General features: G+C 39.0%; 5 protein-coding genes across 6 annotated transcripts; 2 read left to right on the top strand and 3 right to left on the bottom strand.

Moving 5' to 3' along the window:
• Window positions 1-5,633: 5,633 nt before the first annotated feature.
• On the bottom strand, window positions 5,634-12,329 carry ywhag2 (3-monooxygenase/tryptophan 5-monooxygenase activation protein, gamma polypeptide 2). Its single transcript, XM_067507761.1, has 2 exons — window positions 12,077-12,329; window positions 5,634-8,870 (listed from the first exon to the last, which is right to left on the bottom strand). The coding sequence occupies exons 1-2, from the start codon at window positions 12,161-12,163 to the stop codon at window positions 8,214-8,216; spliced, it is 744 nt and encodes a 247-aa protein (XP_067363862.1). The 5' UTR covers window positions 12,164-12,329; the 3' UTR covers window positions 5,634-8,213.
• Window positions 12,330-18,018: 5,689 nt separating this feature from the next.
• On the top strand, window positions 18,019-21,412 carry si:ch211-105f12.2 (RIMS-binding protein 2-like). Its single transcript, XM_067507762.1, has 5 exons — window positions 18,019-18,432; window positions 18,790-18,946; window positions 20,291-20,412; window positions 20,507-20,578; window positions 20,661-21,412. The coding sequence occupies exons 1-5, from the start codon at window positions 18,211-18,213 to the stop codon at window positions 20,724-20,726; spliced, it is 639 nt and encodes a 212-aa protein (XP_067363863.1). The 5' UTR covers window positions 18,019-18,210; the 3' UTR covers window positions 20,727-21,412.
• A 3,494-nt stretch (window positions 21,413-24,906) lies between these two features.
• Window positions 24,907-34,709, bottom strand: ca4b (carbonic anhydrase IV b). Its single transcript, XM_067508751.1, has 8 exons — window positions 34,570-34,709; window positions 34,340-34,384; window positions 34,081-34,245; window positions 32,099-32,244; window positions 31,889-31,981; window positions 31,217-31,283; window positions 30,499-30,662; window positions 24,907-27,773 (listed from the first exon to the last, which is right to left on the bottom strand). The coding sequence occupies exons 1-8, from the start codon at window positions 34,628-34,630 to the stop codon at window positions 27,588-27,590; spliced, it is 927 nt and encodes a 308-aa protein (XP_067364852.1). The 5' UTR covers window positions 34,631-34,709; the 3' UTR covers window positions 24,907-27,587.
• Window positions 34,710-37,481: 2,772 nt separating this feature from the next.
• LOC137128953 (dehydrogenase/reductase SDR family member 11-like) lies at window positions 37,482-41,951 on the top strand. Of its 2 annotated transcripts, none has more exons than XM_067507676.1 (7): window positions 37,482-37,765; window positions 39,321-39,530; window positions 39,696-39,874; window positions 40,687-40,816; window positions 41,432-41,524; window positions 41,620-41,685; window positions 41,799-41,951. In XM_067507676.1, exons 1-7 carry the CDS (start codon window positions 37,634-37,636, stop codon window positions 41,853-41,855), a joined length of 867 nt encoding a protein of 288 aa, XP_067363777.1. In that variant the 5' UTR covers window positions 37,482-37,633; the 3' UTR covers window positions 41,856-41,951. The 2 variants fall into 2 exon arrangements, with proteins under 2 accessions (XP_067363777.1, XP_067363778.1); XM_067507677.1 differs by having other exon boundaries at window positions 37,486-37,765; window positions 39,780-39,874.
• Window positions 41,952-49,725: 7,774 nt separating this feature from the next.
• Window positions 49,726-54,524, bottom strand: proca1 (protein interacting with cyclin A1). Its single transcript, XM_067508693.1, has 4 exons — window positions 53,728-54,524; window positions 53,493-53,625; window positions 52,476-52,610; window positions 49,726-52,358 (listed from the first exon to the last, which is right to left on the bottom strand). The coding sequence occupies exons 1-4, from the start codon at window positions 54,254-54,256 to the stop codon at window positions 50,615-50,617; spliced, it is 2,541 nt and encodes an 846-aa protein (XP_067364794.1). The 5' UTR covers window positions 54,257-54,524; the 3' UTR covers window positions 49,726-50,614.
• Window positions 54,525-58,972: the final 4,448 nt, after the last annotated feature.

The following is a 58,972-nucleotide window of genomic DNA, read 5'->3' on the forward strand; positions in this document are numbered from 1 at the left end:
TGGGTGTCATTTGATTCTCATTTCAACACACAACCACTATAAAAGCATTCTATGGCAAACATGGCAAGAAAATCACTCTCTTACTCAGATGCAGCTAAACATAGCACACAATGTGTGACCTCATCATAGCAGACATCCCCCCTCTAGTCATTCTTCTGTCAGAGAAGGTCAAGGAGATACCTTCTGGGGTTCAGACGGTTTACGCTGGGCTCCAAAAAGTGACTTGGTGACTTTTGCCAGACTTAAAACAACACATATTATATTATAAATACGTTTGTTCATTTTGAACTTTCAATGGCTTCGGTGGTATTTGCTTTTACAGATAGTTAAGAAAGGGTCCAGACCTTGTGGTTGTAGAAGGGTCAAATTATTTTTCTGGCAGTTTCGTAAAAATAGTATGTTGCACTTTTAAATCACAACAAGTGCTATGCTCACTTTAATAGCTTAACATTTTTTTTTAAATATTTTCACAATCGACCTGCATGTGAGCTCAGTATATTACAGCTTAAATGCAGGCAAATGGACAAAACAGAAGCAAATTCAAAAAACAACTTTATCATTTCAATTATGCATGTGCAAAACAAAAAACTGAACAAAATCCAGAAATACTGCACCAAATTATACCACTACAACTTTACTGATCCATTTTGTTCCGCTTGGACAATGTGAGTTTCCCTGCTACTTTGAAAAAGCAGTTTGCCTGATCTCAGGAAAAGTTAGTGTAACAGTCAATAGTGTACTCAAGTCATATACTGTACAATTATTGAAGAAAGGTTTTTTTTGTGTGTTTTTTTTCAATATATTTTCTGAAATTAAAGGAAGCTGACAGCATGTTTTAGGCATTACATGTTTATTTACATACCTCATTAACATCATCACCTGTTCCAAACCCATAAAATGCAGTAGAAGCTTGAACAGGCACGTTTGAGCACATTTGTATTATTTTAGTGATCATGTTAATGTGTCAGGGGATGCGCTGTGGCTGTGATTCTCCTGAAATGGGAGGCTTTAAAAGAACATCCACGATGACGTAATTCAGAGGAAGGAAAGGAGGGGAAGAGGGGGGGACATAATTTTAGACTCACCTTCTGCAAATGTCTGTTCAGCACAGAAGCCTCTGTAGTGCTGAATAATCACATCCAGTATTATATGGAAGAGTTTGGTACAAAGCATGTAACCAACTCATGAGATTAAATGACAGCAGTGTGCACGTTGCGACCTGATGGAGAGAGTGTCTATCAGATGCAATGTATCCCGGAATGTTTTGCGACAACTCCTCCCTAAAATAGTCTCTTAAAACCTTGAGCTGAACATTGTAGCACTTTTGGATAAATAATAGAAAGTCTAAATGTTAGTCTGAATAATTCATTTTGCAGCAGACATGCGTAACAGCTGTCTTTGTGCCTGAAAGAGTCAGCAGCATTCTTTGTCCTATCATCACTGCTGCTTGAAGGAAAAATAACATGCCAAGATGAACTTTAAGACTTTAAGAATATCAGAGCCGACTATTTGTATCATCCATGTAAGTTCTTGTCATGTCACACATTTGCTCTGTTAACCAAAGACATGTACTCTCACTGTTCATACAGAGATAGTCTCTATAGTGGAGAGGCTGTCACATTGATGTCTCTGGTCTACTCACTGTCTACTCACAGGCTGCAGGGAGGCCTATTTATAGTTCTGTCTCTGTTCTCTGCTTCTACATTGGTCCCATTTTTCTCTTCATCTCTCTTTTTCCTCCCTCCATCTCTACCTCTAATGGGTTGATATTTCTAGAGCTGTGTGCAGCTATGATCTCCTTTGCATTTTGAGGTGCACATCGCATCCTAAATCCTAAACTTTTCAACATACAGTACAGTTGATGGTGAATGGTTCAACAATCAGCCCTGTAGTGCAGGCGAAATGCTGTATTCGGTGTGAAGTTAACAAAAGAAATCAAGAAGCAACAACAAAGGTCAAACTTTCCACATTTTGTCATGTTACAGTCACAAATGTATTTTATGGGGACTTTATGTGACAGACCAACACAAGTGGTACATAATTCTGAAGTGGAAGGAAAATATAAAAATGTTTTACAAATAATTATCTGGAAATTGTGGCGTGCATTTGTATTCAGCCCTCTTAGTCAATACTTTGTAGAACCACCTTTTGCTGCAATTACAGCTGCAAGTCTTTTGGGGTATGTCTCTACCCATTTTGCACATCTAGAGAGGGAAATATTTGCCCATTCTTCTTTGCAAAATAGCTCAAGATCAGTCAGATTGGATGGAAAATGTCCATAAACAGCCATTTTCAAGTCTTGCCAAAGATTCTCAATTGGATTTTGGGTCTGGACTTTGACTGGGCCATTCTAACTCATGAATATGCTTTGATCTAAACCGTTCCATTGTATCTCTGGCTGTATGTTTAGGTTTGTTGTCCTGCTGGAAGGTGAACCTCTGTCCTAGTCTTAAGTCTTTTGCAGACTAACAGGTTTTCTCCTAAGTTTGCCCTGTGTTTGCCTCCATTCATCTTCCCATCAACTCGGACCAGCTTCCCTGTCCCTGCTAAAGAAAATCATCCCGACAACATGATGCTGCCACCACCTTGTTTCACGGTGGGGACAGTGTGTTTAGGGTGAAGTGCATTGTTTCTGCTACACATAGCGTTTTGCAATTACACCGAAAAGCTCTATTTTGGTCTCATCTGACCAGAGCACCCTCTTCCACATGTTTGCTACGTTCCCCACATGGCTTGCGGGGACTTCTGATGGCTTTCTTCTTGCCACTCTTCCTTTAAGGCCAGATTTGTATAGTGCATGACTATCAGTGGTCATTAGTTACTATGCCATACCCCCACCAGAGTTACCATGCTTCTCTGATTAATGCTCTCCTTGCCTGGCCTGTCAGTTTAGGTGGATGGCCATGTCTTGGTAGGTTTTCAGTCATACCAAACTCTTTCCATTTTTTAAAGACGGATTGTACATTGCTCCATGGGATGTTCAAAGCTTGGTATATATTTTTATAACCAAACCCCGCTTTAAACTTCTCCACAACTTTATCCCTAACCTGTCTGGTGTGTTCCTTGGACTTCATGATGCTGTGAGATCACTAATGTTCTCTAATAAACCTCTGAGTGCTTTACAGATCAGCTGTATATATACTAAGATTAAATTACAGACAGGTGGACTAGTTAGGTGACTTGTGAAGCCAATTGGTTTCACTGGATTTTAGTTAGGGGTATCAGAGTAAAGGGGGCTGTAAACCATTTATCATTTTCCTTTTTGATCACAATTATGTGCCACTTTGTGTTGGTCTATCATATAAAATTCAAATAAGATACATATATGTTTGTGGCTGTAACATGACAAAACGTAAAAAAGTTCAAAGATTTTACTGTAAGTCACTGGCTTTGAATATGCAGAAGTGAATGACAGCAAAACAAGAACCATGTGATCTCATATTAACATAAAAATAACACGAAAAGAAAAATAACAGTCATGAGAGAAAGGGGTTGACGAGTTTTTTTACAAATGGTAATAAGAGATGTTTATGAGTTTCAAAGTGCTAAACCATGAACATGAAGTTTGCATTTCCAGATATCTGCTTCAAATACAACACAAGCGAACACACCACATTACAACAACGGCATCGTATCACACACTGTAACTTAACTAATTACAGGCTGTCTGCAAAAGTTTTTAAAGTTTTTAAAGTGTTTAAAGTGTTTACAGTGTTTAAAAAACACCAATAAAGTCTTAGGAGCTTAATGGAATGGTTCAACAATTTTTGGCAATGCTTTCTAACTGAGAATTAGATGAGAAGATTTATTTTATTATGAAAACTGAAGTGTTTGGCACCAAACAACAGAATAACTAGTAGACAGATGTTGTCTTGCAGATGTTGTACCAGGCCCAGCTAACTGTTTCCCTTGTCGACAGTCAATTTAGGTTTAGCTTCCTATTTACTGGAAAGACATAAAAGTGACATCAATTAACTTACATGAGTCTTAACAAGAGAGAAAATCAGCACATTATTCCAAACATCAAACAGCATTTTCCATTTTCCTTTTATTGCATCTGTTGTGTTTGTAGATTACCTGAAAAGATGAGGAGGTTTTTACACAGCTACTCTTCAATAAACTTTAAAGAACTGAGCAAAATTCAGACAGGACAAAAATAACTTCCATGGATTATCTTCAAGATAAACCTGGCTTACTAAGTTTCTTTTGATCTGTTTTGTTAAACATAGATTATTTTATATCATCAGAACCTTTTCCTGTAAAAAATCATAGCGAACACACTGACCCTAACAAGGAATTTGATTGATGTAATTGTGTCTCAACTGTGCCTCATCATCCTGGTCTCCTCTGCAGGAAATAATGCTTCATGTGATGAGAATGATCAGATCACACAGATCAGTTATTGTATAAGTAAATGGGAACTACTCTAGAACAATTGCTTGGATTGTATTCTATATATGTGACACCTAAATGTAACCTTCTCAATTATTAACAACAATTAGCTATTTAGTTTTACTGCGGACTGAGAGAATGTGACCTGAAAACTGCTAAATCTCATTTCTAGCTGCTGAAGATTCAATTACATGTCCATCAGTAGGCCCCAGTGTGAGTTGAGATGTGTAACGTCACCAACATTTACCAATAAAGATGACACCAATGTCCCTGAAAGTGTAGCGGTGCATTAAAACACAGACAGGAAGATAGGTCGGTGCTGAATCCTAATGCCTGCAGAGTGCTTTGAGCTCTCATTTTTTGAAGGATGCAATAGGTGTCTGAGCAGCGCAGGAAGGAGCCGAGCTAATAGTGGGATACTTATTATAGCCCTAGCAACAGCGCTGGGATTGGTGGCTGTGGAGAGTCAGCCTGTCAGCTATTGGCTGGCGAGGAGGACTGTTCAAAGCCCAGAATTTCATCTCATGAAAGGTTCAGTGCAGCAGGCTGCAGCAAGGAGATGCAGTGTGTAAAAAGTGTGGGCGATCCCACAGCTCGCCACTTTAGCGTGAGGTCTTGAAAAACACAGATATGCATAATTGGTCAGATAAACCCCACCTTTGGATGCAAAAATTCCGATTGCATTTCAATTAAAAAGTCTAAAGGAAGCTGAATCTCCATCTGCTGTTTGTCACGAGAGGCAGAATTTGATTTCACAGCCGTGGTCCACTGATCATAACAAATATTGTTTTCTGAAGCAATATCCTTTGCCCTGTGACCTAATTTAGTTACTGATTAGCAAAGTGGCCTCAAAGAGAGCCTCATTTATGACATACTATAGTTGTTACGCGAGTTGGCAGCGTCTCTGCACTGCAGCTAACACAGACTCCATCTCATACGTTCACCCACAGACACTCAAAACATGCAACAGTGCAGGCGTATACAGTGAACACACACCCTTCCAGATATGGATGCAAACACTCATGCACACCACACACCAGTTATGTGGCCCACAAAGGGTTACATAAGGTCATATAGACTTCCTGTATTAATGTGTAGGCTGGAAACGCAGTAGAAATGCTGTAGATCTGTTCAGTAATGAAGTGACAGAATGGAAAGGAATGAGCTTTAATGTTTTTGTTATGACTGGCAATGGCTCCATGGCTCTCCACAGAGAGAAATTAAAATATAAAATAATCGGCCACAGGTAAACAAATAACTTTAATGGGCAACAGATGGCAACAAAAAATTCAGCAGAGCATACAGTTTGTATCCCTTTTTTTTTTTATCCCTTGCTGATTTAAAGCAGGTCAGCTCTTGTTTAATCAAATTCTTGATTAAAGTCTCTTTTCTCCTCTGATCTTGTTCTCATGTCACAAAAAACAAGGGTCAACATACAAAATAATGACAAAATAAAAACAAAACCAGGAAAAAAACTAAATAAATCATTACAATGGAACACAATGCAATGTATGCTTGGCAATGAGTACACGATTTAAAAATAAATCCAAACACAAAAGTGAGAAACATAAATCCACTCATTTGAACACACCTAAGCTAAAAAATGTCAAAAATACTGGATTCATTTCAATATGTATCAGCTGTGTGAACAGTTGTAGAGATTAGGACTTCATGCACTTTCTCTGGGAACCCTCCAAAACCACCAACTTTACATTGCAAATAAACCAAAGCCTGTCTGCATTACAGCGTGTGCTAATGAAGCGAACTCATGATGGTGACATAATTGGCATACGAGTGAGACTGTGTGACTGACCTTAAGGCTTGTGGGTTTTTTTCTCTCAAGTCCCCCATAAACTGCCACCTATAAGGAAAATTAAACTGCCATCTGTACGATTATATTAATGTAATAGTCTATAGAAGTAGCAGCATTATGACAAATCCATTCAGCAGCTTTCTGTGCTTGCGAGCAGCTTCCTAGTGTCTCAAAAGTTTGTTCTGTAGACGTGAACTCTCACATTTCAGCAAATCCATAGCCAATTCTTCGGAATATGCTTTGATTGTTTTTGTGCATTAGTGTTGAATATTAACATCGATGTGCTGTACATAGGCGCAGATGTAAGTGTGAGGAACCATTGAAGGGAAAATATTACATCTTGCACACATGCTTTTTTTTCGGTAAAGGTTAACTTGCAAATGATGCATATCAAATAATGACACAGGCCCAATACTGTACTCAGGCCATCAAAGCAAAGCTTTAAAACAGTTTTCTGACCATGTAATGGTTTTTCCTTCAAAGCAATGGGTGACAATACAACAATACACTAGACCACCACAGAAATGGTGCATGTATAATTAAGTCATAGTCTTTTTTATTATCATAGCTATTATTTCGGTTCTTGTGCAACTGCTACATAATGACTCACATTCAAGATATTTTGTCACTCAGGAACAGCTAAAAGGTATAAAAACAATCAAACAAACAAAAAATGTATACTGTCAGAAATAAAAAAAATGGTCCATGTTTGTGAATTCATAACAGAAACACTGAGCCTGAAAACTTCACTATCATTAAAACTGGATAGCATGACAATAAAACGTACTTAAATACTGTTCAAAGAACAAAATATAGCATAATCATACTTCAATGTGACAAACACCAGCTGGTAAGATTAAGTGATCACTGGTGTGCTTTTGCCTTCCTTTTTTTCTTTTTTATTTTATTAACAAATTAAATACACATATTGCATGTCACTATAGCAACGCCCGGTACATGTCAATTTTTACGATCACCATTTTGGTATAGTAAATCATAACCATAACAAAAACAAAAATAAATTAAAAATCAACATCAGACAAAGCCTGTTTTTCTCAATCATATGAATACTTAACACCCACAGTATAAGTTAATAAAGTCAAGCTACTGTATATAAATACATCACCAGCATGCACAATATTGAATAATCGATATTATTGTTGTCATAATCTTACACTGAAGAAACAGTATAGTAGGCAAGTGCATTTAATAAAAACAAACACAGAAGTAAACCACAAACTCTGAAGCTGCTTTAATTTTTGTCTTTTTTTTCTTTTTTCTTTTGTTTTGTTTTATATCGTTTTAAGTCTCTGCCTTTAATAATCTTCACCTCCAAAAAAATCTATGGTTCCAGTGACAAAACAGATTAATCTGTGAAATACACTTTAGATAGAAGCAGATGACACAATTTGTTCAATCTATTTACTCCTGATTTGCACTTCTGTGTGAACGTTTTCCTTTTAAAAATTTTGAAGGGGACTAATTCCATTGGAAGTGTTCGGATTGCTAGTGTTAAAATGAGTTTAATAGCAAAATGCTTTCAGGGGCTCTTTCTCATGAATAAAATTCAACTGGAACCAATGCAAACTAGATTTGTGAGGCATTCCCATTCAAGCATTTTCTCTCTCTCAGGTGACTCAAATGCATCTCTATCACGCAAAAACCTAACAAAGCAGCTTATCTTGACAAGATCAGTTCCTATGCCAGTGTGAGGCTGCCATTTCAATCCAACAACAACCACTTCAGGCTGATTGACTGACATATCAGTGGTTTTGGCAAATGTCAAAGAGAAAATCAAGAAGACGGAGGCCCCTTTCAACTGTATATATATTTCTATATATATTTAAACTAAGAATTAACCTCCACTCTCACCTCTCTTTTGATTCTTTGATTCTTTTAACACATGGAAAAATAAAGAACTGCTGCTGCGGTAGTGTCATCGGCAAAAGCGGCTGCCAAAGTCCACCGGCCCTTCGTTATTTTTTTTTGTTTGAAGTGTGGTTTCTCTTTAATTGTTGCCGTCCCCTCCCTCGTCATCCTGCTGGTCACTTGTCCACAGTGTCAAGTTGTCTCGGAGCAGCTGCATGATGAGAGTGGAGTCTTTATAGGAGTCCTCATTGAGGGTGTCGAGCTCGGCGATAGCATCGTCGAAGGCGGTCTTGGCCAGGTGGCAGGCCTGCTCTGGGGCATTCTGGATCTCGTAGTAAAACACAGAGTAGTTGAGAGCTAAGCCCAGGCGGATGGGATGGGTGGGCTGCATGTGCTCCTTGCTGATCTCATGGGCCTCGTTGTAGGCCTTCTCTGATGACTCCACCACGGATGCCCTCTTCTCCCCCGTGGCCACCTCAGCCAAGTACCGGTAGTAGTCACCCTTCATCTTCAGGTAGAACACTTTGCTCTCGTGCTGCGTGTCACTGCAGTTCTTGATCAGGAAGTTATCAAGGAGGTTGAGAACGTCCTGGCACACGGCCTCCAGCTCCTTTTCAATCTTCTCCCGGTAGGCCCGCACCATCTCAATCTTTTTCTCATTGCCATCAGCAGAGGTCTTTTGTTCAATGCTGGAGATCACCCTCCAGGAGGAGCGACGTGCTCCGACCACGTTCTTGTAGGCTACGGACAAGAGGTTCCTCTCCTCGTTGGACAGGGCCTCATTCAATTCTGTTACCTGGAAGAAGCAAAAAAAGGGACTGTTTAGTTACCACTTAAGGCCTCCAGGCTTGATTACAGTACCAGACTGCATGTACGTAACATAACCGAGCATTATGAAAGGAGTTAATACAAGGGGTTGGCCGACAGAAAATATATCTGCAATGACTGTTTTATGGTTAAACCTTTTCAAAAGTAAGGAATTTCTGGTTTTTCATAAATTTATATCAATGTAATCTGAAATTTAATTTTTAGACACAGACATGATTTTTGAGATAGTGATTAATTTGGCAGCTACGAACTGCACCAGCCTGAGCCAGCAGGGACCTTTGTGGCAACTCTTTTCGTTTGGTGCCATTTCAATACTACGGTCTGTATAAAGGTGTACAAAAACACAGAAAATATACTAATAAAAAAAATTTAAATGATAAATCAAGTGATCAAAAAGTGAGTGATCGACAGATTCAACGATGAAGAAAAGCCACCATTATTTAGCATGAAAGAAACTGGCAGTACAGTCCACAGCACAGGGAGATGAGAAATATTTCACTTGTCATGTGCAATGCCCAGTTTCTATGGCAATTCATTCATTTAGTGGACCAGCAGCTCCAGCTGCCACGTGGACCCAGCTAATGCTAGTTAGTGAGAAATTAGATTCAAGATATTTGGCAGCAGTGGTTGGTTTGGGATGGGGGTGCAGGGGTGGGGGGGTGGGGGTGGATGAGAGCTTGAGATGGCTAAAATGTTACCACGAGCACTCGGGGGCAGGTGCCCTGTAAGTGAAAACCTCTCACGGCACAGGCAGTTCACATGTCCATGTGACCTTCTCTCTGGCTGAAGCTGACCTTTTTACCTGTCTGAAACGCTGTTACATCACTCTGTGATCTAAAATACACATATTAACATTAAACAATATATTTGTATGTAGCTTAGCGTTTACAAATCCTTTCACCCTGGGAGGAAACAGTGCTTTGCATCTTATGTGAAAACCTCCTTCTTGATTTGCGAACATTTCTCGTGAGCTGTTTTGACATTCTTGGATCAGGCAGGTGCACAAAGATGGTGCAGGACTGCTGACGTCTCACACACACACACACACACACACACACACACACACACGCTGAGTGGATAGAGAGGAGGGCTTGGCCTATAGAAATGGAAAGCCCTTCATACTGCCTGCCCAAAACTCTAACAGAATGAGACTATAAAGGAACAACACGTGACATTTGTAGTCAAACAAAGCAGATTTCTATAATTTAAGGACTCAAATTGTGTTTTTTTCAAAAAGAACCATATGGGATGTAACAGGGAACCTCACTGCTGTATCAATTAGAAAAAAATCTGTTCATATAGATGTACGAATAGTAAATGACATTAAACAAATTCCATGACAGTGTCCTCATTTAAAAGTAAAACCACTATACACATCTAAAGCTGCGACAAGCAGTCGAGTAGCTAAAAATGACCTGGACACTAATTGGACCAATGTGTTGTTTAAAACCTTTTTTTTGCCAAAAGTACCAAACACTTCCTGGTTTCATCTTTATAAATTTGAAGATTTTCAGTTTCCTTGTCATCGTTGATGATAGAAAACCACACTGATTCGGGTGTTGGATGACATTTTACGACTTCACTTACTCCAGCTCTGTATTATTTCCTCCTGCCATAGACCAAACGATTCAGTGCTTAAACTAAACTAACCTATTGTTGTTAGCTGGAGACTGATGATATCCATAAAAAGTGGAAGTCTGCATAAAGGCCTGTTAAAAATGACAATAAACCATAGTTTTCATGGTGACAGGTGGCGAGGGATTCCCTTCAATTACAGAGTGAGGGTACACACCCCCGCAAGAGGGTCTAGTTTGGACCGCACTGACATGGCTGATGGTTTAAAGGGAAAGGAATCCCTCCCTGCACACACATCACCATCCCACCTGCTGCAACCCGAAACCCTATAGGACTAACAAACCACAGGGGCCACCTCAGTCTCTCTTGAATCACGAGAGGGACAAGGTTCCTCGTTGAAAGCCTGTATGATGATCTTAAGCCTCGGGTAAGATGCCAATGATGCTGTTGGTTCCAGTTTGAGCTGGTGTGACACAGCAGTTTTTATTTTTGTTTGTTTTTGTGAAGCCGCCTTTAAATCCTGTTCGCTGCGTTTCTCAAAGGGAGATAGTGATGAAAAAAAAAGAAAAAAGAAATTTAGAAAGCGGTGAGATCTCTTTCCTCAACACTGGCCTGTAAGACCTGCCTGTGATGTCATAGGTGGGCTGCACATCTCCTCGAAATCAAACATTTCCCTCCTTGCTCAGACTCATTAACCCAACAGGACTTCAGCTCACTGCTGGATTTAAGGAGGAATCTGCCCTCACATAGAAACAGCGCAAGCACAGATCGACACATGAGCTTGTATGAGGAACCCCAGAGAGCAAGAGAGGAACAAACACAGCCTACAATCAAATCTGATCATGTTGACTTACTGCAATATGACAAAGAATATTCTAGAGAGAGTCTGCTGCCTCCTACCTTGGTTTAGAGGAAAGAACAGTTTGAAGCCTTGTGGGGCCATTTTTTTAACTCAGCAATCAGGCTCCAAGTTGCTATTAAATCTTGTTAAATAGATTGGAAAACAGGCAAATTTTGATATTGTATATTATTTTAATAGACATGACAAAGAGGGGAGGAAAGAGAAGGTGGGGGAAGAGGAGGAGGAGGAGGAAGGGCAGCAGCATTTGACAGACTTTTTCCCGAGCAACCAGCAACCTCACATGGCTCCCAGCAGCAGAAGCGCCTAAGAATTCGGTATAATGGAGGGAGAGGAGATGGATTCGTGAAAGGATGAACAAAAAGCAGACAAATGCAAAAGAGGTATTAAACGATAGGCGGCTGTTAGAAACCGATTACACGCAGGCCTGTATGTGGGTTCCATTGTAATAACCTTTGATTGAACGGCACGGCCGACAGAAAGGCACCGCCCAAGGAGCAGACGAGTTGGATCCGACTCAAAAGAAGAAAAAAAAACCCCACTGAACTATGGATGAATTAGTGACCAGACGACACACAAATTCACTCATATTTCACTGTCAAGACCGACTGTAATGCAGTAATATCAAAACCAGTGGAGGCACAGGTTTGCTTCCAACGAGCCTTTGCGCTAACGTTACGGTGATAAAACATAAGTCACACTTCCCAACTGTAATTATTGTCTATTTTTGAAGGACTTACCGATTTCATAGCAGCTGCCATGTCATCATATCTCTCAGCCTGTTCAGCCAGCCTGGCTTTCTGCACCAGCTGCTCGCGATCAACCATTTTTTAAACTGATATTTGGCCGCTTGCTCGAGCTGCTCTACGTGGGTTTTGGGGCTGAAATGACAGATATTTGAAATCGCAATGCAGTGAAATCCTACGCGAACCTAGTGCCGCAGCTGTTCCCTGCTGTCTGTCTGTGCTCCGCGCAGACGGGACACCCGCTCCTTCCCCCTCCCCGTCCCCCCCGTCCCTCGGCTGCGTCATCACACAGAAAGGTGGGTGTCTGTGCCAGTGATGTAACACTATCCACGGGAACCAGAGGGCCAGGCCTACAGCAATGGCTGCATGGGAGAGGCCCTGGGCTTAAGGCCTTGTGGGAAGCGGAGTCCGAAGCTGCTCTGGGTTCTAGTCTGAAACACTCGCTTCTGCCTGATCTGCAAACCCAAGGGTTCAAGGGGCCCTTTGGGGCCGGCGGGGCCTCTGAGTTAAGTGAGTGACTGAAAGGCACAAAAAAAAAAACCTCCTCATCTATTTTATGTTGGATTTGTCTGATTGTCAGTTTTGTATTTGTTTTGGTAATTTCCCCCCATTTTTGGAAATTGTTGTCTCTTTATGGTATTTTTGCACATCGTTTTGATCGTTTTTAGGCTAAACATTTCAGCTTTTTCAGCATATATGATAAGTAACTTCAGATGCTTTGGTCCATAGGCCAGTACTCCCTTACTATTATGTATTCATAGCTGTCTAATAATGTCAATAACAGTTCCAACACCTGTAAATTGATTTCTATCTTCTAGATGAGAAAATATATGAGAAATACTTTAAAGGGTTAACAAGTAATGTAATGTAACCTATAGTTATATAGCGCTTGGCAGCAATTGACCTAAGCACTTTACAAAAACATAAAACATTAAAATATTACAAATAGAACAATAAAATAGAACAATATAAATGACAACAAATGAGTCTTAAGTTTGCATTTAAAAGTATGGAGCTCAGATACAACATGAATTTCTGGAAGCAAAGAGTTCAACAGCTTAGGCTCAATAACACCAAAGGCCCTGTCACCCCAACTCTTTGACCTAGATTTGGGCACAGCTACAAAGTACGGATGGGTTGGTCTGAGATTGTGATTTCCACATGTATAGTAACTAGATCTGGTGCCAGACATTTAAGGGCTTTAAAAGTAATAATATCTTAAAATGGATCCAGAAGTGAATAGGAAGCTAATGAAGGGAACACACGGTTAGACACATTAGTAAATGGTCTGCACTTATATAGCGCTTTTCTACCTATTAGCACTCAAAGCGCTTTACACTGCTTCTTATTCACCCATTCACACTCACAATCACACACACACTCACACACTGATGGGGGAGCTGCTATGCTGCTGGCCAACACTTACCGGGAGCAACTAAGTTGGGGTCCAGTGTGTTGCTCAAGGACACTTTGACATGTGACTGGAGGAGGTGGGGATTCAACCAACAACTATGAGATTGGTGGACAAATGCTCTACCTTCCTGCACCACAGTCGCCACAGTAAGCAAGTATGCTACAGCATTCTACACCAACTGTTGCCACTGAAGAAATGACACCATCACCAAAATACAGCGCATTACAGAAGTCAAGGGAATAACAGCATGTACAGCAATAATAGCAATTTCCAAGTCCCTTTGTGACAGAAAAGGCTTGACTTTGGCGAGAGAGCACAGTTGGAAATACTGTTTTTAAACCCAGAGCTGATTCTTTTATAGAACCTCAGCTTACTGTCAAAAATAACACCTAAGTTTCTGACCACAGTGTTAACACTGGAAGATAGATTTTGAAGATCACTGTTACGGGGTTTCCATGGGTCATTTGATCCAACCAAAATGACTTCAGATTTGCCCTCATTCAAAAAAAAAAAACAACCACCTGGCCAGAGTTATTATTGGTAGATGTACTGTAACTGAACATCATCTGCCTAGCAATAAAAAGATTGTATTTCTTAATGATAGACCCCAATGGTAGCATATATAAAGAAAACAGGATAGGACCCAAAATGGAGCCTTGGGGGACACCACAAGACAAACTAGCAGTAGTAGAGAACGCCTTGCCCCATTTTATTAAAGAACTGATTAGAAAAGAAGATATTGAAGATGTATTGACAATGTAAGTAAATGTTGGCTGGAGCTGCCCAGTTATGATGGATTAATACTACCTGACTTTATACATAATATTTTCTATGTGCTATAATTATTTCACATCCTGAATAAAAATTAAAGCAAACGAATAAAAACAAATGATGATATTTAATGATGATATTTAATGATGATAAAAAAATAATAATTCTGAATATTATTAATATATTATATTGTTATTAATATATTATATTATTATTATTTCACATGAATCTACAGTGACTGTATTCACCAAATAAAAGTGGTGGAGTAAAAAGTGTTTGCTTCTAATGCTGAAATTGGAAAAGAGAAATAATAAAAATACTCAGGTAAAGTAACAACTACCTCAAGTACATAGGATTTAGTTTAAACAACAGCTTTTAGTAAAGTAAGTAAAGTCCACTTGTATCTTCCTATTTTTTTCTTCTTTTTGCAGAATAAATTCTTACAATGATAAAACTGCTAATTCCATAGACATAGAATGTACTTACAGTATCAAAAGTATGAGTACCCAATGCAGAAATTGACTTGTCTGAGTAGATGTATAAACATTTCACTTTCTTGATTGAGAATAGAGAAAAGCTCTCATCAAATTTGCTCATAGCCTTAAGAGCACTAATTTTGTCCAAATTACAAAATTAATTCAAACTGATTAAATTATTAGAAAGGAAAAAAAAAACATCACATTTGAGAAATGGAAACATTTAGAGATGAAACAATGTCTTGGGTGATTACTGAAAGTTGCTAATTATTCTTTCAATTGATTCTGGCACTTTTTTCATTTTGGCTTCAATTTGCTTTAATATAGTTAGATTAGATGTATAGATACTTGTGAGTACAGCATGTAATCTCTACTTTGTACTTAAATGTACTTAATAATGTGGTAACACTGTAAATGTTATGTCCTGAATAGCTTATCTAGTTTATCTAAGCAGCATCTCATCTCACAATTTAACCTTTCAGCGTTTAGTCCTTTCTTGATCATGACATAATAATTTTTTCTGGGCAGCTGATGTCCCTGAACTGTAATGTGAGATCACAGCATTTCCTGTTCCCAAGGTCATAAGTGAGTAAACAGAGCAAAGGGCAAACTCTGCTGGTGAGGTTGAAGTCGTGCAGCTTTTGGCAGTGGAGTTTGTCAAGGGCAGTAGTGAAACGAAACTATGTACTCAATTTCTGTATTCCGTATGAGGTTTTTGTACCTTACTCAGTCACAATCGAGAAACAAATTCATGGTTTCACGTAAACCCAGTAGGGGCGATATGCCTTACATTTACTGTACCGTGGTAATCACCCAAGAGAAGGGGTTCTTTGACCTGGTGCTTTAAGCAACACTGGGTTATAACAAATCCCTCGTGGTGACTATAAGTGTAACTCAGAACAGTGTTGGTGCTATTGTATATTGTCCAGTTTATAGAGTGCACCTTTTTTGACAGGTACCTCTTACTACTTCTTACATTTTATTTCTACATACCTGAGTTGTATTTAAAAACTAAGAAAAAAAAAGTAAAAGAAACCACAGTATAATTTTGCGTTGTAAAGCAATAAAGAGGAATTTAGTGAAATCTTAATGTAAATGTGTATGTTTTGTTCATATAAAGCTAATTAAATTCAAAATCTTAAATTTTATTTGTCTGACTTTTTAGAGTCAGTCAAATAAAATAAACTGCTGATAGTTCACTCAACTGATTAAATTAAGTCTCTAAAGAAACAAAACCAGCCGATTTCCCAGCATGCATTGTGAGAGTTTGGAGACTTCGGAGACTCTTACTATTATTATTAATATTTAGCAGTATATTGACATATTCAGTGCAAATCCATGTAAATTTACATTATCAGTTACATTTAGTCATTTAGCAGACGCTTTTATCCAAAGCGACTTACAAGTGAGGTACAAGGCAGCAAAAATTGCTTCTAATTTTTTATCTACTTATTCCTCCTGCATGTTCCTACAGGACATGTGGAAATTTGGTCTGATTTAGGTTAAGTCCTTTAGTTCCCTAAGCTTTTTTCAGTAACTGTAGAACAAAATGTTTTTTGTTTGTTTTTGTCCTTTTGACTTATCCCGTGACTTCAGTGTTGCCATTTTGATTTGGCACAGTTTTTACACCAGATGCCCTTCCTGACGCAGCCCTCCCCAATTTCTATCGAGCTTGGACGGGCACTGCACAGCTGGGGATGATCATTTTTAAATGCTTTGATTTAAATTTTCATCCAGAAGAGGGAGCTGTGAGCAGTATTGTCCTCATCCACATAAATATATCACTCCAACAATTAACCAGAGCATGATAATTTACACTTACAGTTGGACCTATAAATATATAAATGCATGTGGTGCTGATTTTACACATGCTATGATGTAAAACTTGGTGGAGGAAATATTCAGATCACTTTGCTTAAGGAAAAGTACACTGTAACAATAATTTATTAAGAGTAAAAGCCCAGAACTAAAACCATCACGGTTGTCCAAATCATTTATTTTACTGTAATTCAATGAAACGTTGAAAATCTTTCTGTTTAGAGCTGTTCATGCACTTCTTTTATTGAAAAACAAAATCAATTAAAAATGTGAAGGCTGGGTGTATTAAATACACTTTCAGATTTCCCGCTTTCTTGTTCCAGATCTCACACTCTCAAACTTCCTCTCTCTGTCTCTCACACACACACACACACACACACACACACACAAACACACACACACACACAGAGGAGAGGAAAGAAAGAATGGTCTTTTAATTCTCTCAGCAGGAAGAGATTATCAGCTGGTGACCTAGAGGTAAAGAGGGGAAGTGTTGACTCTCGGTGACGTGTAAACTAGGTCGAGTCATGGTAAAAGGAAGGGTCAGGACGTAAAAAGAAACAGTACCTCTTCAGACTCACCAAGGCTAAGAGTATGAATATTGTACCTGAACAGCTTAAACTGAAACTACATTTCTGCATCAATAGTTAAATAAGTAGGGAGACATGATGCAAAGGTCCAGAAGTTATACACAAAATGTCAAAGTTATGTTTAAATTCAGTTGTTGTTTTTAATCACGAAGAACAAAAAATTATTTTGAGAAAATCAGGAGATTATAACAACTGGATTCTGGGGCAATGGCACAATTTAAAAACCTATGTTTCCATAATGTGGTAAAATGTATGCACTCTATAGTGATATTTGTAGGAGTCTGTGGTTCCAGAGAAAAAAATGGCCAACTACGAATATTAGCAGGAAGTTGTAAATTTTGACAGAGAATGGACCTTGAGATGAAGATGGTTACAGTTAGGAAGTAACATTGAGTAGTTAGGATTAGTCAAGGTGACAATTCTCATATTCACTGCAAAATTTACTACACATATCTGAAGTAAGTGGACAAGGTTAAAAGATGAGCATCTTTGTCTGCATCCAGGTGATTCTCAATAGGCTGCTCTACAAGTGGGCAAAGTACTATAAGCAACGTGTCCAGGTGACCCAGATTATTTTATCCTTTTTATTTCGGATTTTCATTCATGAGCAACATTCTCTTATACAGAGATATCAAATGACCAGCACAAAGAGGCTGTTTGCAGGTCTTTTTACTGTGTGAACATGGAGGTGGTGGAGTTTATGTAATGTAATGTGAGGGTGGCAGTATAGGTGGGAAGCAGTGGGGCCTACAACCTGACAATGGACCCTGGGGGATTTCCAGGTGTCACATGGAAGTCAGAACCACTCTAAAAGAACGACACGCTGACCCAGATCAGATTGTGCCAATTTTTTAAAAAAACTACCACTTTTCATGCTTCAGTCTTACAATGCCACCGGCAGTGCTGAACTCATGAGTCTGTCTAGTTGCTTCAAAGAGGATTAGTGTCCATTCTGCTTAGCTTAGATACCTCAAATTAGGATAAGGGTAATGAGCGATCTGCTGGGCGCAGCGGCCATCTGTCTGCCAAGTGGACAGTCGATCGCTCGCGCTGGTGTAAATGGAGACGAGGCTGGAATTTGATGTTTTGATATACCCAGATGAGTTGAGGATTGCTACTCCTGAGGATCTCAGAGAGTGGGAACTGGAGACTGCGAGTCAGGTGTCCATACCCACCATTCGACTCTTTGTGGCACTTTACCCATATAACCCTGCTGCAATGTCTCCCAACCCTGACACGGCTGCAGAGGAGCTGCCTTTCGTACCAGGTCAGATCATCAAGGTAAGATCCTTGTGGCATCTCTTTCTTTTGTAATTTAATGTACCGCAGTAGCATAACACTTTCTAGTATAAAGTGTTCTGTGCAGCACTGTCATGGGAAACTTATGTTTGAGTTCCTCAATTCATCAATTAGAAAAACTTGCTTGAAAGTGTATGATGGTGTTTCCTGTTTGTGCTAGATTCAGGCCAGCTCAAAGTGAACATAGATATGAGCTCTTTGCTCTGTTTCCTGTCACCACTTCCAACTAAGTGATGTGATTTGCCACCTTTTTACTCAGTCTGTCTACTGTATACATATAATGTACACACCAGTATTTTATTTTCTTACAGAACTTTAAGTGATAAAAGTGTGTTGCAGGTGTTTGGAGACAAAGACTCAGATGGTTTTTATCATGGGGAGTCTGGTGGCCTTTGTGGTTACGTACCAAGCAACATGGTGGCTGAAATCCCAGTGGATGATGAGTATGTGAAGCATGTTCTCATGCAGCAGGGATTCCTTCCTGTGGACCACACAGGTACCAACCCTCAGTTTTTATCAGGACATTGTGCATTAGCTCACTGACAAGAACAACAGTGATGGTAGAAGGGCCCCAGTCATTTTCTTTGATAAGTAGCTGTGCCACAATGTAAAATTCTCTGCAGCAAAGTGTTATAAGATAATGTGCCAACACGGATGATTCTGCTGGTTTTCGTATGCAAACAAGATCATATTGCTTTTAGTTGTGGCTTTCTAACCAGTGGCCTTGCATGAATCCAAGCTGTGCTTTGGTCTGTAATAATAGATCCTGTCTTTTATATATATTTAAAGGTCTTTTGACCAATTCAGGTCTTTTGACCTGAATTGTTGTATGTAAAATCACAATACTACATTTGTCAGATTAACGCAGTGAGTATAAAACCATGTCATAAATTGGAAAAATACTGTATAAGTAAATACATGTAACATGCTAATTCATTTGTAAACCACCTACATTTAAAAGTTATGTAAATATTATCTTGAAAATGTACTTGAAACTTAATATATATATATATTGAGTGTAAATCTGATAATATGCAAATTCATATAGTATTTTTTTGTTATAGCTTTTACTCTGCTTGTTTCTTTGCCATTTATTACTGGTTTGTAGTACACGTGGAAATAGTGAGAAAGGTAGTTTCCCAGACTTCTAAATAACTTCAAAATAACTTCTTGGTTTGTCCACAATAGTTGACACCTCATAATGATTCAGCTTACTGTGACTGAAGATGAGTTGGGGCAACAAAAATTATGACGTGTGGCAATTTTTCATGAAAAATTAAGTCACTTGATCAACTAGTACGTGTCCAGTAGTCCGTGTCATATAATGTAGGTTATTTTAGGATTTGAACTATCTTCTTGGTTTATAATATGACAGATGTACTGAAGTATGAAGAATCGAAATTACTAAAATACAGTCTTTTACTTGAGTACATGTATATTGTAATGCTCCACCAATGGAGAACACTAACACAATGGTAGTTGCCTCAGAAAATCACCCTTAGGAAAAATAATGTTCACCTTCAACAACTACTGCGACACTAGTGCTGAACAAAGTAGTGAAGCTGATCGTCTGTGAGAGACTGTTTTCGCTCCGCTGCAACCCGAGATGAATGTGTGTAATTGTAGGAAGTTACCAAAGCTAAACAAAGATACTAAGAACAAAATAAGAAGAAGTAAAAGCAGTTACAGAAATACTGAGTGTGTGTGTGTGTGTGTGTGTGTGTGTGTGTGTGTGTGTGTGCATGTGAGTGTGTGTGGATTAGTTTGATGATTGTTTGATGATGATTTGAGGATTTTTCATTTACCCATGTTGTTTTTTTTGTTTTGTTTTGTGCAACAGGTATATCTTTAACGCCAGATGTGAGCGACACAGCCAGCATCGCTGATGAGGGTGTTGTTCGACGAATGGTGGCCTTATTTGACTATGATCCATGGGAAAGTTCGCCGAACATGGACAGTGAGGTGAGCACTACAGTCATACACGAAGCACATCATGTCTTCGGATTCGCCTACTGTTTTACAGCAAAGAAAACACTCAGACTTTCCTCTGCTGCAGGCTGAACTTGGCTTTCGATCAGGAGACATCATATATGTGCTAGGTGACATGGATCAAGATGGATTTTACTATGTGAGTGGTAATATCACAGTTGTTACTTATCATGCACACTTAGGTACACTATAGTTCAGCTTAACGCTAATCTCAATTTTAGGGAGATCTGCACGGACGAAGAGGTTTGGTTCCATCCAACTTTCTGCAGCCTCTACCCTGGGATTAGAATAAAACATGACGCCGGGGTGTTTGCACACAGTGCAACACAACTGTTTTATGTGTCAAAAATATATGTATGACAGGCAGCTATAAAGCTACAGGTTTTTCAAATATTTTTTTTTTTTATATATTTCATAAATTATTTTAAGGTGAAGAGGTTCTTTTGAAGCCTTCTGGAATACTGACTCATTGAATGGGAATGGCAACAGTGCAAAAATATTCACTGTTAAAATTTATTTTTAATGACGCGCACAGCAATGATTTCTGCTTGATTATTACATTTTGTATCTTTCTGTTTAATGTAATTTCATAAAGATGATTTCTCTGAGGGAGTGTGCAGAGCATGGTGAAGCATGAGATGATTTATTTTAAGCATCAAGCTAGCAGTTGCATAATTTGCACATTATGGTTTTAACCCAGTATTACTGATCTAAATTTTGCAAAATAAAATGACTCATCATACAATGCCCAGATTATTTGTTTATTGAAAAGTTAAAAGACAATTACAAATTGTTTCATTAAAAAAAAAATCAAGAATGATGGAATAAATTTAACATAGAGTCCCTTTTTATTTGCCTGGCTACATTCACAATTCTGCTTTTTCATACACTTTTACAAAAGGCCCAATTTCTTATATGTAGTAAATGTGATAGAAAGTGAAACAAATAACTATTTGAATCATATCTAACAGCAATTATTAGATAATTGTAGCCTTAATAATACAGTTTTAGATTCAGTTTCTGTGCATATATATCCATATTTGCCTTACACATTGTTTATATATTTTCTAAAATTGGCTATAGTTTTTTTAGAAAAATTTTCTTTCACTTTTTCAGAAAATTTTATGTAAAACAAAGGTTTTTATAAATAAAATGATTAGTGTTCTAATAATAGAAAAGCTGTAAATTACAATAAATAAACCTGAATTGGTACAGTACTTACCTGGTTTAGTTTCTTTCTTTTTTTTGTGTGTATGATTTTACTACATGTTTTCACATTTGCTATTTTTCTACCATTGAGCAACAATTATTAAAAAATAAATAAAAATAATATATAAATGACAGCAGCATGATGATCACCTAAAAGTATAAGAATGCTTTACAGAATCTGGTAGGTTCTTCTTTTACATTCCTCTGCAGCCAACAGTATACTCATCCATAAAGTAGGAAACACTACACTGTGTAGTGAAGTTTAGTAGTGCTTTCTACTTTATGGGTGACAACACTGTACATCAGTAGCTTCTGGATGCTCCACTGGAAACGCTGAAGACATGATAAGTTGGATAAAGGCATGGTTTGACTAATTAAGTCATGAGAACAACCTTATTCCTCATTTAAAAGAGAGAAACATGAAAACACTTCATTATTCTGTCACCATCAGCACCAAGACCAGTTAACAGAGATGTTGCCTAAAATTGTGCTGAAAGAGGACATTAGTGCCACATTAACACACCATACACTAACTCCTGTACATATTAGGGAATTTTCATTGAAAAGATACAAGTAAGTGCATAGTCATCAAAATTTGAAACAAGGTTACTTGCTGTCAGGGTCTTACCAGCATTTGGACTCCACAGAAGAAAGAAAACCCAGAAGTGAATGTGATCTTTTTATTAACCCCGCCAAAATCACGTGGTTACCACAGGAAGCACTAACAGTCATACACTCACACACAAATTCACACACAGAAAACTATACATGAAGGGAAGTGTATGCAGACGTGCACATACCACTGCATGCCCACACACACATATACACACAGGGGTTGGAGTAGTATTTGAAGTTTTATTTATGTGTTGTAAAATACAAAATATGTTTTCATGTTGCTGAGAAAGAATTAATTTTGGATGTTTAAAATTATATTTTTGTGTAAGAAATTGTAGCTTCTCCAGGTAGTTGTAGGTCTGCAACTACGACTACTATAAGTATAATATGCATCTTTTTACAGTACATACAACCTTAAATACAAGCTATCAGGTATAAATACCCATAATGCCAGAACCTCAGAATTCAACTTTAAGTTTACAGTATTTTCCTTTTCTGCACACACACACACACACACACACACACACACACACACACACACACACACACACACACACACACACACACACACACAGACGTATATTCAAAGCCTACGCCCATGAAGTCTGCACCAGCATTGCCAAGTGTGAGCTCATCCCTTTTAAGGACATACAGTAGAGTTACAAGGCAGCACCTGCTTTTTAAAAAGAAACCAGACCCTAAAGCAGAAATATATTGATCGCACTAATAATTTATATGGATAAGTAGCAATTATCTCAGGACAAAATAGTCTTTAGAGACGCAGCACTGAGCCGTACTTTGACTGCAACATAATGATAGGAGATCAAACAAACCAAATATTCTTAGCACACAGATAGTTTGTAGAGATCTTGCAGATGTTAGATGTGTATAAGAGGAATAGAAGTATGGAGTATGTTATATTTAACAGCCTTGTTGTATTTATCAACCTCTACTGAAGAGGACACGAAGAGCTTCATATCTCATTTATATTTCTGAGAACTCATTCACGCCTGCATGTTTCAGACAAGGTGTGGGTGGGGGATGGTGGTGCGAGCCTCTTCCCTATCCCAGCAGCAAATGTGCAATATGCTTGCAACAACAGAAACTTCACAAATAGAGCAGAGACGGCCTGTGTCCTCTGTTGTCAAGACAACTCAAACCTCAGAGTCACACCAAGTGAACTAAGAGGAAGTGGGGGATGGGTGGTGTGCACAAACTGAGAAAAAGATGTCCTAGCGAAACCAAAAAAAAAAAGACAGACAAGTAGTTTACAGTACTGTAGCAGACATAAAGTTGTAAATGCAGGGGATTGAGAAAACGCTTGGTTTGCTGTAAGAAAAGAGCTACTAAACCCTTATTTTCTTAGTTTCTCTCAGGCTCACTCACTTTTATTCTCTTTTCAATTAAAAAAAGAACAAACATCTGCAGCAGGACAGAATGACCTTGCATCCTGCAGATTATCTCAACACTGTCAAGGGCTGAGCATGCATCAGACATCTATTCCTGTGCAACATGGGATTGAATCCAGTGATCTCCTCGAGTACTTAGAGTGATATAGATAGTGCCAGGGTGACAAAAACACACAAGCATCTAATGACACTAGTAGGTATTATCCTCCCAGGTTCCAGACTGATTGGGTTTTACCTGTGATCTCACAGGAAATCAATCTTCCCCTGCTGTAAACTGGTACTGTAGCTGGATTTACAGCTGAAAACAGACAAACTTTTAATGCCAATATACCACCATACACTGAATGGTCACAACATTTTCCATTAAAACTACCGACTGGTTTTAATTGAAAACATTACATATTTTTCTTAAAAACATTATTATTACTAGTAAATGCTAAGGTATCCTTTTTGGAATAACCACCTGTCAGCACATAAAGTGACCAACAGTGACCTTTTTTAAAATTAATAATGGTACAAGTTGTGTCATATTTAGTATTCTTTAAATTACATTGTTTTCTTTGTGGAGTACTTTTACTTTTGTACATAAAGTAAAATACATATAATCTGCTTAGTACTTCAAGTAAAAGATTTAAAGTAATACTTGTAGTGAAGAATGTGTTTAGGCCAATACTTGCACTTTGACATGAGTATTTAGTCTGTGTACTTCTACCACCTCTGCACACAGTTGATCACGTTTTCTATGTATGTGTAGCTGTGAGCTGCTCAGAGTGGCCATGCTGACCTCTGTCCTCATGACACCATGAAGACCACAAGTGGTATTGTCAAGGCTGATCAGTGTATTGGCCACCAGTCCTGTTTCTGCCTGCTCAAATGTTGAGCTTTTACCTGACACTGTGGCTGTGGGTTTATTATCAAACCATAATAAAAGCTGAAACTTAAGTCCTAAAGACGCCAATGAAAAAGTCCGAGGACATCCACATTTTTTCACTACAGTCTGCAGCTGCTAATTTAACAGTCACTCGGACTTGTCTGTGCTGCCACATGGTGGATGTTAGTGGAGGTGACACTGACCAGAAACCAGCTAAGGCAAACATACAGTATGGTACAGTAGGTGGAGGAAATTTTCAAAATAACAGTAAAATGTCTTTATTTACATTTTTCACACAAATGTCTTTAATACAGTTATAATATTAATATTCTAACTAATTTTATAATATTATTTTAAGTCCCGTGTTTGTCTACACAGCTGACACATCACAGCTTGAGTAATAGACACAATGGTGAATTTGATATGGTGCTAGGTATACTCATGCTAGGTTGGACACTAAAGAGGGTGACGTGGATTTGTACAGGTTGGCCAGACAAAGAGATAGAGATGGGAAGGATGTGCAACAGGTTAGTGTGATTAAAGATAAGGATGGAAATGTACTGACAGGTGGCAGGAGTGTGATGGTAAGATGGAAGGAGTAATTTGAAGAGTTGATGAACGAGGAAAATGAAAGTGAACGAAGAGTAGATGAGGTGACTGGTGTGAAGCAGGAAGTAGCAAAGATTAGTAAGAGTGAAGTGAGGAAGATGTTGAAGAGGATGAAGAGTGGAAAGGCAGTTGGTCCTGATGACATACCTGTGGAGGTATGGAAGTGTCTAGGAGAGGTGGCAGTAGAGTTTCTGACTAGTTTGTTTAACAAGATCTTGGACAGTGAGAGGATGCTGAGGACTGGAGGAGAAGTGTACTGGTACCAATTTTTAAGAACAAGGGAGATGTGCAGAGCTGTGGCAACTACAGAGGAATAAAGCTGATGAGCCAAACAATGAAGTTGTGGGAAAAAGTAGTGGAAGCTCGCAGCAAGACAGAATAGATGTGTGTGAATGAGAGGGACCCAGGTGCAACGGTGAGGTTACAGGGAGCAGAGGTGGAGAAGGTGCAGGACTTTAAGTACTTAGGGTCAACGGTTCAGAGCAACGGAGAGTGTGGAACAGAGGTGAAGAAGAAAGTGCAAGCAGGTTGGAACGGGTGGAGAAAAGTGTCAGGTTTGTTGTGTGATAAAAGAGTATCAGCGAGAATGAAAGGAAAGATGTTCAAGACGGTGGTGAGACCAGAGATGTTGTTCAGCTTAGAGACAGTGGCACTGAAGAAAAGACAGGAGGCAGAGCTGGAGGTAGCAGAGCTTAAGATGTTGAGGTTCTCTTTGGGAGTGACGAGGATGGACAGGATCAGGAATGAGTACATCAGAGGGACAGCTCATGTTAGATGTTTTGGAGATAAAGTCAGAGAGGCCAGATTGAGGTGGTTTGGACATGTTCAGAGGAGAAACTGTGAATATATCGGTAGAAGGATGCTGAGGTTGGAGCTGCCAGGCAGGAGGTCTAGAGGAAGACCAAAGAGTTGGTGTGAGAGAAGAGGATGCAGAGGACAGAGTTAGATGGAGACACACATGATTCGCTGTGGCGACACCTGAAAGGGAGCAGACGAAAGGAAAAGAAGAAAGAAGAAGATCATAGCAACATGTTGGCCGTTGTCCATAGACAATCATAGCACACCATGCTAGCTGCTGTCTTAACATCTAGATGAATGTCATACTCCCTTCCAGTAACCAGGCCCTCAAAGTCATGAACTTGCATTGCCACAACAGCTGTACTGCAAAAACCCAGTGCAATATGAAGTAACCACGTGACCAACCCAGAGCTGGGTTACTGTAATAATATCACGTACCCTAGTAATGAGTACAATAGAAGTCTCAGTAATAATATTCCAGTTACTCCCTCTAAAAACAGCTTGTTATAATGTTATGCTTGTTGTCACCGCAGCAAAAATTGCTTTAAAATCTGACATTAAATATTTGTGGTTATCATACTTTCTTAGACACGTCACTATTAGCAGCACCATAAGCAGTAGTCTGGCTGGAAGATGAAAGGGCCTGGATTCAGGGGCTGTAAATATTCGCAGTACTTTGATTTTGTCAGGACAAAAGATGATTAGAACATTATTGTAATATGAACATTTTGTGCAGGTAAGATTCTTTCCACCGTGAAAAACCCGACCTCAAACCTCCCGAAACACTCACTGAGACACCACAGCAATGTAAACCTTGTGGGGATACACCACAACCAAATGAACTCTGCAGCCATTGAGGATTGCTGTTGCCCTTCAGTGGCTAAATAACTTTATAGGCCTCATATGTGATGGATGAAATATTGGACATTTTCACTATTGACTCTCTGTCTTTCAGACCTTAACCCTTTGGAAAAGTAATATACCAAGTAAATATACACAGACACAGTAGCTAACTTTGTTAATCAACGTGTATTTGTCCATCTCGGGGTTAAATACATGACACATCACAATTCTGACAGAAACTTATTCTTAGCAAAGCCAAGTTCTAGATATTTCCGGAGCCCATAAACCTGTATCTGAGCTCTGAGCTCCCAAAAACTCATCTAATGTACAGGGGTCATGAATCAGGTGGAAGTGAAGTTTTTTTTTTTAACTAAAGTGTGTTTATTGAATGGAATTAATTGAAGTTTTGTGTCTTTGGTTTTCATCATTTCATTGAAATCCAGTTCTTCAAATTAGCTGCAGCATTTTGATTGACATTTACTCACAAATATTAATTTACTGCAGTGACAGTTTTTACAGTTTTGTTTGCATTGATTTCATTTAGGTGACATGTAAAAGGGGACACACAGCATAACCCTTTTTCTTTTTTTACAATTTTCTATCCACCTGTAGCATCACTGCTGTAATGGAAGAACATGCCTTTATAGTGGCAAGAGTTATTCTTTACAAAGGGGGAATCAAACCTATATTTTATCTATTAATTAATTGCATAAAGTTTCACAATTAGCTGATATAAAACAGTGCTACACATCATACAATCATAATTTTACACTTGACATTGACAAATTGGATTGTCATGCAGCAGTGTGCAGGGATATTGCACTGGACAGAAGCGTTGTCATGATGACTAATCCACTGCTGACCAGAGCAACATGGCCTCTAGAGTAATACACCGGCCTTCCATTCAAGGGCTGCACTGGTCTGTAGGTTTTGACCATTTGCTCTCCATTAGACACTTTAAGCTGCGAGAATGCAGCGAGCTGCAACAAGAAGATGAAAGAACAACAAACACATGAAAATTTCACCTCTGAGGTAAGAAAATGACAAATTCATTACATAAAAACAGTAGAAATACCTTTTTATTTTCAGTTTTTACTTAAGAGGTATGTTCCCAGTTATTTGAGTATGTCTTCAAATAATAGACATGTGTCCATTTGAACTCTGAATCATGTTCCTTCTGTTTATACAATCCTTTAAAAACTAAAGTCTAAGTTTCTATGACTTTAGTTTAGGATGTAAATTTACAAGAATGTTTCTAAACCTCCCTCTGACTTCCCTTCTTCTTCTTCTTTTACTTTCAGCTGTTCCCTTTCAGGTGTCGCCACAGCGAATCGTGTGTCTCCATCTAACTCTGTCCTCTGCATCCTCTTCTCTCACACCAACTAGCTTCATGTCCTCTCTCACTACATCCATAAATCTCCTCTTTGTTCTTCCTCTAGACCTCCTGCCTGGCAGCTCCAACCTCAGCATCCTTCTACCGATATATTGACAGTTTCTCCTCTGAACATGTCCAAACCACCTCAATCTGGCCTCTCTGACTTTATCTCCAAACCATCTAACATGAGCTGTCCCTCTAATGTCCTCATTCCTGATCCTGTCCATCCTCGTCTCTCCCAAAGAGAACCTCAACATCTTAAGCTCGGGCATCCTCTCAGTCTCCAAGATCTTGTTAAACAAACTAGTCAGAAACTCTACTGCCACCTCTCCTGGACACTTCCATACCTCCACAGGTTTGTCATCAGGACAAACTGCATTTCCACTCTTCATCCTCTTCAACGTCCTTCTCACTTCACTCTTACTAATCTTTGCTACTTCCTGCTTCACACCAGTCACCTCTTCTACTCTTGGTTCCCTTTCACTTTCCTTATTCATCAACTCTTCAAAGTTCTCCTTCCATCTTCCCATCACACTCCTGGCACCTGTCAATACATTTCCATCCTCATCTTTAATCACTCTAACCTGCTGCACATCCTTCCCATCTCTATCTCTTGTCTGGCCAACCTGTACAAATCCACCTCTCCCTCTTTAGTGTCCAACCTAGAATACAAGTCCTCATATGTCAGTCCTCCTTCAGTCCTCTCAGTGTCCCACTTCTTCTTTCTCTGTATACATTCTTGTTCTTCCTCGTTCCACCACTAAGTCTCCTTGTCCACTTTCCTCTTTCCAGATGACACACCGAGTACCCTCCTACCTGTCTCCCTGATCAAATTAGCTGTAGTGGTCCAGTCATCTGGAAGCACCTCCAAACCACCCAGAGCCTGTCTCAGCTCCTCCCTGAAAGCTACACAACATTCTTCCTTTTTCAACTTCATCCTCTGCTCTGCCATAGTCCTCTTCATCTTCCTCACCACCAGAGTCATTTTACACACCACCATCCTGTGTTGTCTGGCTACACTCTCCCCTACCAATACTTTACAGTCACTGATCTCTTTCAGATTACAACATCTACACAAGATGTCGTCCACCTGAGTGCTTCTACTTCCGCTCTTATACGTCACCCTATGTTCCTGCCTCTTCTGGAAGAAAGTGTTCACTACGGCCATTTCCATCCTCTTTGCAAAGTCAACCACCATCTGTCCTTCTGTGTTCCTGTCCTGAAGACCAAATCTGCCCATAACATTCTCATCACCTCTGTTCCATTCACCTACATGTCCATTGAAATCTGCACCAATCACCACTCTCTTACCTCTGGGGATGTTCTGCATCACTTCATCTATCTCACTCCAGATTTTCTCCTTCTCTTCTAACTCACATCCTACCTGTGAGGTATAACCACTAACTACATGGAACATCACGCTTTCAATTTCCAGCTTCAGACTCATCAACCTGTCTGATTCTCTTTTCACCTCTAGAACATTCCTCACAAACTCCTCTTTCAGGATAAATCCTACTCCATTTCTCTTCCTATCTGACCCATGGTAGTTTAATTTTGCATGTGTTTTTTGTCGGATGTGCTTCCTGACACAACTCTCTGCATTTATCCAGACTTGGGACTGGTACAAGAAGACACTGTCCTGTGCCCCCTTGCGGTTGCATTCTCCCTCTGATTTCCCTATAATAAAATATTTCTCTGCTACTAACTGAAAAACTCCTGATGACATCATCCAGAGGACTTTTTCATGATAGGGAGTTTAGATGATGTAATTTGGGGGAGCTCTGGAAAAGCAGGTTGACCATGATTACAAACCCCATACTAAAAGGAACAAGATAATATAATTTGAACTGAATATTCCTCCAAGTGATGTCATCTGGAGGAATTTTTCAGAATAAAAAGAAACAATCTCTTCACGTTCTGTATGAACAAGAGGAATGAATACAGCAAACAAAGCTTGTTCTAGCATTCATATGAACACCTGACTATAAGTTAAAGACAGATTTGAAAATGTGTGAAGGTGTCCTTTAAAAGTTCTCCAATCAAAATGTTTATAATAACAGCAGATTAAATGACCACTTGTAGTGATAAGAGCCAAACAAGAGCTAAAAGAGAGCGAATTTTGGACTTGCATTCAGAAAGTGGCCAGAAATTCCAAGTTAAGGCCTGATTGTTAACACATTTATCATATCTTCTTTATAATGTGACAGTGTGACAAACAAAAGCTTGTGTTTACAGGGTTAGGTGTGTTGGTACGTGCAGAAATTTCCCAAAGTTGACTCATATGACTGCTCATATGAAAAGGTGTATTTAGGTGTAGTGACAATAATAACCTGTGTCCTGCTGAGAAGAACAACGTTTTCAAACAGACTCCAGACGACAGCCTCATCACAGCTGGGTGTAGTGAGGGAGCCATCATAGCGAAAGTACTTGGTCAGACTCTCTTGAGGAGGAATGAACATTTGCAGGGACACACCTGACAGAGTTGTGCTGCTTGCTGGTTTTACAAAGTATTAACAAAAACATGAAAAAGAAGCATAAAATAAATATTAAACAGCAATATGGTTGTTTTATGTCACAATAAGAACAATTAGCAGCGCAGTTACAGTAGGACACTGTAGAGAATGTAAACTTGACAAATCACACACGAAAACCCAGCAGCGAATACAGGTCATTTGATATTGTCAATATATGATGGTCAGTGATTTTTTTGATATAGCACAATTATTTCTGTGTGTTTAAAAACAAACATAAGGCAGCACCAGTTCACAGAAAGGGACAAGAAAGATAATAAGTACTTTTACTTTTAATACTTTAAATAAATTATAATTCACGTAATTACTTTTATTTAAGTAGAAATGTCAGCGTAACACTTTAACTTTTACTGGAGTACATTTTTGTACTTTTACTTAACTACATTTTGTAGTTGTACTTCATCCACCGCTTACAAAATGTAATGTAACTTCACATTCTCTGTAGACAACGTGGGTGGGGGATCGTAAAACACTATTTTCTTTTTTTCCCTGTACCATAACAGCAGACACTACTTACAGGGTTGTGTGATGTTTTTGAGAGCATTTATAAGGGGATCGAAATTCTTATTTGCAGATCTGCCCTCCTGGAATGAAAGAACGACATGTTCAAGTTACTTACCAAGCTAACAAACATTTATGTAAAAAACCTACAGTAAATGATTTGTATCACACTGATGGTGACGCAGATATAAGAGCCAAGTCAATCAGTGCATAGTTCCTGAAAATATAAAAACATACTGAAAATACAGTGTGTGTCCTGACAACAGAGACTCTGAAATAACTGTGGAACAACAACATTTTTCTGAAGGGTTTATGTTGTTGCAATAGAAAATCATAGAAAATATATTCGGTTTCTAACATTAACCTAATAAATGTTTTATTTCTGTCTGTGTTAGAATTTCCTTTGCAAAAATAAATAAATAATTGTTTATTGAAATATGACAGTCAAACTGTACTTTGTAAAGTTGCTTATAACTGGTGATTACTTCATTTCACAGTGTTTGTGCTGTTTAACTATGTATTTCTTGATTTATTTGCAAAAACTGACTTTTTCTTTATGTATGAAATATATATATTTTCACAAATATGAAAAACATATTTCCAAAATTAAGCAAATACACACTCTTATATTTTTATGATAACTACTTCAAAACATTGAATTTTTTGCAAGATATTAAAATTAAATTACCTGAAAGAAAAATCCTAGAACAGCTACACCTGAGCGATCTCTTACAGCCTGGGATAAAGAGTCATATTCTTCTTTTATGTGAACAATATGCATCTGTCAGTGGGATAGAATATGTCAATGTTGTTGCTTTTGGCATCTTTTTCTTATAACTTCAAAGTAACTTTTCACTGATATGAATATAGTACACACTTTTATCCTCATGTTTCATACCTCCATTGGAAACTGTTCTCCATCAATCCAGTGTTCAGACCCTGGTCCTCCTTCTTTGCCCCAGTGCAGGTGGACCTGAATGGCCTTATAAGGTACAGGCAATTTTCCTCCTTTAATCTTTATAGTTGAGGGCAAATCCAGTTGAACTAGAAAATTATTGAAGTCATCATTAAAAATGTTTGGCACAAAAAAAATGAATGTTGGCCAAATTAAAAAGAAAACTTAAGCTGAACATCTCTGAAAATAAAACTACAACCCAAAACACAGACTAAGCCAAACATTGGACAGGGGACGTCAATCTTACAGTTTTTACAATATTTTATGTTTATTTATCTCAAAATGACCACACATAAAATTACATGTTTCTTATTCAGACACTAAACTTTCTCAACATGACAGACAAATATAGAACAAAACAAATACTGTGAAAACTGCTTCAATGCCCCATAGGTAAAAATACTGTATTAATTTTATGACCCTGTGATTAAAAGTCCATCGGGGGCATTGCCAAAACAACAAAGTGAAGCCAAATCGATTGTTATCTTGAAGAGGGAGAGAGAGCATTAACCAATGATAGTGACCACAGTTGTTTCTCAATCTGCCTTCTTCTTTGTACTTGTGTTCTAGCAGGCTTGTGAAATTTCATCAGTCAAAGACAAAGTACTGTTCCAATTCAAAGTTCGCATCTAACCAATTACAGATCTAATAAACGGAAGTGTTCCTGCTACACCTGCTTCACTGAGGACACTTTGGACACGAGGTCTCCCAGAATGCACTGTATGCAAACCAGAGGCCTTGACAGAGAGTTTGAGCCAAATTTAATCGTAGTATTACTGTTATTATGTCTCTATAAGAAGTTATAATATTTTTGTGGTCAGGAGCCAGCAGCCCAGGTTCTGAGAGTTCAGTTCAGGAGTCTGAACTTGATGTTCTCTGTATTGAAAAACTGGTTTGCATCTGCCTGAGAAAAGCTAATGCAGTGCAGCTTCCTGTACAGTCGAGGGATGTGAAGCTGCTGCTTGTTCACAACGGTATTTTCACCTTTACACAGCCTAGCGAAGAATATGGAAACAGAAAACAAAGGCTTTTGAAATACCATAAAGTTTACATAAGTATGAAGGAGAGCAAACAATAACAGGGGCAACAACAAAGCAGCAACTTTATTGCAGGGACTGCTTGCGTTTTGGCACTGATAAGACATGGCTTCTGGCCATGGACGTTTGACAAATTATGTGGAGCCACATCAGCGTTCAGCCACCTGCACACTACCTGAAATCAGCTAGAGAGTGAAGCTGGTGAACTAACTTCATCAACATCATTGTCGCCAGTAATCCAATAATGCCAACTATGCACTTGCAGCTTTATTATTAAGATGTTTATTTTTATATGCTCTATCATGTTAATTTTTCTATCTCACACTCGCTATAGTGCTTGTCAGCATTGTTTTATTAAATTATAGTCTAACTTTGCAAAGTATTTTTCCTTGCGAGTTTTGGTCGATGCTTTTTTCTTGTGCACAATAGGTCTTATAACTACAGTAGGTCTGTTTTGTGCAGCCCATTCAGATGTCTGTGGCTCTTTCTCCCATGTGTTGTCCAGTGGTGATAGTACTGCACGTAGATCAAGAGCAAAAAAAAACCTAGTGCAAAGGCTGCTAGTCTGGCTGTCCAGACTACATATTCGAGAGGCAGACAAAAGACATTCATTTGAAGAAAGCAATGTAAAAGTTCTAGCCAGAGAGCTGAAACACCTGAGACTCATGACCATTCAGTTAGAGCTTAAGAGGACTGTTGGATGAGAGGTGAAACAACTTCAAGAATCTCAAGCACATCCAGTTACCACCAAGTAGCACCTTTGAGATATTTGCTATACAGCCAGTTAACCTTAGCTTGACTGATTCAAATCACTCAGAAGCATATATCCTTATTGTCTCTGCACCAATCTTCTTTCAAAACTTAACTTCACTTATCACAAAGACTTACCAGTATGACCATTGTTTGTGAAATTTCCATGAAAAGTATTTTGATAGCCAATAAGTTCAAAGGGACCGAGACAATCATCTCGAAGGACTCTCCTAGTAACAATGTTAACAGGAGACTGATATCGACCACGACAGGGCTGGAAAACCTCTCCCCATGCATCTGGACCTTTGTAGGCAAAAATAGAAAAAGAAAACTCCAATAATGCAAACTGTCTTTTCGATGTAAACAATGAATATCAGCAGCAAGTCTTTAAGTTTACCTGAACAGCTGTGATTGCAACTAACTTGGGACTGGTAGCACCATTCTGGGACAACAGGTTTAAAAGTTATTTGGTAGAGAATGAAAAACATCAAGAGCCAATGCAGCCCTACAGTGGAGGATTTGTTTCTCTCCACAGCAAATTACTTACAAAAAATTGTCTATGAACATATTCTGAAAAATGTATTCAATTTTAAATTCACTTGAGAGCATATTCCTTAGAGAACTTACCTGCCCCTGAGACGATCTCCATGGCCGATGCAAACAATAAGAAAATAGGTACAAACAGCATTGTGCAGTATTTGTGCTGTATCTATCAGAGTCTGCTGTGCTCAATGCTTTAATGACGGCCAACCTGCCGTTATAAAGCAGGTCGGCCCTCCTTACTATGCCGCCTACTCTGCATGTTTTAGATTTATGACTTCTGATTTCTGACCAGTAAAACATAGCAAACAGTCCTATCTGAAGCCTGATATTATCAAGATAATGGATGGACCCTTACTCACAAGGGTTGGCGTTAACAATGCTATTAAGATAGTCGAATAAACACCTTGTGACCTTTAGAATTTGTAAAATTATAACTTGTGTATTGTATTTAAGTATAGATTCCAAATCAAACAACAAAGATGTCCTTTAACTTTAGACTGTCAGCTTTACTTTAAGAGACTGCTGAAAAATACTGATAAACCATGTAGGAATTACAATCATATTTATTGATAGCCCTTTAAAATTAATAGCATCATAAGTACTTACAGCCGAGACAGTTGGCTGCTCTGCTGTTCAATAGCCAGGCGTGTGTCAATCAATTATTAGTTGAATTACAAGTAGATAAAAGGTCTTGAAGTTTTGTCAAGTGCATTTGCATTTGGAATCCGTTGTTGTTTCCTCTGTTTGTACAAATCCCAAGGTGATTTCATTGTTGGTCAAAAATCTGTCATTAGGCTAAAGAAATTCGTCATAGAGGTAAAAAAAACCACAAAGAGATAAAAAAAATAGGTAGAGCACACTGGAGAGGTCAGGAGGTCAGGAAGACCTCATTTGTCTGTGACTACAGTCCTGCCATTGCAGACTTGCATCCTCCTTCCTGCCCTGATTGTTCCCCGTACACCTGCACAGCTGTGCCCCAACTTCCCAAATCTGTCTCTCTGCCTAAATACTGGCCCAGTTTTATTTATACTGTCTCCTATGCCTTCTTTGCCACAGCTCTCCAACCTTTGTTATGTCACTGCATTCGTGTTTATTGACCTTCTTTCTCCTTTTTTAACCACCTGGGCAGTGAAACACACTGCTGAACTGATCCTGATTGGTTTGATAGCAGTGTAAAATCAAAGTGTAGATGGGCTTACAGAGAGTCAGGTGGGCTCCTTAAGGCCCATTACCACGTGTGGTTTGAATGTTCAATGCTTAGTATTAATAACATCCACTTCAGTACATTTTCATACATATGTACAGTACAGTCAGTACAGTCATACATTTTTTTCATTAAAGCTGTAGCTGCCATCAAATTCAGAAAGAGCAAAACCTTTTCTAAAAAAAAAACAACATTTCCTGTTTCAACATTTGATATGTTTCAACGTTCTATTGACAATCATACCCAAACCTAGTAGTTCAGATTCACAAACTCCATTAGGGTTGCATGGTTTAAAAAAACTCTGTTTACAGAAAAGCTGGAATGTTGTCCAAAATGTAAATAAAAAGACACATTACAACATGCTAAATTCTCAAAAAACTCAGAAACCTAAATATGTGATAGGTGTGGTTGTTGCTAGAGAACTTAGAATTAAATAAAGGGATCTGCTACAGTATAACTAATGTGTCATACTGTGTGTTTGCCAACATTTTCCTATTTTTTTTAATAATGTGTGACCAAAGTGTTTTAGTTCCAGATTTAATTTCTGTTTCTAGAGAAACATCTGGAGAGAATCAGAGAGTCAGAAAGTCAGAAATTTGCTAGAACCATGAAAATAATTTTTACATAGAACAGGGACGTGTGACCTGTTCCTCTGGACTTTGTGTAGTGGGTGAATGAAGGTCATTTTTATGATCCGTTCTTTTATACTGTCCTGAGTAATTACACAAAAAGAACACATCCATATATCTACATATCTATCCATATATCATTTTAATTATTGAGTTTATTGTAAATGCTGAGTTTTATCGTGGCTGGTGGGATTGGGGACAGTTAAAAAGTTTTCTCAGAAGTCATATATAAACAGATTCATAAAACAACAATAAAGTGGAAGTAAGTTATTTTTCTTTGTTGCATTATAAAACAGTCAAAATAGTGCCAGCTACTGACATGGCTTAAAATCAATCTCTGTTAAGACGATGAGATTCATGAGAACAATCTGGTCACATAAGGTATAAAAGTTACAACCTAGTATGACAATGGTTTGTTATTGGGTCACACACATTTTTCTCTCTTTGTAAACCTGTATCGTGTGGCTGCAGCCTATGCTTAGCGTATTTTATAAAATTAGTTCATCATGGTTGTACATCTCAGATTGTCTGCCCTGCAAAACTTATGTATAGGGCAGAAATTCTGTACACACAAACAAAGAAACTGATCTGAACAAAAAAAATAAAATAAATAAAGATCTGCAGTCTGTAAAACTGTTCAAATATTCAGACTAATGAGCAAAAGAAAATATATAAAGAAAGAAAATAAGAAGAAAATATGTCATCTTTTTAGAACCTGAACTCCAACTTAGTTGCTTCCGTTGAGTGTTGGCCAACTGCACAGCAGCTCCCCCATCGGTGTGTGTGTGATTATGAGTGTGAAGAGGTGAATGAGAAGCAGTGTGAAAAGCTTTGATTGCCAATAGGTAGAAAAGCGCTATATAAGTGTAACATTCAAAGCAATAGAAAATAAAATTTAAATCAAACACGATACGCTTGATCAAAAACTGAAGCGCTACAGCAAAGTGTGTGATTTCCATGTTTGACTTTTATGAATTTGCACCATTTAAAAAAGTGTTTTCACTTTCTCATTATTGGTCATTGTGTATAGATTGTTTATTTATTTATTTATTTACAACATGATAAAGTCTGCAAAAGCTCCAGGGGCGCTTGAAGAATAGATATTATAGCATAAATTAAGTGAGGCAGTAGTCCCAGTGTATGTCCCAGTGGTAATGAGGGAAGCACTGTAAGAACACATGCACGCCTGCAACACAACCACTCCCACTGGTCTGCCTTCATCAGTACTCGACTCCTGGAGCTCAGGTTCGGCTTTGCTGCCAATCCTTTGCTGCTGCCAGTGTGTCTCTGTTGATCCTGCAAGTTACCAGTTCCTATGGACCGCTGGAGGGGAAGAGTGGCTCTGGTGACCGGAGCCTCGGTCGGAATCGGGGCGGCCATAGTCAAGGAGCTGGTCCGGTTCGGTATGAGGGTGGTGGGCTGTGCCAGGGACATCGAAAAGTTACAGGTTTGTTCTGAAGTTAATATAGTTACATTCTGTAAATGTCTCAACAAAACCTGGTTCATGGTCACGTTAAAACAAGAAGTGAACGTGTGAGACGATTTAAATTAAATTTAACGCCAAAATACGTCAATACTAACGTTATTTCACGAACTTACTTTTCATATTTAGGTTTTTGTTCAAAGCAGCTTAAGAACTTAAAATGAGGCTTTTTAAAACTATTTACAAACTATTATCCAACATCAGGTATTAATGAAAATGTTTTAGATTTGCAATATTTGTGGAAGTAAACATTAAGGAGATCGTAGATACGTTAATCCAAAACCAAGGAATATAAGAAAGTCTATTTGAAATCTGCTCCTACTTACGCACCTACAACAGTATCAAGTGTTCACATAGAATTTAATTCATTGGACATAATTTGTATTTTTATAATGAAATTAGTTAATTAGTACTTTCAAGTAAAGTACTTCCTCCTCTACTGTTAAAGGGTATTACAAATATTTTATAATGTTGTTACTGTAGAAACAAAAAAGGGTCAGTCCCACTATACAAAGGATCTTTTGCTCTGGCACCATTGTGTAAGCTAGTGTTATGGGTGTGCAAAACTGATTTATTCCATTGCATTTCTTGTGACTCCTGGTTAAATCAGCTGACAGGAAACCACACACACACACACACACACACAAATGGTCACATTATGTTGGCTGTAAACCTTTCATCTCTCTCAAACCTTCCTTTCTCGTGAGAAAGGACACTCCTGTTGATGTCAAAAGATGATAGCCTCCATCATTCATCCATCAGTGATACAGGTAATGTTTTATAGCACAGGCAGGTCACCTCACCTGCTACAACCAAACCTTACGAGCATTGTTATTAAGGTTTGTGAAATAAAACATTAATCTGTAAAAGAAAAAGGGAAGTGGTGCTGTTAAACACAGATAAGGACATAAATTGAATGGATGCGGCAACTGTGGACTATGTGGCTAATTGGCCCTAAAACTGAGGTCTGTTTATGGTTTGACACAGTTATAATTTAGGATGGTCAGGAACATTTTCGGAGGGTCAAGAGAAAGTTTCTGTAAAAAGCCTTAACATCAGCCCTGACAAAGTCTTATGACAGCAGAGCAGACATAGAAATAGACAAGATCGTTGGTGCTTTTTTACTGCGTCTGTTCAGCTCATGATGTGGAACTTTGGTATTGTTTAATATAAACACCCATCATCACAACAGTTAAGTTACAAATAAAAGTAGGTTCAGGTTTGTAAAATACATATATTTATATATATATTTTCACTTAAAAGCTAAATTACAACAAAATGTGGTATACTGGGAGTCAGTCTATCACACTCAGCCCACCCCCTCTCCCCCAGCTCTGATACATCTCTGGTTCTCTCTTTACGCTCTACCACATTCTGCACAGCTCTTCATGTATTAGCGTTATCAAATTAAAATAAAATCTTCATAATAAGGGAGGTTTGGGACATAGTTCTAGTAAAAACTTGTGACAAAAGTTGCTCCTGAAGCTGATGGTCTCGCATCTTTTTTTTGTTATTTCAGATACTGGCAGCTGAGTGTCAAACTGCAGGCTACAGTGGTGTGTTCATGCCCTTCAAGTGCGATCTGAACAACGAAGAGGAGATTTTGTCCATGTTCTCTGCCATTAAAGAGCAGCACAAAGGGGTGGATGTCTGCATCAACAATGCTGGTCTGGCTCTTCCAGAGCCACTTTTAAGTGGCAAAACCAGTGGCTGGAAGAACCTACTGAATGTAAGAGCTTAAGGTTGATTTTCATAGTCGAAAGTGTCTCATTGTCCAGTTTTACAAAACACCACATAGCATGAAAATTCACAAATCATCAAACTCCATGGAAATGAGACACTTTTTTCTAGAACATTACAGTCTGACAAATGCTGACTGCATTGTTTTACACAGCGGCACCGATTCAACGAGTCTTTCTGCACAGCTCTGGGATCAGCTGTTCCACCAAATTTCTATTTACCGCTTGATGTCTTGCAGGTGAACGTGCTTGCTTTGAGTATATGCACGCGTGAAGCTTATCAGTCTATGAAAGAAAGGAATGTGGACGATGGGCACATTGTAAACATCAACAGGTAAAGTCTCCCTCAGTAATACTGACTGATGTTCATGCTAATGACGTATAGTTCTGTTGATTTAATATTTTGAAATATTTCCTCACCACCGATCACATTTTACTGTAATTATTGCAGTCCACTAGAAACATAATATTAGTAATATGATAACCATTTATGGGACTAATAAACAATATTATTTTATTAATTACTTTACTTGTTATTGTATTTTCCTAATGAATTGCAGTCTGTAACAAATCCTAAAATAGTGAAATTCACTCAGAACTGTCTAAGCAACAGTTTGAAACCTGAAGATATTTAGTTAACAAAACAAAGGTTGCAAAGTCTCACTATCCAGAACAGACTCCATGAAATATGGCAATGTTCACAAGAAAACATGTATCTCCCTAACAAAATATACAAAAAAAAGAAGGTACCTGGGCAAAAATCTATCATCTCATAAGTATAAATAATTATAAGATCTGAACATCTAAATCATTTTGACTCAAGTAATAAACAACATAAGAAAATATCTGAAAAATGTTATTATACCATTGAAAAAATCTAGGGAAACCCTCAGCAACATAAACATATGTGGAAACTCTACAGAAAATAGTCATGAAATACCAGTTAATAAATAGAATAATTATTGCAGCTCTAGACTTTTTAGTAAAGGGTTTGACACTTGTTTCTTCTATCACCCAGTCTATTGTGGTTTTTAGTTAACTGACCATTGATAGATGTTGTTCAAACTTCACATGTAGAAGGGAATTTGATCAGATGTGTGCTTCTGCTGACTTTCAAGTCATAGCCCAAATCTGCTTCTGTTACAGCGTATGTGGACATCAGGTACTTCACTTAACTGATATGCATTTCTACACCGCCACCAAGTTTGCTGTGACGGCCCTGACAGAGAGCCTGAGGCAGGAGTTGCGTGATGCCAACACCAACATCAGAGCCACAGTAAGTCACTGTAATCACTGTCAGTAGCTCTGCGAAAAAAAAACATGTTTTACTCTCAGATTTTCTGCACCTCAAACCTGCTATGATGCCACTATTGACATATTTCATGCAAAAGGTACACACTTAAGTTTAGACACGGTCAGTTTATCCCAATTGCGTCCGTAAATGTAAATGTGAGATCCACTCTGGCAGGTGAGATCGCAGTGATGTCAGCCGGTCGCAGCACGGACCCTAGGAGGAGCGACCGCTGTCTGCCTTCATTCCTGTTGGAGGCCAAAAGCTTTGTTTTAGTAAACTCTGTATTAAGTTGCTGCTGGCCTGTGTTTGTTTTATTGGATAACACAAAAGTGGGCGGACTCCCCACATATCAGTACAGAAATACATAAATGCATATAAACCCTCGACTGTCGATTTGTTTAGTTCAATGTTAAAAACACAAAGTCTTGGTGGATAGTCTATTGACATTGGTGTTCTCTTTGGTGTTTTCTCTCTTGCCAGAGTCTTCCTTTATCTAATGTGGGGACAATGGGATTCATATTTTTCATTTTAGAACTTTTTAGACAAATGCAGACGATTTAATGACATTCCCTCATTTGTGAAAATCCCTTCTTTCAGTCCATTTCTCCTGGCATGGTGGAGACAGAATTTGCTTGGCGCCTTCACAGAGACAATCCCGCTAAAGCTGTTGCTAAATATTCTCAATTTAAGGTGCAGGCTACATATTATTCCTACATTCCTCTATGACAGTATAAATGTAGTTGAACCATTTAAGCCCTCTGTAACGTTTTACTTTTCTCCTCCAGCCTTTGGAAGCGGTGGATGTTGCGAATGCTGTTATATACGTCCTGAGTGCCCCTCCCAATGTGCAGGTATTTTCATCATCCTTTTGCTTTGATTCATCTCACACATTTCTGGCTTGTTGACTGTAAAGTATCAGTAGTTAACCTGCAATGAGATAACCTTCACATGTCTTACCGTTTAGATTGAAGACATCCAGGTGCAAGCAGTGGGGCAGGTGTCATTGCCCTTGGCTGTGTGACGGCCAAAATAGTGCTATGACACATGCCTCATCTTCAACAGGGCAGGTTGTTGTCGCTTAAATGTTCATTTAGAGTGGACTCCTGTTTAACAGTTCTCCAATAAATGAACAATTTGACAAAAAAATTTGCTTCTATGAGTTAATTTGTGACAAAACATATTGTGTTATGTAAAGACACTGTGGTTAGTGCATTCGCTTCACAGCAACAAGTTTAGGGTTTAAACCTGCGGTTTTGAGATCTGATTTGCATGTTTTTTCCCATTCTGTGAATGTAACGCAGGAGGTGTGGGGCTCTGGGAGCTGAGAGCCTGAATAAAAGAGCGGACAAGAAAGAGGAAAGAGAGAGAGGATCACATTGCCGGAGAGGCAAAGAGATTCTTACCTCAGGACAACATGAACATATTGTTCTTTCAGGTTTAACCTGAACCACTGAGATTGGTAATAACTGTTCCAAGCCCTGAAATTAATGGATAAAAAGCAACTACTTAAAAGTTAATACATATAAATGTAGTTAACATTGAAGAGTCAGACTGTCAGATGGCAGCATGAAGGTAGCACAATAAAAATAAGCCATGATGCACGTTTGAGCCTTAAAGTCTGTTTGCAGGTGGAAATGAATGAAGTACAAGTACTTCGTTACTGTAATTAAATCATTTCTTCACATATCTGCACTTTACTTAAGTAGATTTGATTATGGCTACTTTGACTTTTACTCCGCCACATATAAAAGCAAATATTTATACTTTTTACTCCATTACAGTTCTAATCAAAGTTGCGTTACACGTTAAAATCACATCACTTTACACATTTCATAATAAACTACTTTGTTAATTTTTTTATGATAATGAATAACTAAGTAGTTAATGTCCCCCCAAAGACGAAGCAGCACTGGTTCACAGAAGAAGGACAAAAAAACTACTTTTACTTTTTATACTAAGTAAAATATAAATCATGTACTTAGTTACTTTTACTTAAGTAGAAATTCCGGCGGGTAGTTATACATATTTACTACAGTACATTATTGTTTGTTTATTTGTGCATATACTTAATTACAGTTGTTGAGTACTTCATCCATTACTGAATGTGAGGAAGACAACAACAACAACACCTATACCTGATGCTATCGTGCTTGTATCTCACCTCACACAGAGAGTTTGGTTTTTGTGGTTGACAGAGGATCTCTGCTGCAGATTTCCCTCTAACAAAAGGCAGAAGGGTGGGTCCAATAAAGTGATTATTGTTGCCTCAGCTGTATCTTATCTACATGGCAAAGTGTTTCTATGAGAGCTAATCCTTTTTTATGTTCACTGATGTTGATAATCTGAACAAATATGCGAGGTGTGGCAGGGCCCTCATTTGTTGTCAAGCAGGTGATATATTGCATGGCAGATGTTCTCATGCTCAAACCAGTGTCACAGAAAGTCCATAACAGAAAACATAACCAACTGTCATGGGCCCGGTCCTGGACTTCATTTTGTCTTGTCTTCTTTCACCAGATTCACTTTCCGTCCCGGGCTTTTATTTTGTGGCCACTCTCACACATCAGTTATGATCGTTTTTACCTGTCCCCCTGCCTATTTAGACCCAGCTCTCTCCATAGTTCCCTGCAGGATCTGCGCTGTTTTTCCCTGATGAAACACGCAGTCTTCTGGCTCTGCCTGACTCTTGTTTGAAGACTCTGCTGCCTCTTATTTTGTGTTTCCTTACTTGCTTTATAACACGCTCAGTTTAATTAATTGTTTACTTCTTCTTCTGATTATTGGTTACACTCTGTTTGGCCCTCCCTCTGGTACTTTTCCCTTTTAGCATCTCTGTTTTCCCATTGTTCCTTCCATTTTGGTCTTTTGTACTAATAGTCTATAGGGCCAAAGTGTTTATGATTAACCTTTAAAGTTCATAGTAGATGCAGTATAAATGTGAAATCTGCTTTCTCAAAAATAGCGCAGTAAAAGTTAATATATAATATTTGTACATGCACAAAGCCATAAACCTCAGGTAAAATTAGAAGGAAAAGGGAAGGAAAATAGTAGTTCCCCTAATTTGACTGTTTGTTATTTTTAGTAAGGTAATTTATTTTGAAAACCGGATGTTGTACGTGTGTTTTGGCTCGCTTCAATACCATTACCGTAGAGGTAACTGTACAGACGCACTTCAATTTCTAGCGCGGATAGCTTGACCACGGAGAAGAGAACGAAGGCTGACTTGACCTCAGTTGTCCACTCTGTGTCTTCGGTTAAGGTTCTAGTCTGTTGCCCTTATGTCTTAATTGGTTCTATTCCTCGAAATGATTTCGTGAAGTTTATTTTTGCGTTCATAATAAAGGTTTACTTCCTCCCTCTCTTCCTGTGAACATTTGGTTCCGCCTTAACACAAAATCGAACACGGACTAAGTAAGCAGATCGATAGAAACATCGATAGATAGATGCTGGTGATTGGACTAACGTCAGACGCAGTTCAGTTTGTGAGGTTCAAACTCAAATCTTTTTTTTTTTTGCAGGTTCTACTTATGTACATATTTAGGTGTTTCATTTTTATTTTAACTTATTGTTTTTAAATTTTATTGTTTTTATAACCAGCCCCAGTAATGTGTCATTTAGCCGTATTTGTGACATTTTTACTGTGGCTTTATTGTAAGTTTACAGATAAATCTGAATGGTTAACTAAACCCTTTTGCGATATTTAGTGGCAATATTTAGGTTTAACCCAAAGAAGCAAACACTGAGGTAATTTAAACATCAAAAAGCCTCCAAAACTTTAGGAATGCAATTTTAAAAACAGAACAGCACATATACAGGTGTGTATAAGTCATGGGGAAAGAAGTTGCACCCCAACCTGAAAAAAGGTTTTCTCCACTAGAGGTCCCAAGCACTGCATATGAAATGCTTGGTGAACTTCGATCTCATGGTGGGCATCTGTATATGTTGGTAACAAGTAGCAGACAGTATTGAAAACATATTCAAATTCTTGAATTAAGTAAAAGAATCAAAACCAAAACAGAAAAAATACTCCATTACAAGTGCCAATTAAAAAAAACCCTGCTTTGATACCTAAAGTACAAATACTTTAGATATTAAAAGTGAAAAAATGTTCTGCAGAATAATTACTCTTTACTTGAATGATCAGAATCATGAACTAACTTTTGGCGTTGCTTTGCATGAAGCTTTCTTGGACACATCCATGCTGCAGTGACACAATGAAAGTTAAAGTACATTTTCTAGACACACCGATAAAAAAGTGTAAGTATTTCTCTCATTAGTTTAACTTGTTTATCTTTATTTTCTTTTAGGACATTAAGATCTGATCACTTTTAAGTAATTTTCATGGAGAAAAAAAGGAAATTGGCATCACTGTATTGTCAATGTAAAATAATCATCCACAGGCTATGATGAGTAAGTGCAAATACTGTCGAATTCTCATTCAAACATGCTCATATTAAAAAAATGCAGTGGAAAAAGTGGAAATGATCTTTTAAAATAAATCACCCTTTGTTCCAGGCTTCACACCCCTATAGAAAATGGCACATAAATGGGGGAAATCTTTGCTGTTGTCACCTGCCAGAAATAAAACATGATTACGTGAACTGTAGAAGTAGAGAAGCAGACTGAACATGTTACTGTGTTGTGGGGGTGGCACTGGCCCTAAAAAGAATATTAAAACAGTGGGTGACATAATGTAAAAGTATTTACTCTGAATGTGTGTCACAACACAGGACTTTAAAACAAAATATTTCCATTTTTTTCAATTGTTTGTTTAGCCAGAGTTGCATTTTAACCAACATCACAATTTTTCCCTAAACCTAACGGTCTCTTTTTGGGCATAATCACAAGTTGTTTTTCGTCTTTTTTCCCCTTTCATAGCACCACAAAATATGGCTCGACATTGACCAACTGATCCTGCTAGCATTGTTCCTCTCAATAAATAACTGTCCTCATTACTACATCTTTCTCATAAGACAAATTTCTTGGTCAAGAAAATAAAAGCCAAATTCTTTTTCCAAAGTCATAGTATATTTCTGAAGGGAACGTATTTGGAATAACTTTACGTTAGCTGAAAGGAATGTTGGACATTAGCTGTGTATAGTACATGTGCTGTGTTGCCAGTGTGGCCAAATGTCAGAACCTAAACTTTACAACCATATGATTGATCGACATTAATGAACTGCGTTCACTTAATGCAAAGGCTTTCCACAGGAATATGCATTGCAGCAGGAATTCACTCCCATTCAACCACAATCGATTAAGTGAAATTGGGCAATGGATGGCATTTGTGCTCCTCAATGTGCTGGGTGGAGGATCTGTGCAGGCCAGTCAAGATCTTCAGAAACAGTAAACTTTATCTGTAATTGTACTAAGCCATTAAAAATGTTCCTGGTGGCAGTGTCACTTGCAAATTTTACCGGTTAATACAGATGATTTTTTAATATGTAGAGATTAGCCTTATGCCGCTGTAACGAAGCTAGAGGATCACACACTAGTATCTAAACTATGATTGTCTGCCTTTGGCCACAGAACAAAAGTATCTTTCCACATACTTTTAGACATATAGTGTATACCTGTGGTTTCCAAGATTTATTGTCCTGTGGCCGCCTGAAACAAAGCTACATACAGTGGCTTGCAAAAGTATTTACACCCACTAAAATTTTGTCATGTTACATACGCAAATGTAAATGTATTTATTGGGATTTTATGTGATAGACAACGTGGGGTGGCAGTGGCTCAGTTGGTAGAGTGGCTGCCTACCAACTATAAGGTTGCACCCCGCTTTTCTTGACCACATGTCGAAGTGTCGCTGGGCAAGACACTGAACCTCCAACAGCCCATCCCCAGCTGTGCAGTCCTGGTAGGCCATCCGGCGTTAAAACTGTGCCAAATCACCATGCGGATAAATGATCTGCTCTCCATTCCTCTTTGCAAAACATGCAGAAAGCAATTTTCAAGTCTTGCCACACATTGGGTTTTAGGATTGGATCTAGGTCTTGAGTTAGACTGGGCCATTCTAACACATGAATATGCTTTGATCTAAACCATTCCATTGTAGCTCTGGCTGTATGTTTAGGTTTGTTGTCCTGCTGGAAGGTGAACCTCTGTCCCAATCTCAAGTCTTTTGCAGACTCTAACAGGTTTTCTTCTAAGATTGCCCTGTATTTGCCTCCATCCATCTTCCCATCAACTCTGACCAGCTTCCCTGTCCCTGCTGAAGAAACATATCCCCACAACATGATACTGCCACCACCATGTTTCACAGTGAGGATGGTGTGTTCAGGATGATGTGCATTGTTTGGTTTCCGCCACATGTAGCGTTTTGCATTTAGGCCAAAAAGTTAAATTTTGTTCTCATGTGACCAGAGCACCTTCTTCCACATGTGTCCCCCACATGGCCTGTCGCAAACTGCAAAGGGGTCTTCTCATGACTTTCAACAATGGCTTTCATCTTGCCACCCTTCCATAAAGGCCAGAATTTTAGTGCACAACTAATAGTGGACAGATTCTCCCACCTGATCTTTGGATCTCTGCAGCTCCTCCAGAGTTACCATGGGCCTCTTGCCTGCTTCTTTTATTAATGCTCTCCTTGTCCAGCCTGGAAGTTAAGGTGGACGGCCATGTCTTTTTAGGTCTGCAGTTGTGTATTACTCTTTCCATTTTCGGATGATAGATTGTACAGTGCTCTGTGAGATGCAAAGCTTGGGATATTTTTTGTGACCTTTTTTAATTCTTTTTTTATAGCTTCACAGAACAGCTGTATTTATACTGTGATTACATTACGTACAGGTGGATTTTATTTATTAATTAGGTGAATGCTGAAGAAAATTGGTTCCACTGGATTTTAGTTGATGGTATCAGAGTAAAGGGGGCTGAATACAAATAAATGCCCCACTTTTCATATATTTATTTGTAAAAAATGTTGAAAACCACTTATCATTTTTCTTTCATTTCACAGTTATGCACCACTTTGTGTTGGTCCATCACATACAATCCCAATAAAATACAATTACAACTGTTTGTTGTTGTAAATTTGGCAAATTTCAATGTGTATGAATACTTTTGCAAGGCACTTTTCCTAACCAAACCACTCGACCTTGTCCTTACCATGTTGATATTAAATACTTCCTGCCCAGGTCAGTGGTTTGCCGTCTTTATCTGCAACGGGATACTCATGTGAAAAAGGAAACATTTGAAATGTCTGGGAACAGAAAGATATCCAAAAAAATATGTCATTTCTTCCTTTTGATCCTATGAATCCCCCCACAACCACAACAAAATTCATCTCATGACCTGCTGGATAGGTCAGACAATAAAAGGCTTTTTCAGCAACATGAGTGTGTGAACCCATGACCCCAACAGGAAGAGAAATCTGACTATTCACTTCAGTGTCAAGCAACTGCCATTCATTTTCAGCTCTTACCATCTACCACATAATGGTTGTTTCTAATGTGCATTAAAATCCTTAATCACAAGTTTAGTGTAAATTTAAAGAAACAGTTATACACTTATTGATGAATCAATGTGTGGACATGAAATTGCTGTATTTCTTATGTAAGCCAAAGTTGTGTCTATGTGAATCATACAAATAAATGTAAAAAATACATGCATAGCTGTATGGAATACACATATTCGTCGGGAGCTTCACATATTAGGTTAGAAAGTTGCAGAAATGGAAAATTCCTGCCACCTTGTCTTTATTCACTGTGAGAAATGGCTTAAGCACACATCCATCTGTGTTAGTTGCTCTGCCATTTCAGCTTATGATTGTGTGTGAATATGCCAAGCGCTTTGAAAAGCTTGGATGTCTTCCAACAAATCTGGGAACTTGGGCTGTAGCATGAAAGTCACCACTGTTACATTTTTCCCACTGTTTGCAAGACTATAATCTGATCTAGTACATAATAAATGTGTCCTCAGCACGTCAAAGGCCACTTTAAGTGTGTCAGATATGACTGACATCGAGATGTCTCCCTCTTTTAAATTTACCCAAACTAATTACTCTTATGCAAGAATGACAGAGACAGACAACCTGGAAGATTTCAGTCGACGTGAAAGTAGTAATGGGCAAAATGATAAGTTAATCCATGTGGAGATTGTGAAATTACCCGAAATCACACGGGGGCAGCTACAAGACTAAAGTCCAGAGTTTAAAATTTAGGTTAAGCAGGTGTTAAGTCTCTGAGTTTTAGATGTAGAATGCTTATTAAATATTTCCAGCTGGTATAATGGAAAGTGCTTAGAAAATTATTTCCGAATGAATTATTTAAAAGGATCTATCTATCTATAAGATATGTTCTAGAAATTTGGGGCACTTTAACTGAAAATGGTCTTAAAATGTTTTATAACCCAACATTACACTTTGTTTTATGTAAATATTGAAATAATTGGATAATATGAATATAATTATTATTGAATATGTCATGCATCACTCCAGGTGTAGATAATGTAATTTTTAAAAATATTGCCTAACATTGCAACACTTCTGTTCGGACACAGATACACTATATTGCCAAAAGTTTTCACTCACCCATCCAAATAAATGAATTCAGGTGCACAAAGCAAGGTCCATAAAGAGATGGATGAGTGAGTTTGGTGTGGAAGAACTTGACTGGCCTGCACAGAGTCCTGACCTCAACCCATCTTCACCTTTGGGATGAATTAGAGCGAAGACTGCGAGCACTGTGTATTATGTATTTCATAAACACACTCCTAAACCTGGTGGAAAGCCTTCCCAGAAGAGTTGAAGCTGTCATAGCTGCAAAGGGCCGACGTCATATTAAACCCTATGGATTAAGAATGGGATGTCACTAAAGTTCATATGGGTCTAAAGGCAGGTGAGCAAATACTTTTGGCAATATAGTGTATGTTACAGTTCAATAAAGGAAAACCATGCTTCTCCTTTGGTGTATTATTTATTTAATCAGAACGGTTGCATTCAGACTCATATCTGGTTACACTATATTTGTGTTTTGTGTTTCATAAAGGTAAACCATGCTGGTAGTCCAGTGAGTGCTACCAGTAAATCTCAGAGTGGAGTTTAGCACTGATTATTAACGAGAGCAAATACTTTTTGTTTTTTGTTTGCTAGCTATTTTATTCATATCTTGAACAAAACTTATAATGCCAATGTGCATTTCACATTGCTCATATTTTTATGGGCTTTTTATTTAGGAATTTATCTTACTACTTCAGATAAATTCCTCTTATGCAAGCATGTGAGAGTCAGCAGACCTGGAGGATTTAAGCCTCTCCTTTAGGTGCTACAGCCCTCATCGTGTGGAGAATGTGACCCCAGCCTCAAACCACGAAAGAGGTGGCAACTTTAACAAGTCCTCAGACCACTTGAACAAAAGAAACCAGTAGCTGATATAAAACACATGGTTTCTGTGCCATATTCTGTGTTAAACCTCAAAGATTTAGATTCCCGATGTTAATTAAATGCTGTACTTCCTGTTACCATAAGGTTTTGTAAACGTTCAATTATTTTAAAATAACCATGTGAGCGATCTCATCAGTCCTAATTAATTTAAGATAACTGGCTGCCAGAAGTAGCACTTTTCTCTAAATGTAATAAGAGCCTTTAGCAAAATATATAACCTTAAGCAATGTGTGATACATTCATAATAATTTGATTTTTATTTTATTTTAAAATGGTTATTATTGACATGCAGAATAAAATTTTACAAAACATGATTCTGACATTACAGTCAAATATGGTTTCTATGATTTTAATGTTGCACCAGAAAATATAATACTCCAAATGTTTTATTGTTTATATCATGCTATGTTTGCATTGCATGGCTCATTGTTGTCTAATAGACGGTACTGCTTCATTCCTCTTCTTCTACTTCGTTTTCTTCTTCCGATGAACTGGGCCTCTGCTCTGTTAATTGATATCTGTATCGGGCTCGTGACAGGAGTTGATAAAGTGGTCATGTAAGGACTGAGCTCTTCAGCAATAGTGACATTAATTGGTGTGGGTGTTAATGTTATAGGTGAATATTCCGTTTTTTTTGGCATGGAAACGCCATCACTGAGCACAGCAGACATGACTTTCTTTCTTGATTTTCTCTGCTGTCTGATAGTCTTTGCGCTGATTATAGATGCGGCCGTTGTAAAAAGGCTCCATTCACTGTGAGTTTCTGGTTTAGCAGTAAGCTTACTAAATGAAGCAGTGTTTGCAGGACTGTTCAGTGCACCGCTTGCGTCTGCACTCCTGGGGATGACGAGCACATTTTCAGAGCTGTGGTCAAAAAGTGGATTTTCCCTTGAAAGAGGCAAAACAGTTTTCCTCCTTCTATCTCTCAGTTTTCTTTCTTTTGACCTTTGACTTTTCAGAACACTGAAAGATGAGTTCAGAGCGGTGTGGAAGCTTGTCTTTCCTCTATAAACGCCCAGCCTGTGGGAACCTTGCTGCCCTGTGGTGGGGAGTGATGACAAAGGGGGAACCCCGGTGAGAGGGATCACTTTCAGATGGTCTGCAGGGGTAATTTCATGGCCAGAGGCCACAATGGGAGAAACTGAGCTGAGTTTCCTCCTTTTTTCTCTCCTCTCTAACTTTTCTTTCTCCTTTGACCTGTTCTTTTTGACTTTAGGGATCACGATCGAGGCACTGGTAGTACTGGAGATAGGTTGGCTTTCAGTGTGGCTCCCAAAGCTCTGTTGCTTGAACTGTGCTGACGGGGTAATGGCAGTGATGGTGGGGACAGAAAACGCACTTAAACTGGCTGGTGTGTCAGTGTCTTGTGTCTTGCACTTCTTTCTCCTCTCCTTTCTTGGCCTTCTGCGTCTGTCCTTACGGGGAATAACAGTTGTCCCACTTATTGACACAGAGAGAGTGGTTTCCTCTGTCAGTCTGTCCCCGTTCGTCTCTGCCAGCTTCTTTTGGACACTCTTCGGTGACGTCATGGAAACAGTGTCCTTATCCACTGGTGGTTCATCTTTCATGACTTCATTAAAGGGCTCTTCTTTACCTCCAAGCTCATATTCACTGGCATCGACTCTGTTTCTGTTTCTACGTGATTGGGCACGATTGTGGGACTCGAGGAAATTACTTAGAGCGATGACTTCTCCTGCTTTACTGCCAGAGGGCGAAACTCCAGCTCCTTCCTCCACTTTAACACCGGCCTCTGCTTTTTGCTTCCTCTTCCTCCCCTTTCCTTTTCCTTTTAGCTTTTTGCTGGTTTTCTTCTTCTTCCCAGTGTTCTTCCTCTTTTTCTTCTCTGAGCTTTGCGTCTCACTTTTGTCAGAGTCAGTGGTGGAGCTTTGAGAGGTGGACACAGTAGCGAGGATTTTGATGAAGTCCTCTGCAGCAGTGACAACATTTGTGAGTGAAGGCTCTTCAGGGCCCAACACAGTAGACAAAGTGGAATTCTCCAGTTTCTCTCCCTTCTTGCTCTCCTTGGAATCTTTCTTCCTGGGAGGGGCTACAGTCAGCTTATCGATGACGTCAATACCACCAAAGTCATACAGGACCGCCTCTTTCAGCACAGCAATGGGGAGCTTGTCATATCGCTTACAACTTCAAGAGAGAGAGAGTGAGAGAGAAAGAATGAAGGGGAGGTTTTGTCTGGTGATTTGGGGGATTAATGCTGCAAAGCTGCTTAAACGCTGAACACCAGAGTGCACTGATACTCACAGGCCATACCAGTGTCGCTCTGTGCACTGTTCTTCATAGACAAAATCAAAGCAAGGCACACCAATGACGTTGAAGAATGCCTGGCCCACAACTCTGGAGGAAGTGTCATTGACTTTCCTTAGACAATCTTTCAACCTGCAGAGAGTAACAGAACAAAAATTCGGTCACATTTTGCCTCATACGTTTCTCCTGCAAAAATTTGAAATGTGTACAAATAATTGTTGAATCACTGATAAACTTTTTTTTAGAACTCACAAAGGTCACTGCAGCCTTTGATGTCGCAGAGTGCGACCATGAAGACTGCAGTATCTCACTTTCTGAAGATAGGCTTGTTATAAACTGTTCTTACTGGGATTTGTTTTCAGAGAAGATACCAGCTCTGATCTTGTCCCTTTTGTAGTACAGCTAATAGCAGATAATCTAGTTCTAATCATGCAAAGACTCGTTTTCTGGGCCCACAGGGACTGTATTCTTCTAAGTCCACAGACACTTCATCTCATTATCACCAGTGCAGGTGGTTAGTTCTGGCTCATGTCAATTAAAGACACGTAAGATCTAACCAATGAAAAACTAAAATAAACTGCAGACCCAAGCTCCAACATTTTGCAAAACCTCAAATGAAGCATCATAAAAAGATGATCAGTGCAATATTGGTGTATTATTGTCCCTTGGGGTCATGCTCTAACCATTACACTGAAATTGTTTTGTTATTGTCCAAATTACTGCATGTAGGCTAAGTAATTGTATCATCTTTTGTCATTCTGATGCATTTTTAAAAAATACAGTTATGTTCTATCCTTTTAGTTGATCAATTGTGTTATTTGGTTTCCATTTATTTTCTGATTGGAAATGTTCCCTGTATTTATTTCTCCAGTTCTGATATCTGTAATTAATCCTACGTTTTTGTGTTTTGAGGTTGCTTATTTAAAAGGCTTAATCACAACGTGGCATTGGTTTTGATAATAACACTTTCATTGTTCCACTTGCTTTCACACTCTTCCCACTGGTTGTACTCACGCACTGTCACAGTCACAATGACAGATCGGGTGCCACTTGAAGTTAATGTGGCCATAGTTGGAGGAAAAAGCGTGGATGACATGAGGGCAGTGGTCATGGGTACGGCAGCAGCTGTCGGTCTCGGCAAAGACTCCTATAATAGATAACACTTAATAGGATGTTGTTCTCATTCTCTCATTCAAATTCACAACACACATAATTCATTCTAGTTTCTTAAAAAAGGGGTGTAACCTACCAAGTTGGTCGTAGTTATCTGCCATGTTGCCGGCTCCACACCACAGGGTCCCAGGGTATGTAAAGCCTCTCTTGGATCTTTTTAATGTTTTATGCTGCAGCGCAGTGTCATCAGTGTCGTCATTTCCCACCACACCGATAGGTACTGACCTCTCCATGAACTCTCTGCACATTACATTGGCTTCATCCATGACCGCAAAACGCGTGTGCAGCGGCTGCCCGGCTCTCTGTCCCCTCAGTCCCAACCTGCACTCGTGCATGAACGATTTCACCTGCATTTGGTTCACTATAATAGAGCAGTCCACAAGCGTACCGGTGGGACTGACCACGGATCGCACCACCTCGGTTCCGTTTGAAACCTGGTAAAGGAAATTCTCTCCCAAAGTCGACATTTTGGCGCAAAAGGTGCCGTTGAGCACTGATAACATGTGTTTGTCCGGCTTCTCTGCATCCAAAGAGCGGCTGAGGAAGTCGCCCTTGACGAAGTTTCTGTCCAGATAAGACAGAAAGACGAAAAAGACCGACCACATGATGCGGCTAGTGGCACTTTCAGCACCACTCGCAAGGGAGACAGCTCCTCGTTTCCCGGGGCGCTCGTGCAACACTGCTACTTTTAAAAGAAGCTGAAATGGTGCGAAATTTATACGACAAATCGCAAAGCTGGGAGGAGTCAGCTGAGTTAACCTCTGTAGATTCTCGATCTATTGCACATTGCGCCGCTTTCGCTACAGATGATGAGGACAGGGTTAACATATAACGGAGAGAGGGCGAGACGTGACTGCAAGTTACCTCCTAGCCACCTCAGACCCCCCCCCCCGCCCCGAAAGTGGAGATTTACTTTGGGAACGCGCATGGAGGAGGTTCTAGCTTTTCCTGCTTTCCATGGTAACAGGCATGGGGTGATTGTGCCAACTCAGGAGATTGGACATCTTTGAAATGCCACAAAACAGGCACTGAATTGGTGATGACCTAAATCACAATGTAGGAACAAAAGTCTTTGTCGTTGTGGAATGTGGAGAAAGGTTGGAGCTGTCGCACGAACTAACGAATAATGAAGGGATCAATGGCATTATGCAGCTAACAGCAGCTCCCCATCCTATATTACCCTCCCCTAGTCTAAACTGGCGCTTACCCTTTGTGTTTATTTGTTGTCAACGAGACCTGTGCGTTTCTAACGGAGGTGCTCATGCTGAAATGTAACACATTTATCAGTTCTATCATCCAGATCGCTTCTTTATTCATTGTGGAGAAAAAGAATTCTTAAAAAGGACTTTGATTGAGGTTTGGAACACAATGCGTGAGCTCTGATACATTCTGCTGTGCTGAGGCTCAAAGACAACAGAAGTTTGATATGTACCTCTGCGCAAAAACCCTGGAAAAAACGCTCAATGCAAAGTTCGATGCAAGTTGCTCCACTTGCACAGTTTAAAGTTGTTTTCCATTAATGTGAAAATCTCAATTGTGGCCCTTTGTTGGTCGACTGAAAAATGTACAAGCACAGTATTTTGGATGTGGTCTATTAGTATGACACATAATACAATAATTACTGTACCAGCAGGTGCGGTGTTGAAATCATATTTTGCCAATGTTTATCTCACCTACTTCAATTGTTTTAGATAGAATGGCACTAAATTCCCATGTGACGTTAGAAAGTGATGCACAGCCAACTCATCTCCATCTGGAAACCGGGGACTGTTCCCGGAAGGAATAAAAAACAAAAAAAGTCTTGTCACATGGATGGTCTTACAGCTCCAGAGGCGGATATCCAGCCTATACAAAGCTGAAATCAGATTTCTGGAAGGCGGAGAGAAATGATGTAAAATCACCAGAGGCAACATTCGACTACTTCTTGAGGGAGGGGAAAAAACTTTCTCACGACTGAGGCGGTCCCTGTAGGAGGCATTTGGGTGAAAACAAAGAGACCAAACAATGTTGCTGTGCACCAGGATAGATGTGGAGTCAACTATCAGCGCACAGTGAGGCAGAGAGTCACAATTATGTGTCCTGTTCTGGGTGAGACTCCTTTTGGTTGCTCTCATGCACAAGACAAGTAAGCAGCTGCAGAACAGCGCCCCCTGGACGAGCAGCAGCGTCACTGTGTGACTGGGAACTCAATGCTCTTGACAGATGCAAAGTGAATTGAGTGAAAGTGCAGTCGTGGAAATTGTGTAAATCTGTAAAATAATGTTTATGTGTTACACTTTGTAATAATGAGGACTAAATAACATCTTCATCATTTAGCTTTTATAAGCAGTTTAAATGGCACAAACACTATAGCGTGATATACAGTGGTTGTATGCATATAGTGGTTTGTATTGATGATAATGTTGTTGGCTCATCCACGGCCCCTTGGGGTGATGAAAAGGTGTGTAAACTTATAATGACCCCTGAAAAAGTCCCCATTCTGAGGGGCCTGTGTCTTATTGGTTTTATACCACACAGCATTTGTTGTATTTCACTTTTGGGGCTGAACAAGAGGATTGTTTGTTTTTGCTTGTTACAAAAAGATCAGCAACTGAATCATAGCTGCAGCGGCCAATTAAATATGAATACAGATAGTAGGCTCTGAGGGAGCTGGGAAAGTGGGGAGCAACTTTGTTTAATAGCTTGAGAGCAAAAGCCGTCTCTGTTGACTGACAGCACAGACTAGGCTGGACTGGCAATGACCAGGCATCAGTATTTGACACCCTTGGTGTTCCAGTCTAGTGTTCCAGCTAGATTTTTTTTGCCATAATGTTGCACATTGGAGCTTTAAGTAAAACATTCTGCAAGAATGACTCTTAAACGCACATGTATGCATATTTATGAATGTCAGAGAATTATTAGTTTACGTATTAGTAGTTAGTTTGTTGTTAAAGTCTCCCAAATTGGGCAAAAGCTACTAACTAAAAGAAATAACATACAGTCACCCCACCTGGTTTGGGCAGCTATTAGTCTTGTTTTGTCTGTAGTTGTCACTCTTATATTGTCTCTGGTTTGTTCATTGTGGAACAGGCTGGCATAATAGCCAATAAAACTGATTATATCCTACTTTATATAGTCACCCACCCTTTTTGCGCTCTGTCTGTTGGAAATTTAACTTCCAATTAAATTAAGTTTTTGCTATCAATATAACCCATGAGCAATTCAATTCAACTTTATTTATATAGAGCCAATTTACAACAAAGTCATTTCAAGCGCTTTACATAATAAAGTCCAGACTACACAACTGTTCATCCGGGAGCTTGAAGTGGAGAGGGTGAGCAGCTTTAAATACCTGGGTGTCCACATCACTGAGGACCTCACTTGGGCACCTCACGTCACGCAGCTGGTCAAGAAGGCCCAACAGCGGCTGTATTTTTTGAGGAGGCTGAGGAAGTTTGGCATGTCGCCTAAGATCCTCAGCAACTTCTACAGCTGCGTCATTGAGAGTGTCCTGACCAACTGCATCACGGCGTGGTATGGCAGCACTACTGCCATGGACCGTAAACGCCTGCAGAGAGTGGTGAAGACTGCACAGAAAATCACCAGGACTCCACTGCCCTCTCTGCAGAGCATCTACCACCGCAGAGTCCACAGGAGAGCTGCGTCCATCGTCAAAGACCCCTCTCACCCCCAGCACGGACTGTTCACACTTCTACCCTCAGGACGGAGGTACAGAAGTGTGAAATGCAGGACCTCGAGACTGAAGAACTCTTTCTTCCCCTCTGCCATCAGACTCCTAAACAGCTGACAGGAGTTTGCAACCATGAACATAACATAACATAACTGTTACACGGACACAACTGATACATGGACACAACTGCTCACGAACCACATTTTGTATTTGCACACAAATTGTTTTTCGAATTGCACTACCGCACTGAGAACGGCACTACCTCACTTATTGCCTACTCAGAACTGCACTACCTAACTTTATTGCTCTTATTTGTTTGCTCTTATTTTTTTACTTTTTTTATTTTATTTGTATTTTATTTTATTTCTATTTTTTGTAAATTCTCATCTTCTTTACTGTGTGACATTCAGAGTGGAGGGCAAAGTAAGAATTTCATTGTACAGGGAAACATGCGTTCTATCTGTGCATATGACAATAAACACTTTGAATCTTGAATCTTGAATGTAGAGGCAACCCAACAAACCCCCTTTGAGCAGGCCCTAGGCAAAAGTGGAGAGGAAAAACTCCCTTTAATGGCAGAAACCTCCAGCAGAACCAGGCTCAGGGTGGATGGCCATCTGCCTTGACTGGTTGGGGTGAGTGGAAAGTGAAGAGAGAAAAGAAATGAAAAACAAAAAGCAACAAAACATTATACAGGTTGGTAGGTGCACAATTGAAACACACAGCTCCAAAGCCAAGGACACCTTCAGAAAGGGACAGAGAGAAGGAGACAGAGTCTGGATTGGAAGCTGGTTCCAAAGAAGATGGGCTTGATAGCTAAAGGCTCTGCCTCCCATTCTACTTTTGCAACCACAAGTAGGCCTGTATTCTGGGATCAAAGTGGTCTAATCTGGGTGATACAGTACTATGAGAGCTTTTAAATATGATTGAGCTTTACCATTTTGGATTAACTGAAAGCTTTTTAGAGAGTTATTAGAACACCCCAAAAGTAGAGAATTACAGTGATCTAGTCCAACCTAGAAGTAACAAACGCATGGACTAGTTTTTTGGCATCACTTTGAGACAGGATGCTCATAATTTTAGCAATGTTCTGTAGGTGGAAGAAAGCTGTTCTAGAGATTTGTTTTATATGTGAGGTAAAGGACAAATCCTGGTCAAAAATAACTCCAAGGTTCCTCACCGCAGCAGTGGAGGTCAAAGTTATGCCATCTAAAGTAACTATATTGTTAAACAGCATATTTGTCATCTTTTTAGGCCCAAATAGAATAGTTTCAGTTTTGTCTGAATTTAGAAGTAGGAAATTAGGCAATTTAGGAAATTTAGGCATGCTTGAAGTTTGACTAATTGGTTAGTATCTTCTGGTTTCACAGATAAGTAGAGCTGGGTATCATCTGCATATCAGTGGAGGTTTATGGAATGTTTCCTAATAATTTTGCCTAAAGGTGACATATACAGATTGAAAAGTATTGGTCCTAACACAAGAGCCCTGTGGAACTCCATAACTCCAAAACGTTTAACATTAACAAGCTGTAATCTGTCTGACAGATAAGATTTAAACCAATGCAGTGCGGTTCCTTTAATCCTGAATCCATGTTCCAATCTTTGTAATAAAATCTTGTGGTCAATGGCGTCAAATGCGGCACTAAGGTGT

Source organism: Channa argus, chromosome 6 (assembly GCF_033026475.1).
Source record: "Channa argus isolate prfri chromosome 6, Channa argus male v1.0, whole genome shotgun sequence".
Classification (NCBI taxonomy): domain Eukaryota; kingdom Metazoa; phylum Chordata; class Actinopteri; order Anabantiformes; family Channidae; genus Channa; species Channa argus.

Coding starts and splice junctions, on each gene's coding strand:
- ca4b (XM_067508751.1), bottom strand. CDS start 34,630: ATGCTGTTTGTACCTATTTTCTTATTGTTTGCATCGGCCATGGAGATC. Junction 34,385..34,569: donor GGAGATCGTCTCAGGGGCAG/GTAAGTTCTCTA, acceptor CTGTTGTCCCAG/AATGGTGCTACCAGTCCCAA. Junction 34,246..34,339: donor TTGCAATCACAGCTGTTCAG/GTAAACTTAAAG, acceptor TTGCCTACAAAG/GTCCAGATGCATGGGGAGAG.
- ywhag2 (XM_067507761.1), bottom strand. CDS start 12,163: ATGGTTGATCGCGAGCAGCTGGTGCAGAAAGCCAGGCTGGCTGAACAG. Junction 8,871..12,076: donor TGGCAGCTGCTATGAAATCG/GTAAGTCCTTCA, acceptor TGCTTCTTCCAG/GTAACAGAATTGAATGAGGC.
- proca1 (XM_067508693.1), bottom strand. CDS start 54,256: ATGTGGTCGGTCTTTTTCGTCTTTCTGTCTTATCTGGACAGAAACTTC. Junction 53,626..53,727: donor AGATAACTACGACCAACTTG/GTAGGTTACACC, acceptor TATCTATTATAG/GAGTCTTTGCCGAGACCGAC. Junction 52,359..52,475: donor GAGCGACACTGGTATGGCCT/GTGAGTATCAGT, acceptor TCTCTCTTGAAG/TTGTAAGCGATATGACAAGC.
- si:ch211-105f12.2 (XM_067507762.1), top strand. CDS start 18,211: ATGGAGACGAGGCTGGAATTTGATGTTTTGATATACCCAGATGAGTTG. Junction 18,433..18,789: donor TACCAGGTCAGATCATCAAG/GTAAGATCCTTG, acceptor AGTGTGTTGCAG/GTGTTTGGAGACAAAGACTC. Junction 20,579..20,660: donor ATCAAGATGGATTTTACTAT/GTGAGTGGTAAT, acceptor TCTCAATTTTAG/GGAGATCTGCACGGACGAAG.
- LOC137128953 (XM_067507676.1), top strand. CDS start 37,634: ATGGACCGCTGGAGGGGAAGAGTGGCTCTGGTGACCGGAGCCTCGGTC. Junction 39,531..39,695: donor GCTGGAAGAACCTACTGAAT/GTAAGAGCTTAA, acceptor TGTTTTACACAG/CGGCACCGATTCAACGAGTC. Junction 41,525..41,619: donor CTAAATATTCTCAATTTAAG/GTGCAGGCTACA, acceptor TTTCTCCTCCAG/CCTTTGGAAGCGGTGGATGT.